The sequence below is a fragment of the Netta rufina genome, assembly GCF_964035555.1.
Source record: "Netta rufina genome assembly, chromosome: 1".
In the NCBI taxonomy this organism is placed as follows: Eukaryota; Metazoa; Chordata; class Aves; order Anseriformes; family Anatidae; genus Netta; species Netta rufina.
The window spans coordinates 154,623,034-154,695,122 of record NC_140123.1 but is presented as its reverse complement, the minus strand read 5'-3'; positions in this window follow the sequence as shown (position 1 = coordinate 154,695,122).

Genomic DNA, 72,089 nt, shown 5'->3' with positions numbered 1-72,089 from the left:
TTGTGTGGAATAGGCAGTTAATTCACAGGGGTATCTGAGATAGGACTGGTGTTTTCTTCAAACCAGATTTTATTTTTTTTTCCAGTTTGCTTAATTTAAAGTTGTGATTATAAACCAAGTTAGTAATTCTGCATGAATGTGGCTGCTAATCTGGGAGCTGGGGTGAAGCGTATGGACTGTTAAATAGGCTTCAGTGGGGATGAAAAATAGGACTTTAGCTGGATAATTCTATTAAAATATAGCGTATGTTGCAATTCAAGTAGTTTTGCACTTCTGAGAAGATGAAGTGTCATTACATGGTATTGCCACAAGATGGAGATAAGAATTTAATAATATTTATTTTTTCCCCAGAACAGGAGTATTCCTGTATGAAAGTATGAGCAAATGTCTTCACTTAGCTTTCTGATTTTCTGTCTGAGAGCTCCTAGACGATGATAGTAAATTTTCAGATTTTTTTAGTGTGAGCGGTAGACTAATCAAAAGCTCATTCTGTGAACAGTTGTTAAATACCTAGCAAGGTTTGTGTTTTTCAGTTGTTCATGTGTGATATGTTTGATACCATACTGCTTATGTGATGGATTTATTGTGAATCATGAAAGAAATAAATAGAGAAATCCACTCACAGTAGTGTGTAAATCTGTAAATGCCAGACAAATGGCATTTTTTTTTGTTGTTCCCTTTTGTCAAGGATACCTGCTTAGTTACTGAAATTGGGAATGGATATAAATTCAGCTCCTAATTTCAGAATTTTTTCCCATCTCCATGTCAGCATGACTTCTCAGGTTCACAGTCTTCTGACAGACAGTTGCCCTCATATCTGCAGTTGCATGCATTTGGACCTAAAAATGAGATAATGCAGCTCTAAACCAGAGCGTACAGTTTTTCAAGCTCAGAAGATCTTGTATGATAGGGGAAAAAACTCTATAGGCAATGTTCTGGCTTCATGGGACACTATACACGTGAAGCTCCAGCAGATAATGTGTATTACTGAAAGTTCTGTGCAGTCCAGTCTCCAGTCTTCAGTATGCTCAGAATTGAAGGAACTTCGTTTGCTGAGTTGCTAGATGCTCACTGTGTGACATGCAATGCTGTTGAGTGTCATGGAACTGTATTGCTAGTAGGTATTCATACAGTGTGGAAAGATGAGTTTTGCTTCTTAACATAGTCTGTAAGTCTGTATATCTAATTGAATTAACCAAGTATGCAAAAAAACATTTGAAGGCTCTGACTGCGCAGTAGCTATGGGATATATAGTTAAGGGCTGTCAGCAAGCAGACATATTTACATTTCATGTACTTCTTCTTACAGGTCAGTTACGACTGAAGAGAAGTTTAAGAAAAAAACATCGAATCAGAAGGCAAAAGAAGAGTATGAGAAAATAAAGGCTGAGCGTGCTAAAAAGAAAGAGGTAAATCTTAAACAAGTATTTCTGGATGGTAGAGAGACTAAATTACTCCAGATAGGACCATAGGAGGGGAACATAGGATTCTTCCAGTCTTTCAGCTTGCCAGTGATACTTAGGAATGCAGGTCTTTTGAATTACGACTCTTGAGTTCCTTCTCTTTTTGTCTTGCTCTTGCTGTTAGATGGATTTTATTAGGTTATTTGGTTCATTGAGAAATACTTAGACCTTGATTTGTATGTCCCAGTGGAACAATAATGTTGCCTTGTCATGAAATGCTAATTCTCCATTCCATTTCCTATGGTCTTACTACAATGCAGTCTTTACCTTTTTTACATTATTTGATCAACAGTGAAACAATTAAATGTAACAGTATCCATGGACAAAATCTTTAGAACCACTAGTAATGCTTTTTCTCATTCTAATTTAAGGGGCCTTATTCTTACAGGGAATACCTTAATGTTATCATTGTTGAATAACACATTTCAGTTATTCAACTGAGACATCCTTATTTAGTCTTGGTCTCTTCTAGTACATTGTTGGTTGGACTGGCACCCATTATCAAATTGTAGAAATTGTGTAACTTCATGCTCACAAACTAAACGTTGGTAACTACTGTATTATAATTACAAAGAGATAAGGAGTTTATATAGTTGAATAAAAAATTGTTAGGGAGTGAATTACAAGTAAGCTAAAGTTGATGTTACTCTTATTAAAAAAAAAAATAGTGTTAATCATTGTGGTAAAATATGCAAAGCATTCTGAACAGAGAGATATTACCTGCTCAGAGTGTTTATTTTATTTTATTTTTTTCCCAGAATCCTCTTAGATTTGTATTTAGAAATATTTTGGGGGTTATTTCTAGATAATTTTATATTCCAACATCAGAGAGCATTCTAACTAATTTTTGTACATCACTGAAGCTATTTGTGCCATGAAGACAAACATGATTGATAAGCTGTCATCTATTAGGATGTTCTTCAGAAACGTTTGCCTTTGTGGTCAGCATGGTATTGAATTTCAACAAATAAGCTTTATGAGAAGAATCCTTCAGTCTGATTTGTGATGACTTGCCTATTTTGGTAGGACATGATGCAAATGAAGGAAGCTAGTTAGCTTGCTTGTTGTGAATGCTTGCCCAAATTACTTACTGAAATTACAACACTAGAGAAGGGGGTGTGAGCTCTTTGATAAAAAAACAAACGTAATATAATAATTATCCATATAGAGTGAGTGCCTCCATTAGTATTTTGGTTGCATGCATGCAGTGTCCTCAACAAGTAAAGTGTCTGTAACTGAAAATTGTGTTAGTCTTTTTTCTGTCTTAGTAAAGACAGCAATCTGTTTTACTTTGGAGAGGACGGGTCATGTCATTTTGGTCCTGCTTAAGCTGCCTTTACATAATGCTGCTTGTGATGCTGTCCTGGTATCACAAACATGCCCACTTTCCAGGTGGAATGTGTCCTATATCCTATCTGCCAGGCTCATGCACATGTCCAGTATCTTAGCACATCTTTGTCTTTGGCAAGAAATTTACGTGGGGGCAGCTGTATCAAACTCTTTCCATCTCTCAATCAGAAGGAGAAAGTGGAAATTTTTTGGTACTCTAGCCATTGGAGAAAAAAAGCAAAGGAGTTCATTTGGCAGAAAGGATGTTGTAAATTTTTGCTGCAAATCTTTATCATAGGATGCTCTACTGAAGACAACCTGGCTCTTCTCTTAAAGCTTTAGACAATATAATACATTTTGATTTCACTGTGCTCCAAAAGAGAGTCTTAATTCAGCTTTTAAGAGTAATGGCCTAGTGTCAATACTGTCTATATATATATATATATATATATATATATATATACTGTCTATATGTCTATATATGTCTATAGTGTCAATAATGTCTAATTGCCAGTGTTTTTACAAAAAGAAATGATACTGCTTATATATGATGTAATTTTTTCATAATCGTCATTCTTCATTTCATTTCAGGAAGCAGAAAAAAGAAGACAACAAAGAGAAGAAGCTCAACGGTTGTACAAGCAAAAGAAAATGGAAGCTTATAAAATATTGAGTAAGAAGACCAAGAAAGGACAGCCAAATCTAAACTTACAAATGGAGTTTCTTCTTCAGAAAATACAACAAAATACATAAACCTCTGCATAAGTTTTAATAGCAGGTTTTGAGTTGCCTGTGGACATTTTATTAAAGGACTTTTAATAAATAATGTCTTTTTGCTTCTGATTTTGATGTTGGCTTGATTTATGTCATTGGTCCAATGGTGGAGGATATTCATTCTGAAAATATTTATTCTATCTTGAGAGTCAGTGAGACCTGCTACCTTGAAAATAAGTGGTCTGTATTTCTAAACTTAAATTCTGTTAGCTACATAATATCCCAAATTCCAAATCGTTAGAGCTTGGTACCGTCTACATCTGCATTGTGTAAAGTATTTGTTTTCTAGCAGTAGTAGTCACAATAACAGGAAGTGTTAGTCACAATTACTGGAGGGGAGTAAAATGAGAGCAGTAAAATGTGACATAGTTGATACCTCATGAACTGCCAAGGCTAGGAGTGTTTTGTGGACTGTTGGATAAGGTTTGGCACATGAAAGAACATAAACTAGACTCAGATGGCTATTTATCATTCCCTACAAAGAGTAAAAATTACCAAAGGTCAAAAAAGTTCTTTGAATTTAAAGATGTGGTAGATTTAAATCATTTTCGGCAAAAAGTATATATGACTTTTTCCAAAAACCAAGTACATGTATGATAAAGATTATTTAGATATTAAAGTAAGGATTGTCTGGCAGAAATTTCTCAGGACATTCTCTATAAAATTTGCAATAATTATACAGTATTACAATATAATTATTTAAAGTCAAAGTGAATGCAAAAAAAAAAATTAAAAAGGTATGAATAGAGATATAAAATGGTTTCAAATGTTTGAAAAGTGCTGTTAAATGAAGTTTGGAGTTTGAGTTGTCTAAAATGCTTCTTATTTCAGTATCCTGAGGGTTTTTCCACACTTTGCAAGGCTTTGCATCTTTTCTGTGTTATCATTTGGGAAAAGCTGAAACCAAGTCCTAAGACAATGTTGGAGACTTTCTTGAAATGGACATGTCTGTTCTTCGAGGAGAGAAAGGGAATGTAAATGTAAACTGCCAATATTGTTCTATGCGTTACCTTCTACGTTTTCCTGATAATTGCTGTAATTGGCAATGTTGATTGGTTCTGACCAAAAACACTTACGAGGAAGAAGTACAACTATTCATTAGTAGTGCACAACACTTTCAGTGATAGCTACATGTAACTTGTGAATAACACAAAACAAATATCCACATGAATTTGTGGTTGAAGTTCATCCTCTTTGTTTGCATGTGTCTGTTACCCTGTATTATCTTTGAATACTCTAGATAAGGAAATGTTAAACACGATGTTAAGATTTGTCACCTTAAAAAGACCTCCTCTCAGTTTGCCGTCAGTTGTTACATCTGCTGGGCAGATATCTGCAGTGATGTCAGATTTCTACTTATATAGGAAAGATTTCAGAAAACTGCAAGCCTTACACTAGTAATTCGTTGATCAGTAGTCATCCTGGATTACTGTTATTACTCTAGACTGGTATACCATCTGTATACCAGTACATTTTTAGAGATGGTATATAGCTGTAAAGCATTTGGATGAAGTTTGAATGATGCATTTGAAAACCGAACTTGTTTCATGTGTTAAATTTAGTGAAAAGTTTACTGACAAAGTATTCTATATGCTTGATTCTTCATGGGGAGTAGCGCAGATAATAGGAGGTGGTGATTTAATAGTTTATTTTATGATACAATTTCTCTGTATTTTGCAAATTGACTCAAATATATAATATAACCAGTTAGCATTCATAATTCATTCAAATTATTTAATAGCTTTACATCCTACCCTCTTTAGCAACGAGAAGACTCAGTTGATGTGTGGGAAAGAACAGACTTCTCTCTAAAAAGCAAACCCTATTTTTTTCATTCATGTCATTCTTCTCTGCTTTTGTTAAGGATTAGAATTTTGTTAAGGATTGTGGAGGAATTCAGGATACATAGTGTCTGTTCCATGATATTGCTCATAAAAGGTAAAATGATGCAAGATTAAGCTTTTAACTGTTGCCTTTCTCTTCAGTCTTTCTACTCTGAGTACTTGGTGATACGTAACAGGAAACAGACCACTGGTTTCCCTGAAGTGGCACCTGAAAATGTCTCCCTCTCTTCCAACAAAGCTTAAGACAGCCTGATCAGATAGAGCACCTTAATCAGAAACTGCCATGGTATCTGACCTTAGCCCCATCATTGCTGGTTTAAAGTAGGAGAGGGGGTTTGTCGTTTCTCCAAATCACCTTCTCTCCTTCATACCTTTAGTTGATTTGGAGGTAAGGGAGGCTGAAGAAGAAAGTTAAATTTCCATATTTCCTCACGCTTTACTTTGCTAATTACCATGAAGTAGCAGCCCAGGACAGTGGCAATTAGAAGCAAATACAGTCCAGTGTCTCAGTTACTTCCTCGGCCTGCAGTGTGAAGCTCTCTGAGATAATTCAGCACCGCTGGAAGGCAGAGATACAGCAGCAGTAGCTCTGAGTAGCCCAAGGTCAGGCAGAGTAGGAACTTGAACTTTTGCTTTTATTTACAGAGTAGAACTGTAACAGCTGACCCATCATCTTTTTCTGGAGAAAAGTATTGAGAATGGGTGGCAGGAAAGGTTTGAGGAAGGAGATAAAGAGAGAATTTATTTTTTGATCTGGTCATCACTAGAAAAAAAAAAAGTCCAATGTGAAAGATAATAGTTTATGGAGGCTGTCTGTAAAAGCTACTGTTTTCAACTCTTAATTTGAAATGGATGAAAAGTTAAAAAGTTAGTTCAGTAATAAAGTCTTATAGTAGGCACAAATGATTTCCGATTTCTGTACCAAGAAATGTCCACTCCTTTTACTTTTTACTTTTTACTTTTTTTTTTTTTTTCTTCTTTAAACGATGCTATGACTGTATTGGATATGTGGAAACATGAAAAAGAGGCACATAAGTCCTGCCACAGTTCTTTATCTTGTCACACTCAAGTTGTCTCTTCTCTCGCAGTTTGTTTTCTGCTCCCTGAAAGCTGCAGATCTTAAGTAGTTAAGGTCTCTCAAGTATGTCCTGTGAGTACAATGAAGTGAAAAGGATAGGGCTGCACAGTCTGAAATCTTACTCTTTAAATTGGATATTCAGTGAATGCAACTTTAGACATCTCTTTTTTCCTTTCATTATAGACTGGTGAAGCTGTGAATCAGAAATAATGGGGGAAGAAACCATTAGGTACAATCCATTCTTTTTTCTTTTTGGTTCTGTGGAACAGAATGTGAAGCTTTCCAGGTTCTTTTGCAGGTAACTTCTTGGGAAATCACAACAGGAACATAAATGGATCATCTCATTAGCTGGCCTCGAAGGTACTAGGACTTCATCACTCTGTACCCATCTCAGAAGGTATATATTTAGTGCTACTAAGAGGAAAAAGAAAACAAATACTTTTCCTCCTTTAAGACACTTAGAGAAGCTTTGGAAATATGGGATGATCTAGATTTTTTTAATCTTTACAATGTGATAAATTATGCATACACTAAGATAAAGAACATGAAGTTAAAAACCTGAATGTAACCTTAAAAGTAGTCGTTTGAAATCACCATTCAAAGAATTTAGAAGCAGTTCTAAATAGATTAATAAGCAGAAGTATTGTGAGCATAAGAAAGGAGGAAAGGCACTTTATTTAATAAAATTAGTGAAGAGAGAGCTCTGGAATATCAATTTCCAGAATAATTTTTATTAGCTCATGTATACCTTCTGGAAGCTGCTGAGTGAATTGTTAACAATGAACTGAGAGCCATGTAGCTACCTAGGTGGCTACTCTAAATAAAACCATTTTGGCATTGGAGGGTGGGTAAAAAAAAATAAAAAATCTGAAGTGGTTCAGTCTGAACTCTTAGTAAGAGAATTGTTGGTCCATTCACAAAGCTCCTGTGTAACTGGACCCACAACATATCTTTTGTGCACAGCTTTTGGCATGAACTTTGTTGTCTTCTAAGTGATTTTCAATTAACAGTGACCGATCACTATTTTCAAGACTGGATTTATTTCTCTATTTTCATAAACTAAAGATTATCCACACATTTGTATTTATTTATTTTTTTAATATTGTGATATCAATCCAATGAAGAAAGATGCAAGTCTGATGAGAAGCTGTATCTGAGGATCCCGTTTTGTGAATTAAAAAAATAAAATAAATAAAAATAAAAACTTATCTTAATGTTGTACTAACCTTTTCAGTCTACACTTAATCACTATGTAACATAAGAAGTGGCATATAGATTTAAATTTCAACATATGCAAATATACTGGATGTTATTTAGTCTTCTAACTGCTGTGAAACAGGTTGTGTTACAGAAACGTCAGCGCTAAAAGCAGTAAGAATGTTTCTCTAAGCAGAGACTTTGGTTTCTGCCCACAGTAGGCGCTCTGGTGCTGGAAGCAAAGACCTGCAGATTAAGTGGTTACGGCAATGTTGCACCTATCTGCTTATGGACTCTCAGGGTGGACTAAAGACCTGCTTGGTTTGCTCCTCACTGCATAAATTCAGAGCTGAACAGCAAACAAATACTTTTATTTTTGACTTTTATAGTTGATGGTTTATGAGAGCTGATACTGTGCTTTAAGACTGTCCCTCCAAGCTAAGGAGCTGTTTTGGGACATAGAAGAAATGTGTTGTTTGTTAAATATACACACAGCATCGAACATTGGTGTCTAGCTAGTGTTAGGAGGAGAAATGATGAGTTCATCTAGACCGTGATTTTATACTCAAATCATTTAGTTCGTTTTCATCTGTATTAAGAGGAACATACACTCAGACATAAGAGGAGGCTGCTGCTGAGTGGTTCTTTTACATAGTTTTAGCATGATGATTGCTTTTATCAGTTATGTTTGGGTAGTTCAGGGAATTAAGGTGAATTCTGGAGATTTATAGTCAGAGCCTAACCTTGTCATTTGGGTCCTAGTATCTAATGTGATCGTAGTGGCTAAACCCTTTTCTTCTTGAAAACTATGCAGTAACTAAAAATTTTCAGTGACAAATATGACTTGTATCATGAAATCATACAGCTCGTGTTTTCAGATGGGAAGCAAAACCCCAAGCGCACAGAAAGGAAATCGTCTGGTTAGTTGCAAGTGACTTCAGCCTATGCTGAGGATGACAGAAGCTACAAAATGGATATGAATAAGAGTAGCAGTTCTGTAGCTACCAGGAGGATTTCATTTTGAAGTAGCTGTAGCTGTCACTGATAATTTGGAAAGCAGTGAACAAATAGAAGCCTTATGAAAATAAAAGCAGATATGTGCATTCAGGACCACAGATACTAATTCATCTGTGGTACCCATAAATAGTACAAGTGTTCAGACATACAGCACACAGGAGTGTCTGTAATGAAGTAGTGTCTGTGCTCCATTCTGTGCATTGAAGGTTTAACAACATGTGAGATCCCAAAACAAGCATATGGTGCAGTACAGGCTTGGCTTGCCATATGGTATTGATTAATCGTTCATATGAAAATCATATGAAATCCACCATATGATTTCATTGTTCCTGTGTTTATTACTTGGAAAAAAATCATAATGGACTGACAAGAATATTTATTATTTTTGTTTATTTTAGAGGTCAGAGGCAGGTAGCCCTGCCATGTAGTGAAAGATGTTCTGAGATATGAAAAGTGTAAGTGAAATAACATTCAAGGAATCCCTGAGTATTTCTTGAGAAATTGAAGGTACATTTATTTGACCTGTTTTAAGAATTTAACAAAATGTAACATTCTTATTCTAATGTTTTCAAGGTTTTCTGTAGTCAATGATACCATCAAATGTCAAATAATCTCAACATAAATCACAGATAGGATACCTATATATATATCCATAGGGAGTTTATGGTAACTAGTTGTAACATTTAGACTTCTAGAGTTAGGCGAGATGAATTCTACCTTGTGTCTTGAAGAAGCCTTTGCAAGGTTCATTTACAAACAACATTTATTTCCATCTAGTTATTTCCAGTTATTTCCAAACAACATTTAGTTATATCCATAATTTACAGTGCAACTCTGTTAAAATTCATACCTAGAGAAAAAAAATGATTTTTGAAGGGTAAAACAGTCCTGGACCCCTGATGATTATAGAGGAGTATACTGTGTTCCTCAGATCTCTTTGAGCAGGAAGCTTTGATTTTTTGATTTTGTTAATGGCAGTTTTTCTCCCAATCCCTCCCCACCTCCCCCCCCCCCCCCTTTTTTTTTCTTTTTTTTTTTTTTACTTAACCCATAATGATTTACTACAAGGATTTATTTATTTTTTTAAGTAGCAGGACTTAAATTAACTGCCAGTTGCAGATGGAAAGTACATGTCCTACAATTGCTCATCCTAATCTAAAAGTCAAAGACATGCTGATTTGAAACTGGAAATAACTTTCCTCCTTTTTAACATTAAAAAGACTTAAACTGTACTGTATATTGTAGGTCAGCAGCCTACTCACAGCAGTTACACATATGGCTTAGATTGCTTTAAGGAGACCCAGGTGGCAGAACCTGTACAGTAACCAGATAATGCTGGTTTGCAGTAAGACCTTGTTTTAGCAGTTATTAATATCTATGTTCAGTTTCTCCTACTGCCTAGTTAAGTTAAATGAAAAATAAGGTAAAATAAATAAATTCTTTTTATTTGTTTATTTGTTTGTTTTTCAGAATAAAATTTGGTTGAAAACTTATCAATGGATTTTTCAATTTGTTTTTAGTTTCAAGGAATAGCTTTACTTTTATATGTAGAATTATCTACCAGACTTACCAGGCTGGCACTGTTAGGTGTTCTTTCCCTAAGAATTGCACACACAAATTGAATATTTATAATTAGAAGTCTTAATTTATGTTAGTTACCTACACCAGTTTGGGTTTTGCTCTCTGACAGCAGTACAGCTGTATTTTTGTTGAGGATATTCCAGAGAGGAATGGAAGTACACTGATGAAAGTACAGCCACAGGTGGCTGTCTCATGGTAGGAAATTCATCGGGCTTTTAGGGTTATTGTGTACTTAAAATTCAGTGCATATGCAGTGTGTCTGATCTGGCCCGGGCTCACCAGAGTCGTGGCAGTAAGCTTCATGGCTTATCTGTACAGGCATGGAGCATTAGGAGCTTTTAGAAATTCTACTGCACGTTTTACATACGTGGCACAAAACTGATTTGCTCAGCATCCCTGGCATGTGGCAACACAGCATTCAAGTCTTCATTCATGCTACTGGGTAAAAGATTTCAAAAAATACATGAAAATTTTAGATCTTCATCAGATAATAATACTGGGTAGAAAATGGCCATAGGCACCAAATATTCAATAGTCTTTTCTGTTAATAAACAAAAAGAAATGCTTATTTTTCATAATTGTATTTGTTTTTTCTTCAGTGCCCTTTTTCAGTTTCCATCATATTTTCTAATGATAGCTTAAAAAATAGCAAATTTCTGTGCTTAGGATCATGGTGCATATATGTGCTGGAAGTAGAACATCTCTCAAACATACAGCTATAATATACAATATTTTATATTCCACTATAATCGTTAATGTGCTTCTTTTGTCATCTCAGAGAAATATGCTGTAATATAATTTCTTCTTTTGAGTACAGCACATTAATTTCGTTCTCCAAAGACAATGCAGTGAAAGCTTTTTTTTTGATGGTGTTTTGATTTCTCAAATTAATGGTCCATCTGTAGCAATGATAGGTTTGAAAAGCATAAATTTATTCTGTATCACTGAGATTTATGATTACTTATTATTAGATTACTTATTTCACTTTTGGTATTTATCATTTTTTCTATTTTTTCTTTATAGATAATATAAATAAAACTGGTACCTTAGGTGAAGAATATAATTGGATTAAATTAGGTAGACAGAGATTCTTTTAAAATGCTTAATACGCTTAATAAAATGCTTTGATATGCTTAAAAATGTACTTAGTGGTTGATAAACCAATACACATAAAAAAAATATTTTAAAGTATGATTTTTTTAAATTGTTGTATATGTGTCAACCTGTTGAATTGCACTTTAGATCTAAAAGCACAAAACTGTATTTCATATGCACTCTGCTCAAGATTAAAAGAGTTATAAATTACACATCCGTATCTATATATAGGTATCTGTAAACACTGATCTAATTTTCAGGAAGAGTCAGACTTGCAGCAGTTCCTTATGATGCTCTTTTTTTAAAAAAAAAAGAACAAAAAATAAACAACACTTGTTTTCCAGACACCAGTGATTACTGTTGTGTCATTTTAAAATCAATTACATACACCAGTTTGTGATAATTTCACTCTTGGAGCCCAAAAGTGTATTAACTGTTGGTCCACCATCCTTTTTGCAGTATTCTTCTCTGAAGCCAGTCTGTTCTTTAATGCATAGAGATAACGTGGAGATACACTGATAAATTGCCTTTGCACTAAGAGCAATAAATCATGCTGAAAATAGAAAACGTTTTGTATTTAACAAATATTTTTACTGGGAGTGCACAATGAGGACAAAACACAGTGCCAGCATCTTCCACTTCTGCATGGTAGTTATCTCCCTAGTAATGCAAGTGCTCACAAATCCAGCTGCAGAAGTGGGGGATGGAGAGCCCTTCCAGCCCACATCCACACTTCCCATCTCAGAACAAGCACACTTATGAAGGGACTTCATCACAAATTAGTGGGGCCTGAGCATGTCCTTCATGTTAATCATGCCAAGTAAGAGGAACTGAAAAGGGAAATGAAAGGCTACCTAGTCCATTTTATGACTTTTCATGTTTTCCTTTTTTTTTTTTTTTTTGTAAAGAAACCCGATAAGATTCAGATTTCCATTTACTTCTGGCACATCTGCTTTTCAAAGGCACCACACCTGACTGCACCGCAGAAGAGAAGTTATGTGGCGGTCTGCAGGCACAGTGGGAGCTCACCAGGAGCATTACCAGGGGCCTATGTTGGAAGCTGTCTGAAACACCAGATTTTTGGGTTTATTGTCAGATGTCAGAATTAAGCATATTTCTGTGGGAAACCTGAGCCAGTACTGGTGGTAAATTGAATAAAAGAGGAAGATTTCATGGAAGTTTTAAATTTGAAGTACATGTAAATTCTGAATAATGCTCATGCTGTCAACCTTTGCACTTGATGAGATCCTAAGGTTTTTGAATAGAAGTTGAACCTAAAATTAATGCTCTGTGGATTATGAAAATAAAGATTGTTTGCCAGCTTTCTGAAAGGTACTTTGAAAACAAACAACAACAAAGCATAAAGACGCAATTTTCACAGTAGCACTCTTAATTTTTTTAACATTTCTAATTTTCTGAAGATGCAGGGCTATATTGTAAACTCTTTTAGGTCATTGTCTTCTTTGGCTTTGGATTCACAAAACAAAAAATGTGTGTGGTGAAGTTACAGTATTTACCATTTGATGAAAAACTTGTGAGTGAAAAGCAAAAATAAAAGTCAGAAATGAGTTCAACTTGAAAGCATAATGTGTAGATAACACTCAAATTGTTTTATTTTTAATTGTTATTTTTTAAATTTTATTTTTTTAATTTTTATTTTCAGAATGTTATTTGGAAAGTGTGAAATTAAGTTGTCTTGGACCTTAGTCAGCTGTTAATAATAATAATTTTAAAAGTATAGTCAGTTTAGTAAGGGCTCTCTCAAAAAGTTGTAGTCTCTTAAAAATTATGAACTCAATACAAAAACATTCCTTCCATTCCTTCAGACTGTGCTATACAAAAGTCAGAGAAGATGATTATTGTAGGACTTCCGTGACTGCAGCTTGAATTATTTTCTAAACGTTTGTGGTATTACTCCTACTCTGCAAAAATCTAATTTGTGCTGAAGACTACAGACTTTTGCATCTGTTAATAGTTGCAGATTAATTACAGGCTGAAAAGCTTTTCATTATCCTTTAATTTCATTGTCTTTTAATTTCAGTGCTATGGTAGCATTAATAAATTGTAAACAGTGCTTTGACAACAGTAGCAGGGCTAGTGAATGCGAAAGAAGAGAGAGATTCTGGGGTGATTTTGGTATTAGACATAAGAGGTAAAGAAGATGCAGTCACGGCTATGATGGGGCATCAGAGGAGTTTATTTTCTACTTCTCAAACCAACGTGGAAGAAGAGATCTTGCACTTCTTCCTGGAGCAGTGTTTCCCTAAAATGATTTTTCTTGCACAAGTGTTAGAAGAGCGCACTGCCTATACACACACCTACATTCTTAATGAAAAGCAACACATTTCAGGAAGCTGGGGACACAACAGCTTTTTCTCTTTTTTTTTTTTTTTTTTTTTTTTCTCTTCCTGAAAGAGATGGAAGGGGCAGACAAATGGGAGAACTAACAGCTGTGTGACTCTTAATATAAAAAATACCAAGAATATAGGTATACGTGAACCACTGTGTTACAATATCATTGTGTATGTGTAAATGTTCTAAAATATTAATGCTTGGTAGTAAGGCCAGACCTAGTACTTCCACATGAAGTAAACCACCTAATTTAACAAAGAAACTCATGTTTATAGAACTTCTTTTATCATACACATTTCAGGGTATAAATCCAAGACATTTATTTCAGTTTAAAACAGCAATGCCATTGCAAATAGCTAAATGATCTCAACTGGAGAAAAAAATAAATCTGTAGAAAATACTTTTTCTTAGTATGAGTGTACAAAATATGTGCTGCAAACCAAAGGGTTATTTCTTACCAAAAGCCAGTTATATAATCTATTTTGTATTTATTTAAAAACTTGAAACAAGTTTAATTTTTTTAATTGTTAAAAAAAAAAAAACAAACAACAAACAAACAACGTTTTCTCTGATGCCAACTGAATTTGGTTGTTTCACAATGACTGTTTCTATAGCAACAGCAAACTTACTATGTAGATAATTTTTTTTAAACAATTTAAACATCTCAAATTTGTGGTAATCTAGCTTCAGAGGGTAAAATCAAATACACGTCTACATTTCAACTGGGCCAATCCACTGAAAAGATGGAGTAAAATAATTTCCAGCACACTTACTTCCACTGGTACTCCATGTGTGCAAGCAGTTCTTTTGGTCTTGGTTAAGAAAAGGCCACTGGGTGGTGGCATGGAGCTGAATTTCATCAGGAGACAGCAATTCATAGGTTAATAAATGTAAAAAAAATAAAAATAAAAATAAAAATAAAAATAAAAATAAAAATAAAAATAAAAATAAAAATAAAAATAAATAAAAATAAAAATAAAAAAGGAAGGGGTGTCAAGATCTAAACTGCTAGACTTGTTTAATGAAGCCTTTAAGTCTAGATTATCATTTCAGGTTGGGCTCATCTTAAAACCCAGTGATCATAGTTTGAAATTAGTTCCGGTATTAGAGAATCCATGGAAAACTGTAAACTCTCTTGATATAATTCTTATTTTTCATTTTATGCTGCCCACTTACAACTTTGGCTAATTTGCGCTCTATCTTTGCTGGTTAGATGAACAATAGTGCAACAGTTACATATAGACTCACATTTCATATAAATAGAAGAAACCATAAGGCTTTGCATTATAGAGTGAATTTTAGTAATTATTTTTTTCGTTCTCCTGAAAGCTAGTTGCCAGTTTATCAACACTTTTCTCTTAATGGGGGCATCAAAGCTGAGCAAGGCCATGTGTTCCACAAACCACTGAAAGCTGCACCACACCTGTCTTCCTACATGCTACACATCCTGTGCTGAATAAGAGACTTGTCCACAACCCCTCAGCTTCTCATCTGAGCTTGCTGCACTGTTAATAGCATAACCAAACACCTTTTCTTGCAGCAGAAACTAAGCAATCGCAACTCCACAACTCCCCTGAGCTCAGCTTTCTCCTGCAGGTGCTGCCAGCAGTGGCTGCACATTCCAGTGACACCAGTGTCACAAGCAGCCCAAATGCTCACCAGAGCCAGGGGGGCCTCTGCTCCTGAGCATCAATCTGGAATGACACATAGGATGTGTCTGAACCCTCCTGCAGAGGTTCAGCTGGAAGAGCTACCTCAGCAGGGCTGGGGACTTCACATACTGACATGGGGTTTGAAGAACCAGAAGCAGTCTACTGACATCCTTTACATAAGCTCTTGATGGATCTGTGTGAGATACTGGTATTTGCTGATCTCTGCCAAATCTTCTGGTTCCCTGAGTTTTGGACACTCTTTCAGCTCAGCCCTATCTGTCAGTTGTAATGATGATGACAATCTGCCATCAACTGTTCCTTTTTTGGTATATCTCAAAGAAACTTAGAATGAGGTCTTCTCTGTGAGAAGGAAACTGTATGGAAAGGAAAAATAAAGACCTTTTAGAAACTGGAGAAACAGACTTGTAGTCAGCTCTAGGTTATGAAAGTGCAAGGGTCACAAAATTGGGCTTTTTGTCTCTAGTTGGCTATTCTGGGCTCCTTCCTGAAAAATGCTTGGAGAAGATCTCCAGAGAAATTCAAATTAGTCGGTGGAGTCTTAGCAAATATTGAGGCATCTGTAAGATAATAGTCAGTTTTCCAAGGTTAACCCAAGGGACTGATGTGCTCCTGCAGTGTTGTTATGGTTCTTCTTCCAGTTGTTTCGCTCAGGCTTCTTTAGCTAGGCACAAAGAAAGACAGTCTGCAGTCAGGACGTGTGCACCTCCAGGGTATAAAGTAAATTTATTTGCTAACATATAAAAGATATGGCCATTTGCCGAGGCGATCGGCTCCTGGGCAGACGTGTTCTGCAGTGGAGTGGGGGATCGGGCCAGGCAGGGCTAATTTTTCCAGCATCGAGCCTACTTGAGGGAGCCGCCAGGACCCGGCAGCCCTCGTGAGGGAGGCTGACGAGGCGAAGGCGGAGCCAGCAGCGCCCCCTCCCCAGCCGTTCAAAAGCTGCCCCTAGGGAGCGCGGCGACCAGGGCCTGTTGCCTCAGAAGGGAGTGGTGCGGCAGTTAGAGCAGGCAGGGCGAGCAGGAAGGGCAGAGTGCTCCCCGCGCCCATACGAACAGCTCCTTAACAACAGCCGTTAGCTAGGTGATAATGGTCTCCTCCAGACACGGTGCGCTCTCCAGGAAGTCGGTACACACCCAGACCGACTACCCGTTAAAAAATGCCGCAGTTCAGGTCATGGGATGCAAGGAGTGTCTGAGCCTGTTCCTGCCATCAGCGGGAGGCAGAGAAACTGCGTGCATGAGGTACGAGCAGGTGGATGACCTGGCCCGCATGGTGGCAGAGCTCAAGGAGGAGGTGGAGAGGTTGAGGAGAGTGTGAGCGGGAGATGGACTTGTGGAGCTACTCTCTGCAGGGCCTCAAGGAGAGGTATTGAGGTGAGACACCCCAAATGGGGGTGGACCCCCTGCCCTGTCGCCGTTGGTCAGAGGGAAGGGATCTGGGAGTTGAGGAATGGAAACAGGTCCCTGCTCGACATCGCAGGCGATGTCCTCCCCTTCCGGCCCCACCTTCCCAGGTGCCCTTATGCAACAGGTTTGAGGCACTGGAGCTCGAGAGACTGGTGGGTGAGGAAGAGGTAACAAGTGTTCCCAGGAGGATGCCTAGGGCGAGGAGGTCAACTCCACGCCTCAGGACTGCCTCCACCAAGAAAGACAGAAGGGTGATTGTTGTGGGAGACTCTCTTCTTAGGGGAACAGAGGGCCCTGTTTGTCGGCCTGACCCTACCCGTAGGGAAGTCTGCTGCCTCCCTGTGGCCAGGGTCAGGGACGTTGCCAGGAAGCTTCCCAACCTGGTCCGCCTAGTCTGACTATTATCCTCTTTTGATAGTCCAGGCAGGTAGTGACGACATTGAAGAGAGAAGCCTGAAGGCTATCAAACGGGACTTTAGGGGGCTGGGATGGTTAGTGGATGGAGCGGGAGTGCAGGTGGTGTTTTCGTTCATCCCTACAGTGGCAGGGAGGGGTACAGAGAGGACACGGAAAGCCCACCTGTTAAACACGTGGCTCAGGTTCTCTGGATACCCAGTACCCTGAGCTGGTGGAAGGGGATGGGGAGCAGGATGTGGCCCTCACTATCCACGAAGAACTGGTTGGTGACCTGGTACGGCACTTGGATGTGCACAAGTCGATGGGGCCGGATGGGATCCACCCAAGGGTACTGAGAGAACTGACAGAGGAGCTGGCCAAGCCACTGTCCATCATTTATCAGCAGCCCTGGCTATCGGGGGAGGTCCCAGTTGACTGGCGGCTAGCAAACGTGACGCCCATCTACAAGAAGGGCCGGAGGGCAGACCCGGGAAACTACAGGCCTGTCAGTTTGACCTCAGTGCCAGGGAAGCTCATGGAGCAGATTCTCTTGAGAGTCATCACGCAGCACTTGCAGGGCAAGCAGGCGATCAGGCCCAGTCAGCATGGGTTTATGAAGGGCAGGTCCTGCTTGACAAACCTGATCTCCTTCTATGACCAAGTGACGCGCTGGGTGGATGAGGGAAAGGCTGTGGATGTGGTCTACCTTGACTTCAGGAAGGCTTTTGACACCGTCTCCCACAGCATTCTCCTCAAGAAACTGGCTGCTCTTGGCTTGGACTGGCGCACGCTTCGTTGGGTTAGAAACTGGCTGGATAGCCGGGCCCAAAGAGTCGTGGTGAATGGAGTCAAGTCCAGCTGGAGGCCAGTCACTAGTGGCGTCCCCCAGGGCTCGGTGCTGGGGCCGGTCCTCTTTAATATCTTCGTCAATGATCTGGACGAGGGCATTGAGTGCACCCTCAGTAAGTTAGCAGATGACACCAAGCTAGGTGTGTGTGTCGATCTGCTTGAGGGTAGGAAGGCTATGCAGGAGGATCTGGATAGACTGCACCAATGGGCTGAGGTCAACTGCATGAAGTTCAACAAGGCCAAGTGCCGGGTCCTCCACCTGGGATGCAATAACCCCAAGCAGAGCTACAGGCTGGGAGATGAGTGGTTGGAGAGCTGCCAGGCAGAGAAGGACCTGGGAGTGATGGTTGGTAGTCGGCTGAATGTGAGCCAGCAGTGTGCTCAGGTGGCCAAGAAGGCCAACAGCATCCTGGCTTGCATAAGAAACAGTGTGACCAGCAGGGCTAGGGAGGTGATCGTCCCCCTGTACTCAGCTCTGGTGAGGCTGCACCTCGAGTACTGTGTTCAGTTTTGGGCCCCTCACTACAAGAAGGACATCGAGGTGCTTGAGCGGGTCCAGAGAAGGGTGACAAAGCTGGTGAGGGGTCTGGAGAACAAGTCCTACGAGGAGCGGCTGAGGGAGCTGGGCTTGTTCAGCCTGGAGAAAAGGAGGCGCAGGGGTGACCTTATTGCTCTCTACAGATGCCTTAAAGGAGGCTGTAGCGAGGTGGGGGTTGGCCTGTTCTCCCACGTGCCTGGTGACAGGACGAGGGGGAATGGGCTGAAGTTGCGCCGGGGGAGTTTTAGGTTGGATGTTAGGAAGAACTTCTTTACTGAAAGGGTTGTTAGACATTGGAACAGGCTGCCCAGGGAAGTGGTTGAGTCACCATCCCTGGAAGTCTTTAAAAGACGTTTAGATGTAGAGCTTAGGGATATGGTTTAGTGGGGACTGCTAGCGTTAGGTCAGAGGTTGTACTCGATGATCTTGAGGTCTCTTCCAACCTAGAAATTCTGTGATTCTGTGAATTGTGTCGCAGAATTGTGGTGCTTCTCTGGGTCTGGCTGGAATGTGTGCTGTACTCTGCACTTGTAGCTGGAACAGCAGTGTTATCACACCAGTGTTGTGTCTACTGCTGAGCAGCACTGGCACAGCATCGGGCCTTTCTCTAACCCTCCTAGGGGGTGGGCAAAAAGTGAGGAGAGAAACATCACTAGGGCAGCTGACCTAAACCAATCAAAGGGATATTCTATTCCATGTGATGTCACACTCAGCAATAAAAGGTGGAAACAGGAAGAAGAGGGGAGGGGTGGGCTCTCATTGGGAAAATGTCGGTCCTCCTCTCAAACACTGGCTATGTGCGTTGAGGCCCTGCTTCAAGGACGTGGTCAATCATCGCTCATTTGTGGGAAGTAGAGAGTAATTTCTTTCCTCTGCACTTCCATAGAGCCTTCATTTATTTTATTTGTTTGTTTTCCTCCCTTCTTTTTATATTTTCCCTTTCCCGCTCCCTTTTCCCCTTTCCCTTTTTATTTCCCTTTAGTTAAATTGTTTAGTTCATAATAATCTTTATTTAATTATTATTATTATTTCCCTTTAATTAAATTATCCTTATCTCAACCCGTGAGTTGTTCTTTGCTTTACTTTTCCCCCTCCTCATCTAAAAGAGGGGGAGTGAGAGAGCGGTTGTGGGGTTTAGCTGCCCAGCATGGGAAAACCACCACACAGAAGTCTGCTGCAGAAGTCGCTCATAAAGTTGTTCAACAATCCTTTCCACGCTCTTTAGCCATAATGTCTAATCTGTTGTGGCTTGCAAAGGAGTTTCTGTGCTTGCAGGGATACGTTACATTAGTTTTGTGGCAATGCAATTTAGTTTTGGAAGTTGTCTTGCCCTTTTATACATCTATAACCTCTTTCCTGCATCGAGAGGAGAAGCTGTGAAGCTCGACGTTACAAATGTCTTATGCAGAATATCAACCTCACAAAGTTAAGGTAGTTGTTCATCTTGGAGGGGGTACATTTGAATCCAAAACTCACTGGTTACTACTCCAATATTCAATGAGTTTGAGTACTTCCTTCACCTTGTTTGTTTTCAGTGGAAATACGTGGATTCTAAGCTCCATTCCAAGCACGGGGAAAAAAAAAAAACAAAGGCCTCCGAAACCCAAGTGCACACAGGTAATCGTGACTTTGAAGAATGTTCTTAAGTATTTGGAAGCTTGAAAAATGGGCTGTGTGAAAAAGGTACCTCAATATGAATGCAGAATTTGCCTTGTGGCAGGTAGAAACAGATTAGGATGGATACTGGGCACAGAATTTTGAGGCGCAGAATTTTGAGGCGCTTCCGAACAAGATGTCTTTTGCGGAGGAAGTGCTATGGTGCACAGCATATCCAAGCCACAGTTGGGATCTCAAGCTCTCATCTCCGTTTGACTGGCTCATAAAGTTGGCAGTATGCATACTGTTGTGAAACAGTGCTTTCCGCACTCTTTAGCCCTAATGTCTAATCTGTGGTGGTTTGCAAAGGAGTTTCTGTGCTTGCAGGGATACGTTACATTAGTTTTATGGCAATGCAATTTAGTTTTGGAAGTTGTCTTGCCCTTTTATACATCTGTAACCTCTTTCCTGCATCCAGAGGAGAAGCTGTGAAGCTTGACGTCACAAATGTCTTATGCAGAATATCAACCCCACAAAGTTAAGGTAGTTGTTCATCTTGGAGGGGGTACATTTGAATCCAAAACTCATCTTTAGGACAGAAGCAAGTGTGAGATATGTTTATCTGATTCGTGTCAGTATGGAACAATGCTAGGGCCGCATTGTATGATGAATATGACCTTCTGTCTTACATACCGTTGTATAACCACAAGTCTAAGAAAAACAGAGTGGTTAATGTATATAGTTCTTGTATCTTGCAAAGGAATGTTTTAGCAATTCGTGTCAATAGAGAGCTTGAAGGGAAATGTATTTGTAGACTTTTCCTTGAAGTCTCTGGTGTCTGGGGGGTTTCAGAATAACTGCTAACTATGATGACTGTTGCGTGGGACACTATGCAAGTCTCTGATATCTGGCCAGGAGATCAAGGAGACGGGGAGAGCTGAAGAACAACTAAAAGACAAAGCTTGCAGGGGACGTTGCACAAGTCTCTGACATAAAGCCAAGTTGGACAAGAGGGAGGAAGACTGAGCCTTCAGCACGAGAGACCCCCAGAGGGACCACCGGAGACTGATACACATGCTCCAGTAGGAGGGTTTGGATTCCGGAATCTAATTATAATAACCCTGGTTTTTTTTTAGAAGTAGTAATGAATATGTATTAGCCTAGGAGCATAAAAATCAGCTGCTTGATGTAACTGGTGTGCGTCTTGGTGGAGCAGACTCCCGGTGCACCCAGCGCTGTTTGCTTACCTCTATTCCTTTAATAAATCGTAAACTTTGATTATAGTCCTATTTTGAAGACTGAGCTATTTATTACACAAGGTATTAAGCTCTTTATGTTAATAGGAACGTGAGTCTTTCTGCCTGGAACACAATTCAACAAAGCAGTCAACCATTTATTTAGCTTTGAAGATGCTGAAATGGACTCTGGGTTAGAAAGAACCGGTTCCCAGCCTGTCTCTAAAGATAGTTGTTTAGTGCTAAAATGTGAGTTTCCTTTCTGGTACATGAACATCCTAGTCTTAAGATTTTCAGTACTCAGTCGTGTACCCCAGACTCTCGTGTTTTGAGAGGGATTGTACTCCCCTTACCTAATGTGGGAATCCCGTTTTTGTGCCTCAAGGGTCAATGGTGTAAGGCACTTAGAAATCATTGCGGATTGTGGTTGTTGTCAATTGCCACGTAAATTAAGGCCATGCAAGTACCTTCTACTCTTTCATCTTCCCTTTCATTTGTTGTCAGGTTACTACTCAATATTACACCTTTGGTGAGAAGTCCTAAAAAAAAAAAAACATTACATCTTAATGTTAACAACTCTTGTTTTTTCTTTCTCTAGGTCTGCCAGTAGCTGACAAGGTAGAAAGATGACCTTTTCTCTTTCATTCTTGTGAAGTTAGAGGCAGTGCCCATTTAAACTGTGACTGAGGCTCTGCAATGGTGCAAGTCTATCTTACTCCTTCAAATTCAGTGATGCAGCCAGAGTTTTCAGGAATGAACTTTCAAGGATTCAACCACTTTAAAGCTTTTGGACAGTGGCAATTATCTGAAAACATTCCTACAGGTTTATCTTCTTCATTTATGTTTGCTTGCTCTCTCCATCTCATTCAAAGCAGTCAGGACTGGTTTGCTTCCCTCTTTTCTGGAAGTTTGCACTAGGAACCACTGTTAGAATCAGAATCCTGATCTGAGAGCACGATGAAAAATGTTGCACACCAACTTGGACATTGGAGAGGAAAATGTTCATGTATACGTCAGTATTGTACTCAAACAGCTGCTTACACCTTTTAACTTTTAAACCTGAGAAGCAACAGGTAGTTTCTACGTTGCCCTTGGGGATAGTGTACTCTTCTGTCCTTTGCTTCTATACAAACAACTCAAAATTTTAAAGTCATGTTGTCAGTCATACCACCAAACAACCTTGCATGGCATTACATGTTCTCCCCCAGACAGATCTTGCCCTGAATGCGACACCAGACAAGGAAATAATGCCGGCACGTAAAACTAACTTATAGATACATCCCTTGTTGGCATTCTTTTTTTTGTTTTGTTTCGACACTTTGTAGGGCTTAGCTGTACTTCAGTGAGAAGAATGTCTTCTGGTGTGAACTGAAATTATACCTCTCTGCCACAATGTCCCTCTATTTATTTATTTATTAATTTTTGGGGGGGGGGAGGGTTGGGGAGGGGAGAGGAGGGTGTTGATTATTCCTTGTGGACACCTGAAGGAGTTGCAAAATAATAAAATTTAGGTGAAGGAAAAGTTCCTTCTCTTAATTTTTGTCGTCGTTTTTTTTTCTTTTCCATCTGGTCATAAAATGAAGGTCCCATTTTCTGGCTTTTGGCAGATTGCAAGCATGCTGGAACCATTCACGTTACGTAGACTGTATTTGTCTGAAATGATAATATCATACCTATAGTCTGCTGCAGGCTCAAAAGCAGCCTATGCCTCCTGGACTGTTTTATGCCTTTGCTTTTGTTACTATGCCCTTGTAAGTCTTCAACAGGGAAATGAAATTACCCTATACAAAAGAAACACCATCCAGAAGAAACTTCAGGTGCTAGGGCCTGAATTTTCACTGAAACCAAAGGCAGGTATCTTACTGACGTGAAGAAAGGGGCTTTATCTATCCTGGTTTGTTTACTAATGAAGGAGTGTGAAAGAGATGCATGTCCTTGTCTCTGAAGAGGAGGCGAAGGAACAGCTAGTGCAAGGAACGCAAAATTCAGTTCTGCCGAACTAACAGGTGGTTGTATCCCAGCTTGGAGACCACAACACAGAATCACCTAGTTTGGAAGAGACCTCCAAGATCACGTAGTCCAACCTCTGGCGTAACACTAACAAGTCCTCCACTAAGCCATATCCCTAAGCTCTACACCTAAACATCTTTTAAAGACCTCCAGGGATGGTGACTCAACCACTCCCCTGGGCAGCCCGTTCCAATGCCTAACAACCCTTTTAGTGAAGAAGTTCTTCCTGACACCCAAACTAAACCTCCCCTGGTGCAACTTTAGCCCATTCCCCCTCGTCCTATTGCCAGGCACATATGAGAATAGAGCAACCCCCACCTCGCTACAGGCTCCTTTAAGGTACCTGTAGAGGGCGATAAGGTCGCCCCTGAGCCTCCTCTTCTCCAGACCGAACAATCCCAGCTCCCTCAGCCGCTCCTCGTAAGCCTTGTTCTCCAGATCCCTCACCAGCTTTGTTGCCCTTCCCTGGACTCACTGGAGCCCCTCAATATCCTTCTTGTAGCGAGGGGCCCAGAACTGAACACAGTACTTGGGCTGCGGCCTCACCAGAGCCAAGTACAGGGGGACAATCGCTTCCTTAGTCCTGCTGGCCACGCTGTTTCTTATACAAGTCAGGATGCTGTTGGCCTTCTTGGCCACCTGAGCACACTGCTGGCTCATATTGAGTTGACTAGCCGCCAGTACTCCCAGGTCCTTCTCTGCCAGGCAGCTTTCTAACCACTCAGATGGCTTTTCCAACCATCTTCAAACTTCCAGATCTAGAGGAACGCTTTGACTGCAGCCTAAAAGCCACGTGTATGTAAGCTGCCGCAAGCCAGCTAATCTTCTTCCCATGACCTGCCAGGAAACAGCAATGTAGGCAGGTAACAAAATTAAAGCCAAAACTTGCAGCCCAGTCCTTGACCTGAATAGTGAGTGAGGATCCGGATCCTGGCATTTACATGTATGCACGATAGCTTCTACGCAGCCGAAGTAAATACACCCCGGGTGCCCTGAGCTGGAGGACCACGACAGTGGGAACGATAAACTCCCAACTGACCCTGAACGTGTGCGGGATTTGCTGCTCCACCTGGATCTATACAAGTCCATGGGTCCGGATGGGATTCATCCCAGGGTGCTTAAGGAGCTGGCTGACGCCATCGCGGGACCTCTCTCAATTATTTTTCAATGGTCTTGTGAATCTGGAGAGGTCCCAGTGGACTGGAAGCTGGCAGATGTCGTACCAATTTTCAAGAAGGGCAAGAAAATAGACCGTGGTAACTACAGGCCTGTTAGTCTCACATCAGCACCTGGTAAAATCTTGGAGAAGATGATCCTTGAAGTTCTTGAAGCGCACCTGGGGGACAATGCAGTCATTGGTCCCAGCCAACATGGGTTCATGAGGGGTAGGTCCTGCCTAACAAATCTGAATTCCTTTTATGATAAGATCACCCATCTGGTTGATCAAGGGAAACCAGCTGACGTGATCTTTTTGGACCTGAGCAAAGCTTTTGACATGGTTTCCCGTGGGATCCTACTGGACAAAATGTCCAGCACACAACCTAACAAAAACATCATGCGATGGGTGAGCAATTGGCTGACAGGCAGGGCTGAAGGGCTTGTGGTAAATGGGGCCACATCAGGCTGGCACATGGTCACTAGTGGGGACCCTCAAGGCTCCATTTTAGGGCCAGTCTTCTTCAAAGATTTTATAAACGATTTAGATGTAGGACTAGAATGTGTTTTGAGCAAATTTGCTGATGGCACCAAACTTGGAGGAGTTGTAGACTCAGATGAGGGGCTGAGGGTGGAAAGGCCTTGCAGAGAGATCTGGACAGATTGGAGAGCTGGGCGATCACCAACCTCGTGAAGATTAACAAGAGCAAGTGCCGGGTCCTGCACCTGGGACAGGGCCACCCTGGCTATACGTACAGGCTGGGTGATGAGACGCTGGAGAGCAGCCCCGCAGAGAGGGATCCAGGGGTGGTGGTTGACAGCAAGTTGAACATGAGCTAGCAGTGTGCCCTGGCAGCCAGGAGGGCCAACCATATCCTGGGGTGCATCAAGCACAGCATTGCTAGTCGATCAAGGGAAGTGATTGTCCCGCTCTACTCTGTGCTGGTGCGGCCTCACTTCGAGTACTGCGTGCAGTTCTGGGCACCACAGTACAAAAAGGACAATAAACTGCCGGAGAGTGTCCAGAGGAGGGCGACGAAGATGGTGAAGGGCCTAGAGGGGAAGCCGTATGAGGAGCAGCTGAGGTCACTGGGCCTGTTCAGCCTGGAGAAGGGGAGGCTGAGGGGGGACCGCATTGCAGCGTACAACTTCCTCGCGAGGGGGAGTGCAGAGGCAGGTGCTGACCTATTCACTGTAATCACCAGTGATAGGACCCACGGGAATGGTGTTAAGCTGAGGCAGGGAAGGTTTAGGCTGGACGTCAGGAAGAGGTTCTTCACCGAGAGGAGGGTGGTTGCACACTGGAACAGGCTCCCCAAGGAACTAGTCACTGCACCAAGCCTGTCTGAATTGAAGAAGCGATTGGACTGTGCACTTAGTCACGTGGTCTAAACTTTTGGGTAGACCTGTGCGATGCCAGGAGTTGGACTTGACTATCCAACTCGGGATATTCTATGATTCTATAAATAGTGTAGTCAGAGGTCATGGGGCTAGATTTAGAAAAGTCCTGCATAAAGAAGAGATCTCAGAAAATTTAAATAACATTAATATCAAGAAAAGGAATTCTGATTGCTAAATTCTTTATCTGTCATGACTAGACAGATGAAAATCTATGACGGCAAGTTTGCCTTTAAGGTCATTTTCTTTTTTATTCATATCTTTTATTTATTTGTATTTATTTTTTTTTTTAACAGGCTCTGTACTAATTTTCCTCACAGAATGACTAACAGAAATACGACCCGTGTGCACCTTTTGTAGTTAATTCATTATGTCAACTCTAACCACTAAGCCCCTTGTCAGGTTCTTTCTACTAGTGATAAGGAGCAATTGACCTTAAAACTTTGAAGCCAGGTAGAGGAGCTTATTCCAGGAGGTATCTTGGCTCCACCCTTGTGAAGTGAAATCGGCCAGGTGTGGGTCATTTGACCTTTGCTATATAGGAAGCCTGAGGACTTGCAGGGGAATTGCTTCCCCGGGAGAGAATGAGGCTTGGGTTGCCTAGGGCGTTTTTCTCTTGTGGTGAATTGGGCTCAGCGTTCCCCAGTAGGCTGCAGTAGGCTGCTTTTCCTTCCTGTTTTCTGCCCTCTCTGTGAGATAGTTTTAGAGACTCTGTGAGCTAGTTACATTGGTGGTGCCTTCTTCAGTAAAACCTTGGTGGCACTATTTCACAGCGAAGCGCTTTGGAAGTGACTCGAGTTCAGAAGACTGCAGGTAAGTGCTCCTGTGTTCTGTGGTTGTTACTGTTGAGGAGTTTGAGTACTTCCTTCACGTTGTCTGTTTTCCATGAAATTACATAGGTGTATTCTAAGCTCCATTCTGCTCCACTGCAGAGAGTCGCTGGGGCGCAAGGGAGCACAAGGGACCCGGATGGGCAATTAGGGCATGGCGTGTCAGAAGGGCGTGGCACAGCAGTTAGCGCTGCCAGGGCAAGCTAAAGGAGGATGCCTAGGCGAGGAGGTCAACTCCACGCCTTAGGACTGCCTCCACCAAGAAAGACACAAGGTTGATTGTTGTGCGAGACTCTCTTCTTAGGGGAACGGAGGGCCCTATTTGTCGGCCTGACCCTACCCTTAGGGACGTCTGCTGCCTCCCTGTGGCCAGGATCAGGGACATTGCCAGGAAGCTTCCCAACCTGGTCCGCCTAGTCTGACTATTATCCTCTTTTGATAGTCCAGGCAGGTAGTGACGACATTGAAGAGAGAAGCCTGAAGGCTATCAAACGGGACTTTAGGGGGCTGGGATGGTTAGTGGATGGAGCGGGAGTGCAGGTGGTGTTTTCGTCCATCCCTGCAGTGGCAGGGAGGGGTACGGAGCAGACACGGAAAGCCCACCTGTTAAACACGTGGCTCAGGGGCTGGTGCCAACGCAGAAATCTTGGGTTTTTCGACCGTGGGGCGCTTTACTTGGCAGCCGGCCTGGTGGCCACAGACGGGTCCCTATCTTTTAGGGGAAAAAGGATCCTGGGCCAGGAGCTGGCAGGGCTCGTTGACAGGGCTCTGAACTAGGTAAGAAGGGGGATGGGGCTGAAGCAAAGATTGTTGGAGCTGTGCCAGGGGGAACAATAGCAAGGCTGGGGGGTAAGGTAATGGCCCAGCTGAAGTGCATCTACACCAATGCATGCAGCATGGGTAACAAACAGGAGGAGCTGGAAGCCATTGTGCGGCAGGCAGGCTACGACTTGGTTGCCATCATGGAGACGTGGGGGGACCAGTCTCATGACTGGAGTGCTGCAGTGCCTGGCTATAAGCTCTTCGGAATGGACAGGCAGCACAGAAGGGGTGGTGGTGTGGCTCTCTATATTAGAGAGTCTTTCGATGTTGTAGAACTCGAGGCTGGGAATGACAAGGTCGAGTCCCTTTGGGTTACGATCGGCAGGGACAACAAGGCTAGTGTCCTGGTCAGGGTCTGCTATAGACTTCTGAACCAGGATGAGGAGATGGATGAGGAGTTCTACAGGCAGCTGACAGAAGTTGTGAAATCTTCAGCGCTTGTACTCATGGGGGACTTCAACTTCCCTGACATATCCTGGAAGCACAACACAGCCCAGAGAAAGCAGTCTAGGAGGTTTCTGGAGAGCGTGGAAGATAGCTTCCTGATGTGGCTGGTTAGTGAACCTACCAGGGGTGGCGCCCTGCTAGACTTTCTCTTCACAAACAGAGAAGGACTGGTGGAGGATGTGATTGTCGGGAGCTGTCTTGGGCAGAGTGACCACGAAATGGTGGAGTTCACTATTCTTGGCGAGGCCAGGAAGGGGACCAGTAAAACCGCTGTATCGGACTTCCGGAGGGCTGACTTTGAGCTGCTCAGGACACTGGTTGGTAGAGTCCCTTGGGAGGTGGTTCTGAAGGGCAGAGGAGTCCAGGAAGTCTGGGAGCTCTTCAAGAGGGAAATCTTAATGGCGCAGGAATGGTCTGTCCCCACGTGCCCAAAAACGAAGTGGTGGGGAAGAAGACCAGCCTGGCTGAACAGAGAATTGTGGCTTGAGCTTAGGAGAAAAAAGAGGATTTATAATCTTTGGAAAAGTGGGCAGGCCACTAGGGAGGACTATAAGGATGTTGCAAGGCTGTGCAGGGACAAAATTAGGAAGGCCAAAGCTCATCTGGAGCTCAATCTGGCTACTGCCGTTAAAGATAACAAAAAAGTTTTTATAAATACATCAACACAAAAAAGAGGATTAAGGAGAATCTCCATCCTTTACTGGATGTGGGGGGAAACTTAGTTACAAGAGATGAGGAAAAGGCGGAGGTGCTCAATGCCTTCTTCGTTTCAGTCTTTAGCGGCAATACCGGTTGTTCACTGGATACCCAGTACCCTGAGCTGGTGGAAGGGGATGGGGAGCAGGATGTGGCCCTCACTATCCACAAAGAACTGGTTGGTGACCTGGTACGGCACTTGGATGTGCACAAGTCGATGGGGCTGGATGGGATCCACCCGAGGGTACTGAGAGAACTGGCAGAGGAGCTGGCCAAGCCACTGTCCATCATTTATCAGCAGTCCTGGCTATCGGGGGAGGTCCCAGTTGACTGGCGGCTAGCAAATGTGACACCCATCTACAAGAAGGGCCGGAGGGCAGACCCGGGAAACTACAGGCCTGTCAGTTTGACCTCAGTGCCAGGGAAGCTCATGGAGCAGATTCTCTTGAGAGTCATCACGCAGCACTTGCAGGGCAAGCAGGCGATCAGGCCCAGTCAGCATGGGTTTATGAAGGGCAGGTCCTGCTTGACGAACCTGATCTCCTTCTATGACCAAGTGACGCACTGGGTGGACGAGGGAAAGGCTGTGGATGTGGTCTACCTTGACTTCAGGAAGGCTTTTGACACCGTCTCCCACAGCATTCTCCTCAAGAAACTGGCTGCTCTTGGCTTGGACTGGCGCACGCTTCGTTGGGTTAGAAACTGGCTGGATAGCCGGGCCCAAAGAGTCATGGTGAATGGAGTCAAGTCCAGCTGGAGGCCAGTCACTAATGGCGTTCCCCAGGGCTCGGTGCTGGGGCCAGTCCTCTTTAATATCTTCATCGATGATCTGGACGAGGGCATCGAGTGCACCCTCAGTAAGTTAGCAGATGACACCAAGCTAGGCGCGTGTGTCGATCTGCTTGAGGGTAGGAAGGCTATGCAGGAGGATCTGGATAGACTGCACCAATGGGCTGAGGTCAACTGCATGAAGTTCAACAAGGCCAAGTGCCGGGTCCTCCACCTGGGATGCAATAACCCCAGGCAGAGCTACAGGCTGGGAGATGAGTGGTTGGAGAGCTGTCAGGCAGAGAAGGACCTGGGAGTGATGGTTGGTAGTCAGCTGAATGTGAGCCAGCAGTGTGCTCAGGTGGCCAAGAAGGCCAACAGCATCCTGGCTTGTATAAGAAACGGTGTGACCAGCAGGGCTAGGGAGGTGATCGTCCCCCTGTACTCAGCTCTGGTGAGGCTGCACCTCGAGTACTGTGTTCAGTTTTGGGCCCCTCGCTACAAGAAGGACATCGAGGTGCTTGAGCGGGTCCAGAGAAGGGTGACAAAGCTGGTGAGGGGTCTGGAGAACAAGTCCTATGAGGAGCGGCTGAGGGAGCTGGGCTTGTTCAGCCTGGAGGAAAGGAGGCGCAGGGGTGACCTTATTGCTCTCTACAGATAACTTAAACAAGGCTGTAGAGAGGTGGGGGTTGGTCTATTCTCCCATATGCCTGGTGACAGGACGAGGGGGAATGGGCTTAAGTTGTGCCAGGGGAGTTTTAGGTTGGATGTTAGGAAGAACTTCTTTACCGAAAGGGTTAGACATTGGAACAGGCTGCCCAGGGAAGTGGTTGAGTCACCATCCCTGGAAGTCTTCAAAAGACGTTTAGATGTAGAGCTTAGGGATATGGTTTAGTGGGGACTGTTATTGTTAGGTCACAGGTTGGACTCGATGATCTTGGAGGTCTCTTCCAACCTAGAGATTCTGTGATTCTGTGTTAGTTAGGAGTTAATGAGCTCTTAGTCTAAGCATTAGCATGCCTACTGCCTCTGGTATGAAGTGGCTTTGCTGAGAAGCCAGCATCAACCAGGAGAGGGAAGGGTTGGCCACCACCACTCACTGGGACACATCCTTCACACTTTGCGTTCCTGTCTGTCACCATCTCCATCAACCCTGATGGCACTGGCAATTTGACTCAGTGCTTTAAATTTAGTTCCCAAATAAATGCACCAGACAGGGTAGCCTCCTGTTCCCCCTTTTTATTTATTATTATTATTATTTAGGACTTTAAACCTGCAAAGGTGTTTTTTTACTCTCTCTATGATATTCTAATGATGCTATCTCAACAATCCTACCCCTGAGTGAGACTTTTGTCTTTTCTCTCTTTATTAACCTTCTCACAGCACAGCTTTCACAGCTGTCTGGGCCCAGGTTATTCTTCTGTGTCATGTGAAAATTTGATCTCGTATGCCTAGCCCACTGAGAAGAGGGGGGACAGTTGGTCAGGATTACAGAGAGAGGGTTTCAGCCTGTGCAATGACCCAGGGAAAGGTGGTCAGGCGCTCATCTGTCTGGAGAATGAAATTCATCATATTACTTGTTCTACCCTGCTGCTGCTTTTCAAGCCAAGTGTAGATTAGACAAAGACTGAAAATTTTTATTGCTTGAAGTCAGTTTGGATCATGGAAGCAGCATTTTCATCCAGGGCAGGATCGTAGAGTGTGGTATCAGGTTCTTCCAGCCCAGGACCAGGACTCACATGTGTCCTCACTGAATTTCACAATATTCGTGTTTACCTATTCTGCCAACCTGCAGATGGAATATGGGTCCATCTGAACCACAGCCCTGCCTTCAAGCACATCACTTGGAATTCCTGATTTGGTGACTCCTCCTCCAAGTCAAGACAGTAGACACAACAGGTCCCATGACAGACCCTTGTACTTCACTTGTCATCAGCTCCAGGTAGAATTCCATGAACTTCTAAGCACAGGCGTCCAACATGTTTTTACCCATCTAGTAACCTGTTAAGTAACATTTTTTTTAAATGGGAAATATGTAGCATGTATTTCTCTTTTTTTTTATAAAAAAAAATAAATATTTATTGAAAATAAATATTTATTGAAACTACGCGTTTTTTATTATTATCTTGTTGGTGGTGGTTTGTTCCCGAAATAGCATTGGTAGGATACCTTTCATCCTAAATATATCTAAAATTAGTTTTATTTTCCTTATTGTCAACTGTAGAGCTTCCTTTTTATTCTTTATTTTTTTTCAATTGATTTTCTACAACTTCTTATTGATATTCATTTCCACTACCATTCTTCTCTTCCTCTCTCATTAACATAAAAGGGTATTTTTATTAATCTGTACAACATAGTGATGTATACATGTAATAAAATTGAAAATGTAGAAGTACTAATTTGTATGCATAAATTCAATTAATTTAGCATTACTGAAAATAATGAGCTCCATAAAAGAGGTAGTGATGCTCCACATAAAAAAGGTAATAGCTGTTATACTTAACACCTATTTACACCTTATTACACCTAACAATCCTGAAATGCAGGAGTATTTTCAAGACTATTTTTTACTGTTTTTTAAAATCCAGTATATCATACTAGAGAACACTAACGGTATAACATCAAAGGAAAATAAGAGGTCCTTTTACTGAACATCTTAAACCTATCTGCTGTACCAAGATTTTTATAAAAATCATATATAATTTTTGGAAAGAATTTCATTTATCTCAGTAATACTAAGTTTTATCCTTCATCCTGACAGATAAAAAATTAGATCACAGAATTATAAATTTCTGTAGCTTAGCTCCAGTGATCATGATTATGTTTATGTGCAAAATACATACTAAGGCAGCAGTATGCTTATAATACTTCAAGAGATACAGTAGTACCCTGATGTACACTTCCTGTTCAACGATCTTTTAATTCTAACAAAATAATGCAGTTATTATACAAATAAATAAAAAAGAAGAATAAAATAGCTAGCTAGCTTGTTTATGATACCTGATACTTTTACCTAGGAGATTTACAGTGAATAACACCAATCTAGAAATTTACAAGAAGCGCATTCATGCATTTATGCAGATTTTTTTCTAACTTCTCTTCTCCTGAGACATAGTGATTTATACATAAATTGTGGCATCTTACAAATTTGATTTTTCTCATGAGTTTTATGGGTAAATGGATGTTTTCCAAGTGAACTTGTCACTAAAAACTTGTTTACATAATTTGATTGACACATAGCTCAGTACAATTATTTATATACTGTGCAAAAATTCCTGGGGAAAAACATAATTGAGGGGATTATTTTGTTTGCTGGAGCTCTAACCATATTCTAACAACAACAGTGTATGTACAACAGGGGATATTTTATACAATGATGAGTGTTTTTAAACGTTAGGCTTCATTCCGGATGTGGCCTTGGAAAACACAACCCTGGTAGATGATTGACTTCGAATTCTAAGGACCATAGTTTCTTGACATCCACCTATGACTTACAGCTCTTTTTTTGTTTGTTTGTTTTCGGTTGGAATCCAAAGGCCAGGGCCATACTTGAGAAACTAGAGCAGCAATTTGTGCTGGGCTGAAATGAGGTGTGAGGAGGAGGACCCAAGTATTTTAGATTTATCACATGAAGAATAACCTGTTCTACAAAGCAGTCTTCAACATCTGTTTTGACCTGCAAAGTAAGAGTACAATGAATATGTGTGTGTGTTTTACGTTTCAAACGTGAAGATTTTACATGCTCAGCAAATAGCATGAACTCTCCATTGTCTGATTTTACCCTGGCTCCACAAAGCAATTAATCAGTCTTCAAAATGATCAGTTCCAGGGAAGTAAGTGTGCTCATTATACTGAGGGACAATATAATTGTTTAAACCAGATAGTAAGAAACTGCTATGGAGTTGAAACCACAATGCTGAAGTACTCAATCTCTTCATCTTCACCCATCTATTCTGAAAGCTGTTATTTTTGTTGCAGTACTTGATACTACTAGCATTTAAGATACTTTTCCCTTTCCTCTAATACTGTACTGGATGTATTGTTTCCCTACCTGAAAATTGGAGGTAAGTTTGCTTTGGCTGGGCTTGTCATAATCTGGAATTGTTCTGATGGTAATCAGGAAAACTGACATTCAAGACTGAAGATACTGCTTTTCAACTCTGGCCTTTGTATGAAGAACTAGTTCACACCTTTTCTTAGCCTGCCTCAGAGGAAAAGTAACTAACAGAGCCTCACCCCTGGGGAACAGAAAAAGAAACCAATAATCTTATGTGATGCTTCTGGCAGCTGGCCAATTTTCTGGACTGAATAGAGTATCTTTCCAAGTCAATATCTTCATTATGCATCTTGATTGGGGGGTTTACTGGCCTCCAAGCTAAAAGAGAAGAAACAACAAATATTTTTCTTCAAAAAAAACCTTTCCCATCAATAGTTCTTTTCCATAAAACTTCATGACAATCTTTTCCCACACAGCCTAACAATACATTTTTTCCAGACTGCATTCTTCTTCTTGGTTCATCTTCAAGCCAATGAAGACTCTTTTCTTAGCTTCTGCCTTTTTTTCAATATGGAATAAAGAGAAGTCTCTACATAATGGAGCAGATTTATTTGAAATCAATCCCAATTACAATTTTAGCTTTGCAATTTAATGGTGTGTGGCCTGATTCTTGTAGGGGAAAAAAAAAAAAAAAAAAAGAGGAAAAGCAGTGCTGTGGTTACCTCCCTGGCTTCAGTTGTTACTGCTGGATCCACCAGTGCTCCTCTTTGTAGTCACAAACATCAGGAGAGAAGTCTATAATGGCAGATCTCAGCATAAGATCAGGCAATTACTTGTAATCGGAAGATTTCAAACAGTGCAAATGTTACAGTAGGTAACAGTGCTCAAGACAAGAAATTATCTTCTTGTTTAGTAATGAGAATACATAATTCTTGTGAATTTTACGCTGAAAACATCAGCAGCGGCTTTGCCATTCTCACCATTACCATAAGAGTAATTACCATAAGAGTATGGTAATTACCATACTCATACATAATTACATTACTCATACATAAAAGTATGGTAATTACCATTACCATAAGAGTAATGGTGAGAGGTTAGGTTGTATGTTCACATAGTATAACAGCTATGGTAGATCCCAGAAAATGAAGTAACCAAAAATAATTCCATTTTATTTAGACGCACTAGAACCACACTACACAGAAAAAAAAAAATAATAGATTTTTTAGAAGTTTGTTTTGCTAAAAGAAAATTCAATTTCTGCCTTATGGAGTTTGTAGTAGCTTTAGTAATAAAATTATCCAGTTACTTTAATATTTTAAAAATAAAAATGTGATTAGGTGTGCTATGATTAGTCATAATTGAAAGAGCTTGCATTAACTTCGTTGTATTTAATTGATTTCTGGAGTAAAATTTTAATATATTGTAGGTAATTGGATTTTCATCTTGCATTTCCAGCAAGCCAGTTTTTCTGCCCTCTGTTTCTTTTGTTAACCTTTTCTGCCCCCATTCCAGTCTTTCATTTCTTGAAATGACAGAGTTCAAAGATCTGATCACAAGACTGGATAGATCTTGTGGAGCATAGCCCTTAATTTTATGTGTCAGTAATTTTTAAGCTGTACAAGCAAGCTTGTTAGATCTCCAAATGAACATATTTTATTTGTTCTTGCTAGCATGTGAGGATAGTAACACCAACACAGTGCCTCAAGACCTTGCTGTCTCTGTGACAGAGAACACACAGATCTTTATGACCTCAGAGAAAAATGCAGTCAATTCATGTTGAACTGCTGATTTCTGACTACTGCCCCCTTTTCATATAGCTGCAGCTAGAGACTTCTTCCTCTGTTTGGAAATATCATGTATCAGTGCACAGGGAGTAAGTACATCTTACAATAAGCATAAATCACCTTCCATCAAGTATCAAGGAACAAATGCCTCACCTCAGATGTGTACCCAGCATTATGTCTTTGAAAGGCAAATATGTCTGGTGGCATGACAACATTACAGGAAAACATTTTGTAGGACTTGCTGCTTTCATACATCATGCAGAATATATTTCAGGGCATCCTGGAAAGAAAGCAAATTTCAGCAGCTTTCCTAGTTTTGATGTTTTCAGATCACTTTAGAGGCAGATTAATGAAATTTTCTTGTATCAATTCTTTGCGGAAATAAAAAGGTACAATTCGATCAGAAATAGAAAACAACACATATGAGAAACCACTGAGGGAACTGGATCTGTTTCATCTGGCAAAATGGAGGCTGAGGGGAGACCTCATCACTCCCTAAAACTGCCTGAAAGAAGGTTGCAGCGAGGAGGGTGCCAGTTTCTTTACTCACATGACAAGTGGCAGAACACAAGGAAATGACCTCAGGTTGCACCAGGGGAGGTTTAGATTAGATGTTAGGAGGAATTTCTTCATGGAAAGGGTGGTTAGTCATTGGGACAGGCTGCCCAGGGAAGTCAAGTCACCATCCCTAGAGGTATTTTACACGTGTGGATGTGGCACTTAGGGACATGATTTAGTGGTGGACTTTAGTTGGTGGTTGGACTTGATGATGTTATGTATCTTTTTCAATCTAAATGATTCTATGATCCTATAAAATCATTATTCCAGATTTCCTATGCACATCACAAACCATATTTTCTTGAAAGAAAGCTAAAGATTCATTTCAAAGCACTGTTAATAAATTTATAGTCCAAGTAAACATGTGTGTCTTTGCATTCAACCACTAGGTCAATAAAACATTTACAAAACTTGGTTCTGAAAATGAAGTGCAAACTTCTACAGGGGACACTCAATACTCATGTAAGTTACTAATTATACTACTTTATGGGTTTAAATTTACCGGTGGATTTCATGCTATTGTAAAATGAAGCATAAGTTCACTTAAAGTAATACGTTTAGTTTTTCATATCCTCTGATGTCATCAGTATTTATTTATTAAAATTCTACTGCAGCATACCATTGTATTATGCGTGGAGTATTTTCTTGTATCAAGTTGTGGACTGCACAAATTTTTCCAGTGATGGCATAGAACAGTTTAGAAAACAAAATGAAACAAAGCAAAACAACAACAACAACAAACAGAGACCCACAGACTGCTGCAAAACAATCCATGGCCCTGTTTTCTTCATGTCACATTTTACTAGCTGCCTAGAAGTAATTCCTGGAATCTCAAGATGTGTGGATTACAAACTGGAAAGCAGATTTTACTATTGGGCTATCCTCCTCGTAGCTGGGGTCTGGATGCTAAAGTCAAGTCATAAGCAATCCAGGGCCGAAAAACAAGTAATTGCAAATCACATTCAAGAAGGAAGGAAAATAGAGTAAAGGCTGTAAAAAGGTCTGTGTCAGACCTTAGTTATATCTTTTGAATATAAATCTTTCCAGATAGATCTATTTAGATTAGCCTTTGTTAAATGTAGTGGTTTCATTAACAACTTTTTACCCTAATAGAGTAGGCATCATTTTTTAAGGAGAGGCCATTTGAGTTCCACTGGAGTAGGGACAGTCACTTCCAGGTGGGAAAATTTATTTATGGGTATTCACATGATGAGGGTAATGAATGAAGTCAAAGGAGAAAGAGATGAATACAGTGTAGGAGTCCTTCATCACATTAGACATTAGCCTGGGACGCCTGGGATTGCTAGCACGGAAACATCATGTATTTTTTGATGAAGAAAGGGAAGAGTCAGTGCCCTCATACATCCCTCCACTTTACTTAAGACCCTACTGCCACCGTATGGGCCATTTCTCTTTGCTAAGCACTTTTTAAATTTAAAGACTTTAATGTGCCACTAAATGATACATTAAAATCTCTCTCTCTATTGGAGAAGATTTGGAATTGCTTTTGGATATCTAGTTAAAACCTCTAAGATCCAAGAATCTCATGTGAGGTCAGGAAGCACAAGCTCTGGATGAATTTATATTTAACAGACCTGAACTTCTGGTTTACCTGGTTTCTTCTAAACTAGGTAATGCAATTTATTCTATGCTAACCAATAATGTAAGAAAAACATTTTTGGCTCAACAGTGGTGCCAGGCTTTCAGCATTTGTGAAGTTTTCAAAATAATGCTATCTTCATTCCATAAAAAAGACTCTTCAGTAAAGACATGTGAAGACTGTGAAGAATGTAATAATTTTATGCAAGATCTGATTGTGACAAGATCACTGCTAGAGGGACCTTTTAAAACATATGGAAGGATTTTTTTTTGATCCAAATCCTGAAACTGGATATTCAGGTATTGTGGTATTGCATTTTAAATGGTGATAATATGAAGAAATCCTTCTTCTTAAAGGATTTCTGCTTCCATTTCCTTATTCCAATATTCAGTTTGGTTTAAATTTTCTCTCTCCTTACCTACATTCTAAGCATTTAGAGAACTACTGAAAAAAATATTATGGAAGATATGCTGTATTCTTCACTTCAGTAATACCCTTCCTAAGAGGATATTTTCAGTGATAGAACCAGGTCATTAACAAAGAAACCTTGTTTTACTCTTTGTATTTTTATAACAAACTTGATTTTGGCCTTCTTATAAAGCAATTCTTAGCTAAAGTTGGGACCTTGCTTAATAATAGCAAGTTGTCCTTTTAAAGGGTTGTGTTCCATATCTTAGTGACTACTCAACATGACTAAGATCAACAGTACTTTTAGTCACTAAATGGGGAACTGATGGAAGCTGTGTGTTTTGGACAAATAAATAAATAAATAAAACATCTTTCTGACCTTACAAGTATTTCTTAGTGAGAGTTCGAACGATGTCAGATTTTGTCACAGAAAACCAACAGAATGAATATTAGTAATATAAGTCAGTGAATTGGGAGTGGAGAAAGAACCAATATAAGGCTCAGTAAGTGTTCCTCACAAAATATACCCTGTTTCCAAAGGGGGGCTTCACTTCAATTATTTTTGCTTCAGATTTCATCCATTGAATTATGAATTTCTTACAAGAGACTTAAAAAAGTGTCTCACTTCTCCAGAGAAAACTGAAAACTGTCTCAAATAATGAGCTGCTGGCTTTGTGGAATTGCCTCCTTTGTTGTCATGGAAACTAAAGTTATGAAAAATGGAATGAAAGAAGCTGATGATGCCTCCCCTAGTTCTGCTATAACTCTTGGAGTTGTTACTGTTCCTTAACACAGATAATTATTTTTAAAACTTCAGATCAAAGAATGGAACAATATAGAGTTTTGTTGAAGAGTACATAACTGGAGCATACTAATGCTTGTTCATCAATATCCCACAGAAGTGTAAAACAAATTCTAATTCCAGCAAAGGTAGTCAAAATTTACCAATAAAGTGATCCAAGTGATACATATTATTGTTCTTCATATCTTTGGAAACTTCCACCTGTGGGAATTAATCTCTTTCTAAAGTTTAACTGACAGTTATTCTAGGCCTATACCTTCTTCAAATGTTGTTTCCCTAAGGTTAGTGTACAAAACTCTTCCAAAACAAAGCTGTGCACTGTCTCATACAACACAAATCACCTGAACAAAATCTAGCGTGTATTTTATTTAAAAGAGCTGTCTCATGGGAACAGCCTAGCAAAAAGTCAGCAAGTCAATTGGTCTACCCAATTTATAGCCATTATCTCTAAATCCATAACCAGCTTCCAAAAAAGATTCTTGTACTTGAGTAGTCCCACAGGTGACTAACATGGCCATTTTACTGTGGTAATCATCTAAATCAACCTCTATATTAAGAAGGTATATGTACTATCAGGACCAAATTGGAAGTAGTTTTTACTGGAAATATACAGGTGTTTGTTGGGCATCAATGCAAATCCAAACTTTGGTTTATTTTTTCCTGTCAATCTGAAAAGTAGATATTCTCTTTAGCTGGTCACAAGAAACTTTGCAGGTAAATACTGGGCATTTCAATTCTATTTTCTTCAACCAAAACCAGTCCCAGCCCTCACAGACATCTTTTCAAGACTACCAGGAAAATCTCGTTTCTTACAAATGTTATTTTAATAATCTTAAAGGCTCTGGGTCTTATCTGTGGACCTTCTGCGATAATTCTAGGCTATTTAAATAGATTCCTCCAGCTCAAAAACTTGAAAGAAAGGAAGAAAGACAAAGACTAGTAGTCCAGACGTAAGTAGTGGCTGTCTGAAGTTAATAGTGACAGTTTTTTCAACAACCTCTTTTGACAAATTTGATGTTATGTGTTTTCACTACTGCACAAACAGATACAGTTAGTAGTAGCTAGAAACCAGTTATGATGGGCTCTGCCTTCTCTAAAAGGCAGTTATCAGGCATGTAATATCCCTTTCTATATAGTCAATAAACGCTTAGAGCACTGGATGTACAGCTAACATCTTAGAAACATGGAATCATGGAATGGTTTGGGTTGGAAGGGAACTTAAAGACCACTCAATTACACCTCCCTGCCATGGACAGGGATACCACCCACTAGATCAGGTTGGCCAAGGCCCCATCCAGGCTGGCCTTGAACACCTCCGGGGATGGGGCATCCACAGCTTTTCTGGGCAGCCTTGCCAGTGCCTCAACACCCTCTGAGTAAAGAATTTCTTCCTAATATCTAATCAAATTCTATTCTCCTCCATCTAAGGCGATTCAAATTTAAGCAAAGCTACCTTCTCTAACTCTTTAGTTAGAGGCTTGGTGAAAATACTTTCCAGTTTTTCTGTTGAAGCTGTGTGCTCTGCAGCAATGAACTTATCTTACTAGTGAATGGACAACAGGAGTATGATGATCAGCAGTTTGGCTGTTCCCATGTGAAAGAGTAATCAAAGATTTTTTTACTCTCCTCCTATGACTGATTGCACTTTTCCTTAAAAACAAAACCAACACAACCTTGAACAAATGGCAGAAGCATTTCTGAGAGGAGATCTCTGACCACATGGCACCTCTTTGTTTTCTGCTTGCTGTGTTAGGGCCCACACCTTCTGTCTGGGGATCAGTCTGGGGAGCTGTCTGATGAGTGGCAGTTTGCACTGTCCATCTGGGGTGTCTGACTTGTCCCAGTACCTCTGTAAGCAGTCAAGGTGCTTAAGTCAAAGTTTTGTTTTTCATTTTCAGACATGAAAGGATTAATATCGCAGTCCTTAACATGATGTCTGCCTAAAGCGATGTCCCTAAACCTTTATTGAATCTGATCCTTTTTTTTTTCTTCTTCAATTTTGCACTGTTAAGTGATGAAATTACTGTTTTATTTCACTGTTTTATTTCACTGCTTTCCTTGTTCACAAGGATATTGCCAGAAAAACCCTATAGCTTGTGAGTTGCTCAGGTACTAAATTAATGATGACCACAAAAATGAGTATCTAAAACAATACAATAAAATGCTTTTTCAATTTATGAATCTTAAAAAAAACTTCCATAAATTAAAATCCATTAAAAGATATTCTCACACTTTCCATGAGAATAGAATTTCATATGAAAATACTAAAAGTAGTATTAGCAGATAAAATATAGGAACAGAAAAGTGAAAATAAAAAACATTTTGTTCTTTCTTTAGAAAAATATTAGATTATATAGAAATTAATGAAAAATATACCAAGCATGGACAATAAATCAATTAATAAGAGTTTTGTATTGCTTTCAGCAAAGTCAGGATTTTACTTTTTCAGTTTCTCCTTTGACTTCACTTTGACTTTATTCAGACTTGTTCATTCTGATTCACATCATGCTTAACTTTAACTTCTTGTCATTGAAACCTAAAGCCAGGATTACTTGAAGGACATGTTAGAGTGCTTTCTCTAAATCACACCTTTGCCAAATCTGGTTTAATCATATTGTTTTGCTTAAAGAATGTTCATTCTTTAAGATCTACCTCCTGGATTTGTGTCGTTAAGTAAAAGTTTTGGCTGCATTTTTTTTTTCCTGTGTTTTCTTTAATAAGCACCCTGTCTTTTAGGCTGCAGATAAAAACAAGAAAATATGACTTTAAAATCCCATAAAGGCATATGTTATAGAAAACAAATAAAAATAGCCTCAAAGGATTATTTTTACAGCTGTTTCTTTTGACCTAACTCCTTGAAGTTATATTTTCAGTGATATAGGATCAAAATCTCAAGACACAAGTAGGAAATAACTACGTTTTCCAGGACAGATATAGTCTTGTTCCAGTGAAAGAAAACAGAAAATTCATGAGCCTTGCATATGAATGTTTGAAGAAATGTTAAGGAATTAAGGCATTTGCTTACCCTTAGGAACAATGAAGACATTAGAAGTGTTACCTTAGGTTACATTCTGCATACAATTTTCACTTTCCAGAAAATTTGTGAAGGCAGCAAAATTTAAGATATTCTTTTACCTTATGCAGTCTGCTGATCCACAGACTGAAACCTGCTTGATTTATGACCATATATAATTCCTTTCAACAGGATAATAATATCACTAGCATCGATGATACCTTAATGATCAAAAGTAGAACAGCTTAGAAATTTTATTTTATTTTATTATATAAATAAAGGAATTAGATGGCTTTTCTCTTTTCTCTTTTCTTTTTCTTTCTTTCTTTCTTTCTTTCTTTCTTTCTTTCTTTCTTTCTTTCTTTCTTTCTTTCTTTCTTTCTTTCTTTCTTTCTTTCTTTCTCTCTCTCTCTCTCTCTCTCTCCCTTCCTTCCTTCCTTCCTTCCTTCCTTCCTTCCTTCCTTCCTTCCTTCCTTCCTTCCTTCCTTCCTTCCTTCCTTCCTTCCTTCCTTCCTTCCTTCCTTCCTTCCTTCCTTCCTTCCTTCCTTCCTTCTCTCTTTCTCTCTCTTTTATCATTTATGTTTGTTAGGACCTTTCTATACACAAAGTTAACGTAATTCCCACAAGAAGTCAACCTTCTATTTTTATTTATTTATTTATTTATTTTCATTGACATAACTTCTTCCTCTGTTCTGGGGTGAAATTAAATTGGTACTGATACATCTAAACATAAGCATACCTCAGAAATCTCAGCTTATCTCAGATCAGATGAGGGAGCTATGTTTAACCACTGGAACATTTTCACAGAAGCTCATTCTCCATTATTGCAAGTTTCCACAAGGACCCCTGAAAACAATTACTTCTGAGCCCTGTATCTAATATCTTTTTCAATAACTGCAATTCTGATTCATCACTAATTAACATTTTGAATTCAAGATTTTTTTTTTTCTAAAATGTATGCTCTAGTTCAAGTACAACTGTGTGATATGAAGTAAAATTAATTAAACCCTGTGGACTGTTAGTGTAATTTTGAATATTGGAGAGGATTACTCTCATCAAACTGAATTTCTTGAAGTTAGGCACCTAGTTTAAGTTAATTGTTTAGGATCCCTCTGTATCCCATTAGTAGAATAAGTATATTCAGACACTGGGTCAGACATCTACCACTGTCAGGTAGGTGTCAAAGACAGGAGAGATAGTATTTGTTTATGTTAGCAATGCCTCTCCCTCTCTCCGGCTATTGACTGTGGTGATTGTCGTGGTTCCGCTCGAGTGGGCAGCCGAGCTCCACCACAGCCGCTCTCTCACTCCCCCTCCTCAAAGAGGAATGGGGAGAAAATATGTGAAAAGGGCTCAAGGATTAAGATAAGGACGAGAAAATCACGCAATAATTATTGTAACGGGCAAAACAGACTCGGCATAAGGAGATAGTAAGATTTATTGCCTACAACTAACAAGCGAGAGAAGTGAGAAAACAAAGGAAAAAAAAAAAAAACAAAAGCACCTTCCCCCCATCCACCCTCTTCCACCTCCTCCCCCCGAGCGGCGCAGGGGAACGGGGGAATGGGGGTTATGGTCAGTCTACAGCACTTCTTCTCTGCCGCTCCTTCTCGGTCACTCTCGTCCCCTGTGCTGTGGGGTCCCACCCACGGGATGCAGTCCTTGATGAACTGATCCGGCGTGGGCTTCCCACAGGCAGCAGCTCTTCCAGAACTGCTCCAGATATGGGTCCGTACCACGGGGTCCATCCCTCAGGAGAAAACTGCTCCAACCTGGCTCCCCTACGGGCAGCAGCTCCTGCCAGATCACCTGCTCCTGCGTGGGCTCCTCTCCACGGGCTACAGGTCCGGCCCAGAATCTGCTCCGGCAGGGGTCTTCCACAGGCGGCAGCCTCCGTTGGTGCAGGGCCACCTGCTCCACCGTGGTCTCCTCCACGGGCTGCAGCATGGAACCCTGCTCCACCGTGGTACTCCATGGGCTGCAGGGGGACATCCTGCTTCACCATGGTCCTCACCACAGGCCGCAGGGGACTTCTGCTCCGGCGCCTGGAGCACCTCTCCCCCTCCTTCTACACTGACCTTGGCGCAAGGCTGTTCCTCACTCCTCTCACTCTCCCGGCTGCTGTGTGGCGCAGCGTTTTTTCCCTGTCTTAAATATGCTCTCACAGAGGCGAAAAACAACATCGCTTATTGGCTCGGATCTGGAAAACAATGGGGCCCTTCCCAAACATGGGGCAGCTTCTAGATCTTTCTCACAGAAACCACCCCTATGGCTCCCTGCTACCAAAACCTTGCCACGTAAACCCACTACATTCCACTCCTCGCCTCTGTTAAAAGCATATTTAAGACTACTCACAACATACTCTTACTTTACAATTATCACAACAACCTTCACAAACTTCACTTACATCAAAAAGAAAAAGAATTCACCACACCAAAATAAACATAACATCATCACAGCACCGACAAGGTGGACATTTTACACACACACACCACCCCTCGTCCCTTCACCACACTAACATATCACAGTTACTGCTTTCTTAAATTCTTCACAACTTGTACATTCCTAACAATCATCCTGCACATATTTTTGCCCGTTACTTCTACTAACTATCATCCTTATCTCAAATTCCTCGAGCCCCACGTTGGGCGCCAAAAAAGACTGTCGTGGTTCCGCTCGAGTGGGCAGCCGAGCTCCACCACAGCCGCTCTCTCACTCCCCCTCCTCAAAGAGGAATGGGGAGAAAATATGTGAAAAGGGCTCAAGGATTAAGATAAGGACGAGAAAATCACGCAATAATTATTGTAACGGGCAAAACAGACTCGGCATAAGGAGATAGTAAGATTTATTGCCTACAACTAACAAGCGAGAGAAGTGAGAAAACAAAGGAAAAAAAAAAAAAACAAAAGCACCTTCCCCCCATCCACCCTCTTCCACCTCCTCCCCCCGAGCGGCGCAGGGGAACGGGGGAATGGGGGTTATGGTCAGTCTACAGCACTTCTTCTCTGCCGCTCCTTCTCGGTCACTCTCGTCCCCTGTGCTGTGGGGTCCCACCCACGGGATGCAGTCCTTGATGAACTGATCCGGCGTGGGCTTCCCACAGGCAGCAGCTCTTCCAGAACTGCTCCAGATATGGGTCCGTACCACGGGGTCCATCCCTCAGGAGAAAACTGCTCCAACCTGGCTCCCCTACGGGCAGCAGCTCCTGCCAGATCACCTGCTCCTGCGTGGGCTCCTCTCCACGGGCTACAGGTCCGGCCCAGAATCTGCTCCGGCAGGGGTCTTCCACAGGCGGCAGCCTCCGTTGGTGCAGGGCCACCTGCTCCACCGTGGTCTCCTCCACGGGCTGCAGCATGGAACCCTGCTCCACCGTGGTACTCCATGGGCTGCAGGGGGACATCCTGCTTCACCATGGTCCTCACCACAGGCCGCAGGGGACTTCTGCTCCGGCGCCTGGAGCACCTCTCCCCCTCCTTCTACACTGACCTTGGCGCAAGGCTGTTCCTCACTCCTCTCACTCTCCCGGCTGCTGTGTGGCGCAGCGTTTTTTCCCTGTCTTAAATATGCTCTCACAGAGGCGAAAAACAACATCGCTTATTGGCTCGGATCTGGAAAACAATGGGGCCCTTCCCAAACATGGGGCAGCTTCTAGATCTTTCTCACAGAAACCACCCCTATGGCTCCCTGCTACCAAAACCTTGCCACGTAAACCCACTACATTCCACTCCTCGCCTCTGTTAAAAGCATATTTAAGACTACTCACAACATACTCTTACTTTACAATTATCACAACAACCTTCACAAACTTCACTTACATCAAAAAGAAAAAGAATTCACCACACCAAAATAAACATAACATCATCACAGCACCGACAAGGTGGACATTTTACACACACACACCACCCCTCGTCCCTTCACCACACTAACATATCACAGTTACTGCTTTCTTAAATTCTTCACAACTTGTACATTCCTAACAATCATCCTGCACATATTTTTGCCCGTTACTTCTACTAACTATCATCCTTATCTCAAATTCCTCGAGCCCCACGTTGGGCGCCAAAAAAGACTGTCGTGGTTCCGCTCGAGTGGGCAGCCGAGCTCCACCACAGCCGCTCTCTCACTCCCCCTCCTCAAAGAGGAATGGGGAGAAAATATGTGAAAAGGGCTCAAGGATTAAGATAAGGACGAGAAAATCACGCAATAATTATTGTAACGGGCAAAACAGACTCGGCATAAGGAGATAGTAAGATTTATTGCCTACAACTAACAAGCGAGAGAAGTGAGAAAACAAAGGAAAAAAAAAAAAAACAAAAGCACCTTCCCCCCATCCACCCTCTTCCACCTCCTCCCCCCGAGCGGCGCAGGGGAACGGGGGAATGGGGGTTATGGTCAGTCTACAGCACTTCTTCTCTGCCGCTCCTTCTCGGTCACTCTCGTCCCCTGTGCTGTGGGGTCCCACCCACGGGATGCAGTCCTTGATGAACTGATCCGGCGTGGGCTTCCCACAGGCAGCAGCTCTTCCAGAACTGCTCCAGATATGGGTCCGTACCACGGGGTCCATCCCTCAGGAGAAAACTGCTCCAACCTGGCTCCCCTACGGGCAGCAGCTCCTGCCAGATCACCTGCTCCTGCGTGGGCTCCTCTCCACGGGCTACAGGTCCGGCCCAGAATCTGCTCCGGCAGGGGTCTTCCACAGGCGGCAGCCTCCGTTGGTGCAGGGCCACCTGCTCCACCGTGGTCTCCTCCACGGGCTGCAGCATGGAACCCTGCTCCACCGTGGTACTCCATGGGCTGCAGGGGGACATCCTGCTTCACCATGGTCCTCACCACAGGCCGCAGGGGACTTCTGCTCCGGCGCCTGGAGCACCTCTCCCCCTCCTTCTACACTGACCTTGGCGCAAGGCTGTTCCTCACTCCTCTCACTCTCCCGGCTGCTGTGTGGCGCAGCGTTTTTTCCCTGTCTTAAATATGCTCTCACAGAGGCGAAAAACAACATCGCTTATTGGCTCGGATCTGGAAAACAATGGGGCCCTTCCCAAACATGGGGCAGCTTCTAGATCTTTCTCACAGAAACCACCCCTATGGCTCCCTGCTACCAAAACCTTGCCACGTAAACCCACTACAGTGATATCTGGATGACCAGCATAAAGTTAATGATACCTAAGTTTTTATTACTAAAATGAAGTGCAATAAATCTCATTCTGTAATGAAGTTCTCATCACCACTGTTATTTGACACCAGGAAGCAGATTCTGTAAGGTGTGTTTCTGTGCTGTATCCTTGCACTGGCAGCAGCATCTTTTCTCTTTCAGAGTGCACCCTCAGCAAGTATGTGGATGATACAAAGCTTGGTGGAGTGGCTGACACACCAAAGGCACATGCAGCTATTCTGAGAGACCTGGACAGGCTGGAGAGTTGGTGGAGATGAACCTCATGGTGTTCAACAAGGGCAAGTGCAGGGTCCTGCAACTAGGGGGGAACAACCACAGGCACCAGTACAGGTTGGGGGCTGACCTGTTTGAGAGTAGCTCTGTAGAGAGCAACTTGGGGGTCATGGTAGACAACAAGGTAACCATGAACCAGTTTTATGCCCTTGTGGCCAAGAAAACCAATGGGATCCTAGCTTGCATCAGGAGGAATGCAGACAGCAGGTCAAGCGAGGTGATCCTCCTTCTCTACTCAGCTCTGATGAGGTCACACCTGGAATATTGTGTGCAGTTCTGGGCTCCCCAGCACAAGAGGGGTGTAGAACATCTAGAGAGAGTCCAGCAAAGGGCCACGGAGATGATTACGGGATCTGTCTTATGAGGAGAGACTAAGTGAGCTGCGCCTGTTTGGCCTAGAGAAGAGGAGATTGGGAGGGGATGTTATCAATCTCTATAAATACCTCAGGGGCAATGTAAAGACAATAAGGCCAAACTCTTCTCAGTGGTGGCCACTGATAGGACAAGGGATAATGGGTATAAATTGAACCACAGGATGTTTCATTGCCGTATAAGGAAGAACCTTTACGGTTCGGGTGACAGAGCACTGGAACAGGTTGCCCAGAGACGTTGTGGAGTCTCCTTCTTTGGAGATATTCAAAACCCACCTGGATGCAATCCTCTGTAACATTCTCTAGGTGATGCTGCCTGAGCAGAGGAGTTGGACTAGATAATCTCTGGAGGTCTCTTCCATCCTCAACCATTCTGTGATTCTGTGTGATTCTGTGCTTCTCTCTGTGCTTCTCTGTGCCTCTGGCCCTGCTGCCTGCTGTCCTCCCTATAGGCCAGCCGCTCCCAGCTCCGCTTCTGTCATGGGGTCATGCCTGCCTCTGATGGCTGACAAGTAGAAAACTCACTGCATCAAAGGAGCAAATTCCTGAATATATATGGCAGTGGGATAACAGACCATTCTCCTTCTGAGCAGATATTAACTTTCCCTAATGGGAGAGGTGAAAATATGGAGGTGCCAAGAAAGAACTTGAAGGAAAAAGCCTCAAGGGAAATGGAGAAAAACAAAAAGAATGGTTGTAGCAGAAGAAACAAAATATAGGACTTAATGTTGCGTAGGTGTAAAAGAAGGTGATTTATAAAGAACCACAGAAGAAGAGGCTGTTGAAAGAAAGACAGAGGAGACATAATTCAGGTTTTATTTTTATGAGAGACTTGAATGATCTCTCATAAAAAACTGTTCAGCACAGCCTGGCTAGTGAACGGTTAAACTGGTTCTCTTGAATAACCTATAGATTGACATTTGTTTCCATAAATTATTCACTGAATACCTACAAATAACAAACTCATTTGTTGTAACTGGCTTTCAAGCAAAAAAAGGGTGAAATTTTCAATACATTATTCAAACAGCTGGAGTTCAGATATGTTTTTATGTATGTCGGCCACAAATACACTTGAGGTGTTATTAGATGGCAAGTGTGATAAACTGGGCATTTCCTTTGCATCAAATGCTATTGATTGCTGAGCTCAGAGGGCCATTGTCTGCTGAAAATGTGGAGTATTTGAGCTTTTGCCAGTTCCTTGTTGCTGAGCAACGGCATTTGTCCCTTCCAGTTTCTTGTGTATGTAGCTTGTACATATGGATTAAACTGAATGTAGAATGAAAACTGCCTTAACTATTTAATGACCATATAAAATATCCTCTCTGTTTAGAAAGTAAGGGCTGCCAAGCAGTACATTTTCAAGATTCTCCTGTACAGCTTTTGCTACGTATAACACATAGCTGACAGGGAGCAGATAGAGGCAGGGCTGCTCGCTGAGGGAGCAGAGAGCCAAGGAGTCCGTCCTTGTGCTAGCCAGGCAGGGACTCAAATCCAGGGCTGAGCTCCACAGCACCCAAGCAAGTCATGGGGCTGACCAACAGTTGGTGGCCAGGCCCAACCAAGGGCACAGGTCATAAAGCACCGGTGGCCCATACAGGTTGCCAGGCCACAGGCTCTAGCAGGCCAAGTCCAGCCAGAGCTCTGGACTTCTGGGTGGGCCCACCTGGGTGCAGCCCATGGCCCAGCAGCGCAGTGCTGGAAGCTGTAACCCTGCCCTGCTGTGGCCTGGCTGGGGCAGAGACTGCTGGCCCTCAGGGTTACAGGGCATCCTGGGCATGGGACAGGTTGGGGAGCCAAGGACACTGGGCTGGTGGTGCCCACAGGGCCTTGGCAATGTGGTTGGTAAATATCTGTAGTGAGAGTCACACGTGTCCAGATTATTTTGTAATGCTGAAATTCTGGATAAAACATTAAGACCTTTTACTACATTTTAGGTAGCATAATTTGTTTATTATTATTATTACTTATTTTTAAAATCTGTAATGACTGTGCAAGCAAAAAAAAAAAAAGTGTTCGTTAACAGTGAGACTGTTTTTCAAAATTTGGGCTGTCAGCAGTATGTCACCACCACAGGAAAATGAGAGCATTTTTGTAAGATCCACAGTTAGGTGAAACTGGGATTCACATGGCAGTGCTAAAATTATGTTGACCTTTTCATCAGTCACTTTGAAATGTCAGAATTTTTCAACTGACTTCACACAGCACCTTTAGATACATTCAAAGCACCTGTTTTCTATCCAGTATTTTAAATTTTAATATTGAGTTCAAATAGCTATGTTAAAAAACAGAACAAAAAGTGATTTCCCTCATATTTCCAAATGGAATCCCAAAGGTAAATTCAAAGTCACTTGTGTTCAAGTAGGAAGTTATTGGTGAACTTCCAGCTATTGGTGAGCTTCCAACTCTTTCAGCTTCAATGAGATTCACAGTGTTTAATTAGAATGTTTTTATGTCTCACTGATGAAGTTAAGCAGCAGACATTTTAAGCTTGTTGAGAAACAGTCATGTTGTATTGAGTTACTCATATCTAAGAGTGGTTTTGGTGAAAAGCTAATTCATCTTTTTTATTCTACTATTTCTATCTGGAATCTTACTGGTGCCAGCAATGTAACTTTTGACTGCCACCTGAAAAAGTGATTGGTAGTCCTACAGCAGATGAAAACTTTTCTAGATATTGGATTTGATAACTAAAAGGAAATATTGGCTGAAGCTTAAATTCTGAAAACCTATATCAGATTTCCATTAAGAGATAAGGCTGGCTCAGCAAATGCTTACCAGGGTAAGCATCTCTACATAGAATGTGGTCTGCACCAATACCTAACTGGTATGTGCTGTCTCTTTCAAGAATAGTGTTATAGCATATAACCATAGAATTATAGAATGGCTTGGGTTGGAAGGGATCTTAAAGATCATTTAACTTCAACACCCCTGCCATAGGTAAGGATACCACCCACAAAATCAGGTTGGGCAAGGCCTCATCCAGGCTGGCGTTGAACACCTCCAGGGATGGGGCATTAACAACTTCTCTTGGCAGCTTGTTCCAGTGCCTCACCACCTTTACAGTGAAGAATTTCCTCCTAACATCTAGTCATTTATATGGACATGAAATCTTACATTACAGGACGATTCAGGAGGAAGACTCTCACAGTAAGTAAAACAACAGAAGAAATCCAATCATTTGCAAGGTTTCTCTATGAAAAAATCATTTTCAGGATCAGAACATGTGATTACAGAGAACAAGTATAAGGCAGTGGTTAAACAAACAAAGAACATTGTTTAGTTTTTTAATTACTTGAAAACTGCTGTTCTTCCATACTTCTAGATTGCATAAACAAAACAAAACAAAACAAACAAACAAAAAAGATATATGAAAGAATTTCCCACATGAAGATGATTTCTATGTGAAAGCTTACAGACACTTAAACCACAAATAAGTTAATTATGTATATCTGACTTTCTCAGCCCTTTTCTGGATACAAACATATCTTCTCTGAATGCATCATAGCACCCCAACTCTTCAAACTGGTTCAGACATACATCACAAATTCTAAAATATTCTTCTCTCTTTTTCTAGCTCAATGCCAAGAACAGGTAAGATTTAGGTCTTCATCTGTTATTATTTTCTTTTACACCCAGAGTATCTTCTGGAGGAATTTGCTAACTTGAAGTAGAAATTACAGTCTACCCAATAATGTCCATGTTTTATTGCAAGATGACAAACATCCTGTGTGTGAAGAGCATTTTATATTACTTCAGGGAATATGGTTCAATTTTAATGCATGCTGCTTGAAGTCCTAACTATTAAGGAAAATGATTTTTTTGGTGAGAAGTATGAAAATAGCTAGTTTAAAATGACTCTTTAAATGTTCCTATTTAATTATCCCTAAAAAAAAAAAAAAAAAGTAAATATGGTTTTCCTGTGGTTTATTTTTTTTTCTTCTTTAGCATACTTGGGATGTTGTAGTATAAGTGCGGGTATAGTAGAAGACTTTTCTAAACAGCTATTTTGGTTCACCTAAGCAGTTCTGAATTCAATGTATGAATGGAGGTAAGATGAGTAGGACTAAATGACACAGGTTATCAAATGGAATAACTTGATATAAGTGTTTTATTACCTGGCCATTTTGGCTATTGATTGCATTTCTTAGCATCAAGAGTGTTATGTTCTCAACCTTACATTAATACAAATATAATCTGCATATGTACTTGGATTTATATATACACATGGTTGTGTATATAATATATATAATAACTCTGTCATGCCCTGGAAATAATAGGATAGTAAGTTTTGATCAGAAGCTTTACATTAAAGTAATGTTACTATAGTTAATCTATTTTAGTCATCCACTGTTAATATAAAATATTAATATATCTGATTCAGTGTCAGTCATTCTACTTTGTAATAAACACAGAAAAGTAGAATTGGATACGACAAATTCAGAAAATAAATTTCAGAGTTAATGTATTACAATGACAGTAACAGCTAGCAATAACTGTATTGGTACAACTGCAACTGGTACTTACGCATTTTTGTTAGAGAAATACAACAAATCATACACAGTGAAAGTAAAATAATGACATAAATTAATTAAACTAAATTAATATTATGACAAAATATTTCTGGTGAAAAAGGGCATGAGTGCTGAACTAACAACATAATCTGTTATGCTGATGTGTTGGTCTCATCCTGTGATTTTTTTTTTTTTTGTGCAGTGATTTATGTGCAGTTGCCTGTGTTCTGAGCCGCTTTCTTAACATCAAGAGAAAGGTCTGGAGAAGTACAAAAGGCAACAGGGATACAGATATCATACAAATAGTACAAATACAATAAATCAATATAGAATCGTAGAATCAGTTAGGTTGGAAAAGACCTCTAAGATGATCAAGTCCAACTATATTAAAAATGATGAAACAAAAAGATAAAATAATCTCAAATCCTTGTTAAATCCTCAGAACAGCAACACCACTGCTACAGCAGTAAACTGATAGATCCATTCAACTCTGTAATGTGAGTCTTGTAGAAGTCTTGCTGAAGAATCCTGTGAAGAGAATGCTGGAGTTCTGCCTTAATTGCAGATTTATGCAAGCATGGATTTTCCTACTGAGTTAGATCAACTCAGTAACAAGGTTTCATGTGAAACCTAACAAGGTTTTAGGTGTTAGGATTTACCTAGAAATTTAATGGAATTTACATCTTCCCTTCAGTCCCTCATAGTCATTACTTTGCATCACGCTGCAAATATTCTTCATATGACAGAGAAACTCCACAAGATGTGCATTAAAAGTGGTATTCATTTTCTTGTGACAGCATCACTAATTGTGTGAAGAGAACTGGAATACACTTACCTGACCCTGTTCATTCTTGCAGCCAAGCTTATTTTAATTTTGCTTCATCTACTCCCTACAATTTATGCTAAAACAAATAGATTATGCAAAATCAAAAGCTGTATGCTTAGAAATATATCCAGTTAAAAGTCTTATGAAACTAATATTCATATGGCTTTGCAACGTCAAGTGTTTTGTTACAGTATGAATTGAAGTAATGATTGGATGGCAACGATGATGGTACAAATAAGCATCTTTTTTGATAAGCATGCATTTGTAACCAATGTTACTGAAGGAATGACCTAGAAAGAAGTCCCTGCATTGCACATTTGGCTTTGGAGATGATGATATAAAATTTTCTTCATAAATGGAGTAATCTGCAATTTAAAAAATCCTGAAGTTGTTGGACTCCCTTTACAGCCATAGAAAGACAATTCTGGAACTGTGCTTCTCTGAGAGGCTTTCTAAATTCTAACCAAAATTTATTCATGCCCAGTTTGTTTGTATTTGTTTTTATGCCAAAATTGTTCTTTAGATTAAATAGCTCTTATTCCTCTCTCTTGTTTATCCCCAAAGTGTTTATAGAGTGACTGTATTCCCTCTCAGCTTTTGTTTTGCTAGGCTAAACAAGGCAAGCTCTGTTGACAGATGGTTGGCCAGAACCCAGCCAGGCGAAGCTGACACACCAGCTTCAGAAAGCCAGGAGCAATCACTCTGTTCAGGCTACCTCCAGACTCTATTGCATCCTTTCAGAGATCTGAGAGTAGATAAACATTCTCTTGGGCTGTAGCTGTCTCAGTTCTTCCCATTCGCCAATTACTATTTATTTATTTATTAATATTTGTCAGTCAGATGCTCAAACTCTTTTATGGACATGGGAAGTGTAACTGTAGTCTGTGTTGACATAACTGGACTAATTTTGATCTAATAAATTTGTACACCAACATAAATGAAAAGTGAGCAATCTGAAGAGGGGGCAGTAAAAAGCTGTTATGGATCCTCAACTCTTATTTCACAATTGAGGTATGGTGAAGTCCTTGCTATCAATGCTATTGCTTCCTTTTTGCAAAGTGAGCTTTGCTACATGGGTATATGATGACATGTATACTACGGAGTCACACCAATATCTGCTGTGTGTACATATTTTCAGGTGAAATCTCCCCAATCCTGGAAAAGGATTGCTTATAGAAAACCAGAAATTTATAGAAATCACGAGAAATCCTAGATTTTTTTTTTTCCTTATTTATTTAAAATGAACCTGGCAACAACAATTAATTTCTCCTTTTGAACCACAGATGTTATGGAAAATAAATTGTTTGTTTCAGATTTCAAGTTACTCTCCTTTCCCATCTTAAAAATATTTTGCAGTCATAAAGTGGCTCCTTACCAACAGTGCTGGCTGCTTGTCAAGATGGGTGAGGTAATCCCTGCATATAGTGTTCAATTTTAGGAACTGGCTAATCTCCAAACTGTAAAAATGAATAGGTTAGGCTGTTGAAATAGGCTTTGAAATCTTGTTCTTGTAAATCTTCCATGGGAAAATATAAATTGTGCCACCTATGAATAGTTTTATGACTAAAAGATCTGGTCAAGGTTCGTTCCACACACATGTTCTGCTACTAAAGAAGTCAAACCTAAAAGGAGTATTTATCAGGACCAATGATGCATACATAGCTATCTGCTTTTCTCCTTCCCTCCCCCCTCTCTCCTCTCCCACAGTCCTTCAATCTCTTCCTCTCTTCCCTCCTTCCTACCCTGTTTCTTATACCCAAGATTCTCTATTTTATCATATGTCATGGAATGATTTCTGTGAAGCTGCTGAAATGTTTACATATTTGAATGAATCAGGGGCGTAATTTTCAGTGCCAAAATCAGTCTGGTACAGCATTTTCTTGATTTATTATGATATAGATCATCTGATTATGACAATATTTTCTGTGTTCAATCTGTTTAACTTGTTCTTTCTCAATATAATTTTTCCTTATTTCCTAATTCTTTCAGTTTCTCTTTTTCTTGTTAGAACTGTACTTAAAGAAATTTGAGCAATATGAGAAATGAGAAAATATATTCATTTTGACATCACTGACACTATGCTTATATGTTATGTCGTTTTTCTTTCATCCTCCACATGAATGCACATGATTAAATACTTCAGCACAAACTGAAGCTTTGTTGGCTGTGGATGGACTTCTGATTTTTCAAAGCTATTGTAATATGAATAACATATTTATTCATTGCTATGCCATCAACAGAGAATGTTGCACCACAGAAGAACTTTAATCTTATACAGGTGTCTATTAACTGCTTTTTTTTTCCATCTGTATGAAGTTCCAGGTCAGTAAGTATAGTTGCAAGAACTGAACTCAAATACATATTGTATTCAATATATTAGTAAACTTCCTTAATACTATTAATGTAAATTCTGCCATTTTCTGCAATAAAATTAATATTCACAGGTATTCAAAGGGCAGTCTTTGTGGATCCAATATATGTGTTTGGTGGAGACTTCAATACTTGAAAGTGTAATTTGTAAATAAAATCAGTTTTATTGGAATAGTGATTGAGCAATAAAGACCTGGAAAATATCTAACTGATTCACTTTGAGGGCTGAAAAAGAGAGAAAAGATGGGATAGGGGAAAATCCCAATCAAACAGCATTCCATCAGCATCTTCAGAGCAGTGATAATGAATGGCCTGAGTGCCACAAGAAACTATGACTTGACAGACGTACAAAAAAATCCATCAATTCTGAGAGCAGTGCTGACCTGCCTGTGTATTGGTTGGCATGGACAGCAAGCCACTCAAAATCACTCCACACATGCAGGTATTCACAGTGCCACCATACACTTCCCATTCCTTCTTTAATGTTTCTCTTTGCCTGGCTGGATTTCCATATGTTATACTCTTACTGCCATATGGTGCAGTGAAATATAATAGCTTTTGCATAAACTTGTATGCAAAGAATTCCTTAATCAGCTGAAGGATCACATTGCTATCTCCTCAGTGTGAGTAGCACTGTCAGTTTCTGGCTGATCGTCTACTGCGACTTTCATTGTTTACCTTGGCTGCAAACTGACACCATTTCTTCATAGTTTTATTTTTAGTGGTTCGCTGGAACTATTTAGCTTTCAGAAGCATACTTCGACTTGTTATTTTTTGTCATTGTTGTTAGCTGTTGTTGCTTGTTTTATAGTTATTAGGATTTATTCTTTTTGATCTTTGTCCTACACAATTATAAATTATAAAGTCTCTAAATTAATAGCGTGCTACAGTGCTGCTGTACTTAATTTTCTTCAGTGATGAAATTTTAGAATTTTAGTGACCAACTCTTTATTATTACATTTTGAACATGAATATGTTAAAAAAAAATCCATAAAAGAAAGACTGATCAATTGAATTTTATTTACATTTTGTTGATTTTGATTTGAATTATATTTTTCTTGTTTAAATGGTATTCAGCACAGCTTTATGCACTTTAACTACATAATTTGTTGTACATATATACATGTATGTTAGGACGTTAACTTCCTCAGGTGGGACAGTGAGACATGCTGTCAACAGGGAAAATAATATCTGGGAGAAAATGTGCCATATAGGCAAGGGCAGTTTATATATAGTAATTCTTGAAGAAATAATAACTGCTGAAGTCATAATTCCTTCCAAGGACTTCCTGAAGGTGATATAGCTCTATTTAATCTTCAAAGTGAGTTAATTGTTTTCATATGCAGGAAGACAAGGTCCTCTTATTGTGTTCTAAACTGCCTCTTGAATCTGGCCAGGCACAAAACTGAACTGATGACAGAACAACATCACTTTCAAATCAATTCTGTTTTGATAGTTCAAAGCCAATATTTGAACACAAAAATCTCCTTTATCTGTCAGCACCTGGGAAAGGCAATATGGCTGGAGTAAAGATGCACATGAGCAGAATGTTCCTATGCTGTAAATAGTCCTAAATTATTGACCTTTATGCAACCCTGAAGTGGTTTACTGCTGTTACTGAAGGTGGCAATGGTAAAATGACATGGTTTGGGGCTTCCATTTTTTTTAACTTCCATTGATTGCATTTCAGTTTGGCTCTAACAATGATGTATTGTAGAAAAATATCATCCATTTTTTGTTCCAGTTTTCCTGGAAAGGAATGAGGCTGTTTTGTTCCTTCAGAAATGAAGGCAAATTAATTTTTCTACTCTTTCTTTTTCAATTATAAATAGAAATATATTTTTATCGTTGATTCTGCTTTTCTGTGCTACCAGATTTTGCCTTTATCTCCCATCGTAAGTCAGTATTTCGTCTATATATTTGAGTTTGTCTCTTTTCACAGGTATAAATACTATTCTCAGATTAGGATTATATTTACTTTGATTGATTTCTTATCTTTTTATTGCTAGGTTTGTATTTTTTCTTTTTTTTTCTTTTTTTTTTCTTTTTTTTTTTTCTTTTTTTTTTTTCAGATTTAGTAGGTACATACAAGGTGTTCATGCTGCAAAAACTATTTCTCACTGTCTTTGAAAGGCTTTATCAAGGAAGGTTTTTTATTATCACTATTTTTTTTTTTCCTGCAAAGTACAGTGCTTTAGATTCACCTTCTTTCATTTGAAAGTTTCTACCTAAATCTTAGGAATTCAGTGCATAATCAATGGGACTTGTCAATATTGGGTGTTGCATCTTCTAAACATTCTAAACCTGGAAAATTCTGCTTTTAGCAGAACTTGCAGTCTTCTTTTAAGCTAATTTCATAACTATTTCATGACTTTTACAGTAGTCTGTACAATTTTCCATTTAAAAAGTTTTTTTTTTTTTTTTTTTTTTTTTTTACCATGGTTTACTTTTGACAGGAGAGATTAATTTAATTTCTTTTGTTTAAAAAGAAGAAGAACAACAACACAGTTACCTCAAAGAAAGATCACAGCTTAAATCAATGTAATTTAATTCTGCTCATCCTCTTTTGCATGTTTTGTTTGTTGTTATAGTTGTGTTTTTTTTTTTTTTTTTTTTTTTTTTTCCCCTGCAGGTATTAGTTTTACTTGCTTTCATAATTTGTACAATTGTTATTTTCATAAAATTGAAATTGGACTATGGTGCGATTACAAGTCAACTACTGGATTGGACTGAATGGACTACAAGTCAATGACTGCCATATCATTGTTCACCCTCTTTACCGTTTTCTGCTTTCCAGTTAAACTCCACAGACCTCATAGACCATTTTTTTTTCAGAATTTTGTGGTGTAAGTAGACACTAAACTCTTTTAGTTTTGACCTGCTTGGGTTGAGTAAGTCATCTCAGTCAAGAATACTTTACATACATACAGCTATCGTATGGACTTGGTGAGTTGAGGTGTTACAGGGAAGCTGAACTGTCTTGCTAATTCACAGACTAGATTTTGGTCTTTAGATAGCTGGCACTTGGGATATTAATTGTTTCTTAAACATTATTGAGATGGTGGGCTATGGTCCCTTAAAGATATAAGTTCTAAATATACAACATATTTAGGAAAAAAATGACAGTTGTTGGATATGGTGCTTTGACTGTTGGCAGTTATTTTTCATTACTCCCCGCTTTAAAAAGTGTTAAGGTGTTAACTGACAATACAAAATATGTTTTTATATGTGAATATTGTAGATCATATCTTCTGCCTTCTTTTATTGATGATAAAGTGGATGGGCTGCTAAACAAGGCATATATGAATTCAAATTCATTAGTGCATTAATTCAGGTAGTAGATATTGCAGTAAAACAAGTAGCACTCCCATTATACATGCAAGCTCATTTAACCATTTTGGTAGTTCTGTAGATGACAGAAAGTTCCAAAATTCTGAAATGTTTATTGTGATGCCAAACCCAGCCTAATGGTCATTTTCCTGTCTACGTTGAATTCTCAGTAGTGGAGAGAAGTGTTTATTTGAAGTAGGAAAGCAATTACAAACAAATCTGTCTTCTAATAGCAAGCACTCTGAAATCAGGTCTCTCTTTGCTCCCATTAATGTGTATATACCACAAAAAGCTCCCCTGAGGACACTACAATTGCACAACTGGCGCACAGGAGAAAGGAGCTGAGCTCGGAGGAGTAATCCTATACTAAACATTCAATGAATGCAATATCAGGCTTAAGGTGAAAATGAAAAGGTGGCCTTTACTAAAGTTCCTGTGCTGAGGGCTGTTCAATAAGCAAAACACAAGACAAAGAGACAAATCAGTTTAACTCCACTGATATTTTATTTTATTTTATTTTATTTTATTTTATTTTATTTTATTTTATTTTATTTTATTTTATTTTATTTTATTTTATTTTATTTGTCTTAAATACAGTATTCCACATTTGGCAAGGTAATGACAGTTGCTAGGTACTAAATACTTTCTTTCAAGTTGCTAATACCTTGGGCTTCTAAATTTGCATTTAGCAGGACTAGAACTTTTAAGAATTCTGCTCTAAGGTTGTTCCTGTTCAGTTCTGTACTTGCAAATAATAGAGAATTTATATTCAGTACTGTCTGAATTTCTCTTATGTTAGTCAGGGAATTGTACAAAATACCTGTCAGTTGCCTGTTTGTAACATGACATTTTTGAATGTTTATTGTGAGTATAACAGCCAGCAATTGTGAAGATGTTGGATGCCTTTCCCTGAAGTGGACAAATTCATCCCCAGAAAGAGAGGAAAAAATATGACGATAGCTTCACAGCATATTCCTTAGCAGATGTTGCTATGTGATAGACATCGGTCCACAGGGAAAGCCACAGAAATTTGTTTGTGCACTTAAACAGTGCTTTATGAGAGACAAGAAATGTTCCTGCTGAGCAATAAATACAATCCAAGCTGTATAGTCTTTGTGGGAAACTTGTTCTTACAAATAAATATATAATTAACAAGAAATAAAAGGTGCATTTGGTGTCTTAAGTTGAGAATAGATTGTTCCAGAATTCAAAAGTCAATGTGCCCTTAAGAGACAGAGCCTTGGCTACATTGCTGCTAAGTATAAGTTCTCTGGAAGGAGCTGGTTGTTTGGATGATTAAATCTGGCATTGGGTTTGAAGTCTTTTATACTTTGTGATTTAGCTGATTCTTAATATGCACAGGCTGGCTCCTAAAAGTTATTCTGACGACTTCAAAGATAGAAGCTGATGAGCCACTTGAAGTACATAGCTTTGATAATATTTGTTAAAGTATTCCAACTGGGGTTCTTGAGGTAGAGATAGTAAAATCTTTTAGAAATAAAAGTCAAAAAAGAAATAGAAATTCAAAAAGAGAATTAAAAAAAAAAAAAAAAGAAAAAGAAAAAGAAAAGAAAAGAAATAGAAAGTCAAAAATAGAAAATTTTAGCTAGGTTTCAAAATAGGCAATTTTTATATGTATATCTGGGCTGCAACATATCTCAGAACTCCCAATTAATTTTAAAAGCAATTCTCTCAATGAAACATCACAAAGCAAGTATGTTAAACTTGTTCTAATATTTGCTGGGCTATGATTTTTTATCACCAAATCTTTGATAGCCTTAATCTGTCACAGCAGTCACAATCAGTTTGTTTGAGCTAATATTACAGAAATTTAATATCAAAAGTACCAGGAATTCCCAGTGGAGTATTGCTTAGAGCTCTCTTACAGACAGTACCAGATTTTCAGAGGATAACACAGAACTTCTTGTTCTGTGTTCTTGTAGTTTGAGGAAAGGAGAGGCCTAGCTGTCCTAAGAGCCTTGATTTTTATTTTCTCCTACTCAGAAGACACAAACTTAAATGTGCATTATTGATATGCAAACTGAAGATATTGCTAATATATATTTGTGTAAATCTAAGATATGAAACATAGCAAGTTTGACTGAAGTTGAAGATAATCTTCAATAATGAATTATATTCAATTTGATGGATTGGTTTGGTATAGCATTAACTTTTCTCATTTTTTCCCCTTTTTATTGCTGTAAAACGTCTATTTCTATGAATATAATTTACAGCTAGTGGCTGTGGCTCCATTTTTTTAAAATTGCTGAGTACAGATCTCAGCTGCTGCCTTGCATTTTGATGTCTGATTTATTCCTAGGAACCTGATTTTGGTAGCTCCTTATCTAATCCACTTGGGATCATTTTAGCCAGTTCCACCTCCCTGAAGACAGCTCAGACTGCTTTCTTCCTACCAATGTAGCATGCTAACTAAGCCACTGAGGCCATTACACTGGAATATAGTCCTACAAACTTGTATCCCTAGTACTCAAAAATCTGTTTTACACAATAACACTTCACAACAGAAAAACAACAGCTTCTACTTGTTATTTGCATTCTGCTTGGATGTGTTCAATTCCCTGATTTAGTGATTTTAGAGTTCTGTTTACTTCGCACTGGAGGAGCAATTTTACTGCTCACACACTTAATGCTATTAATTAGCAATAATGCATACAACCATGAACATTAGAGCCAGATAAATGCCTCCTACTATGTTAATTATCTTAAAAGACACACAAAAGAAAGACAGACCTATTTATTTTACAGCTGAAAGAGAAAACATTTGTCTATTGGTCATATGTAGCCTTCGTATTTTTGCTAAAAATATCAAGTGACAGTTAAAATATGCTGTCAAAAACCAAATACATGTAGTGAGAATTTTTAGACTAAAAATGGAGTGAAATACTTTTGATCATTGTGTTTTAGTACATTAGCCACAAAGATTTGTCTCTTAATATGCAGCAAACTCAATTATCCTTATGTAGCTTGCTTTACAGTGCTCCCATTAGAATAAAAGAAGGAAGATCGAGATTTTTATTTATTTTTTTTCCCCGGCAAATCTCCCACAACTAGACAGAACATAGACTACGCACTCATTATTAAACTGCACTTTCCAGGCTGTAGCTATGGTCTTTCGCTACAGGTTTGTTAAATTCTATAGTATATTACTTGTCATATTAAAACTCAACACCAATTTAACTATCAGTTTTGCTTAAATGAACTCTTTGATTTTAGATGGGATATGAGCTATATATGTCATAGGTGTTCTTTTAACGATTGCTAGTTAACATAAGCCTTATCATAACTATCTTTTTTATTTTTTTCAAAACTTACCTTGTGTTCCACTGCTTAATGGTGGGACATGATCAGATAAAGATGACACAAATGAAAGAAAAAAGGGATTGAAATTGCGGAATATTTGGGACACATACAATCCTAAACACCTAGCTATCCATATCTGAACAGAGCAAATGGAATTATGAGTAAGCTGGTTCAAGTCTGCCTTTGAGGCACTGTCATGTTACTGGTGTTTGAGACAGAGGTTGGCCATTTGAGAAGGCTCCAAAATGATGTTTTCTGAACACTATGGTTTGTTGGGAAACATAATTATGACTGCTCTTGTACACTGTGGAAATAATATCTAACATGTTCTTTGTCCAGGAACTAAGTAAATTTGGATCATGCTCACTAGGAATTTGTTTCTCTGATACCACAAACCTGATGGTAATCACACTTGCACCAGACACAAGGCTGGTGGCACAGCATACTTGAGATGGAAACTTAGCAAAAAATGAGAGTGCTCACTTACTGCTCAGCCAGTAAACATCTTAGCCAACAGAAAAAAAAAAAAGTGAATGACAAATGACTGTAAAAGGTATTGTTCTAGCTATTTTACATCAGTTGGGTATGAACACACACACACAAACAAACAAACAAAAAACAGTTAAGAAAATGCACATTCACTGTACTGTGTCCCTTCTTAATGGAGAAAGATAAACATATTAAGGCTCTTTTTCAAACTAAGATTCTTCACAAGGGTCAAAAACAGTATGTGCATATTCTTTGAAATTGAATTTATTTCTGTTTCTGTAAGAAATGGAGCAGAGAGAGGAATAAGGAATGATTAGCAGGATAAGGGACCATGTGATGCAAAGCACAAGCAGACAGGAAGGATCACTCAGCAGAGTGTATTGGGCTTAAGAAGGACATCGAGGTGCTCTGTGATTAAGGTAGCAGCGTTTTGGTAGAAGGAGGGCTGCAGAGGTGGCATCTGTGAGCAGAGCCCAGCAGCTGCCCCATGTCAGGTCAGAGCTAGTTCCACCTGCCTCCAAAAGGGATGGCTTCTGGCCAGAGCAATTGAGCGATGTTGGTTGTGAGAGCAGATTTAAGAAAGGAAAAAAAAACACCTGCTGCACCACAGCATCTGGGAGACAGGAGCAGCAGCCCTGCAGACACTCAGGTCAATGTAGAAAGAGGGCAAGAGGTGCTCTAGGTGCCATAGCAGAAGTTCCCTTGAGGCCTGTGGAGAGGTGGAGCAGGCTGTCCCCCTGCAGCCCATGGGTCCCACATGGAGCAGATCTCCATGCTGCAGCCCATGGAGGAACCCCTGGTGGAGCAGATGAATGTGGCCTGGAGGCCCATGGAGAGCCCCCACAGGAGCAGGCCCCGGGCCAGAGCTGCAGCCCGTGGAGAGGAGCCCACGCAGGAGCAGGGGCCTGGGGGGAGCTGCTGCCCGTGGAGGACCCGTGCTGGAGAAGTTTGCTCCTGAGGGATGGATGGACCCCGTGGTATGGAGCCATGTGGGAGCAGTTCTTGAAGAGCTGTTGCTTGTGGGCAGCCCCCGCAGGTTCAGTTCAGGAAGGACAGCATCCTGTGGGAGCGACCCCACTGGAGGCAGGGGCAGGGAGTAACTGTGAAGGAGCAGTGGGGATGAAGCATCAGGGACTGACCAAAGGCCCCACTCCCCATTTTCCTGCACCACTCGTGGGGAGGGTGTAGAAGAGGGTTGAGGGACGGGAGGGGGAGGGAAGAAATGTTTTTAGTTTGCTTTTAGTTTCTCACTGCTATAGTCTATTAGTAATAGGCAATAAATTCCATTAATCTCCCTACGGTGCGTCAGTTTAGCCCATGATGGTAACTGGTGAGCGATCTCCCTAACCTTATTTTAACCCTTGAACCCTTTTTCATAGTATTTCCCCCCTGTTCTTTTGAAGAGGAGGAGTGAGTGGTGTGGTCAGGTTTAGGTAGACAATAGTGTAAAACCACCACACAGAGCACAGACCATGCTGCTGAAGCAGGTCATGGGGCACAGAGTGGTTTAGAGTCCATCCCTGACAGTGCCTGACAAAGCAAGTCAGAGGAGCGGGACATGATGTGGCAAAGAAAACAAGGAAGCAGGTAAGTCACTGCTGCAGGAGCAACTGATAGAGCAGAACGTGGTGCGAAGCCCAGTGCTGGCTGAGTGATGGACAGCTGACAAACCAGCTATTTAGAACAGTTTTCCCCAGCTCATTCATACCACGCCTTCCTTCCCAGCAACACTTAACAATTTTAACTACAGGAACCAGCTGGCCTAACAGTTGCTTTCCCAGAGGAAGAACATAAATTGTTCTAGTTACCTTTCAGGAGTTTTCACTCTGCTTATCTACCCTGTTAAGTATTCTCCCTGCACTAAGAAGATGAGCATACTTCTCTTGTTCTTCACAGTGAAGAGCTTTATGGGTAGTAGGCAGTAACAATAAATAGCAATATTTTATTTTATTTTATTTTATTTTATTTTATTTTATTTTATTTTATTTTATTTTATTTTATTTTATTTTATTTTATTTTATTTTATTTTATTTTATTTTATTTTACAGTAGGATTTCACTGTGATGTTTTAAGTGTTCATGCTGGAGCTTTGCCTGCAAACTGTTGCTCAGGCTTTAAGGTTCCTTGGTGCTTTACACGCATGCTTATACAACTTTATGGTGTACAGTGTTACTTATGGGAGAGTCTAAATATAGATTATGTTTGCTTCCTATAAAACACTGTGGACTCTCTTCTGCTTCCATAGAGGTCAGTATCAATTTTGCCATCAAGTTTTGCAAGGCCGGAAACAGGTCTGAGTAAGAGAGAAAGGGAAATACTCAGGAGAACAGTAACCACACACCGGCAGTTTTCTTCAGCATTTCTCATCTGCAGTATTTTGCCTGCTTAATTTGGCTTGTGTATTGTGAAGTGCTTTGGCCCAGAGTATTTAATGAGAAGAATCTAGCTTCTTTTACAGAAGCTAGACCTCTGCCACCTAGGGATGTGTCTGGAGAGGGAGCAGATGTTGACTGAAAAACAGGGACTTTTCCCACTGCATGGTCACTTACTGTTGGTTAGCTCATGGATGTTAAAGTGGAAAATAGCAACATACTATGAAAAATGCTTGGTATTAGTCTAATGAAGAGAGAACACCAGATATTGACAATATACGCTTACCAGAATTATAAAGTTTTGATGTTCGTGAAAATTTGTTTTACTGGTGGTAGCTTGGGAGACAGATTTTTCATGTATTTGCAAACACATAGTAAAAATTTGTACAGATAAGCATAGTTCAGATGGGTAAACTGCATTTGTTTATAGATATGGATAGGAACAAGGATGTTCGACCTGAGAAAAAGTAAATATTCTGAGGAATTTCTTGTGAAACAAAATACAAGAAACAAACATACAAAAAAAATATATATATATATATAATACATAAACTTTTATTTTGTGATTTTAGGCTTTAAGGTTTTTCAATAAAAATTAATTTGATTTCAAAAGCTCATTTGGAATAAACAAACAACTTTCAATGCAGAAATGCTCAAAAACATTACTGAAATTCTGAATCTTAAAAGCAACGTACTATTTTCTAGCCAGGTTTTTCTTTTTTGTTTGTTTTTCTTTTTTTTTTTTTCTTTTTAAATATAAATAACATGGCTACCAAAATTTATCTTTAAATATGTAAGGATCAGCTATAGTTAATTAAACCAACCAAATCTGACATGGGAATTGACATGTATAATGTGCTGGGTTATAGAAACTATCAGAATAGAAAGTTCATAGACTGATGTTCTCAGGTCTGATTCTCATTTTACAGACACCAGACTGATACTAGAAGTGCAGCTGATTACACATTGTAGCAGATTAGGCAAAAATCTATTAAGTATGCTAGAAACAACTCTAATCACATTTTATTGTTAAAAGTGAAACAGCAATTCACTCTAAAAAGTTAACTTATGTTTGCTTAGAAAGTGCTCTTTGTACCATTAAGTGTGGATAACTACCCTTTATAGTTAGCCATTTCATTTGTCCTTGTTTATGAATAGATATAAATATATGCAATGATAATACTATTTTAGTGAGTCATGTATTAGTTTGAGGGATAACCCAATTTTCTAAGCACTAGGGATATGGGATTCTCTTATAAATCAACCATAGTTTTCAGCATACAAAAGCTGCTGCTGTCAGGTGTCAAAAATTGCTATTACCCATCAACGTCAGTGGAAATATGGTCATATACACCAGCTAACAGCAGGATCAGAACACTCAGCTTCAAAACAATTTGAAAGAATCAGAACTGCTTGCTTGAAATAGCTACCAAAATAGAGTACAATGAAAATACTGGTGTGGCATGACATGAAACAACTCAAGAAACAAACAAACAAACAAACAAAAAAGTTGAGATGTGTGGCTATAATTAGAATCCGCCTATAAATATCAACAGAAGGTGAAGAAATACAATAGCTGAACCAAAATGAAATGTAAAAACAAAAGTAAACTCTGGGTTAATGTGATAGCTATCAAACAGAGAATGTGACAAGTAGCAGATAGATCTGAACCGTGAAGCCTCTTATGCTCCAAGCAGTAAATAAAATATAGAATTATAGAACTATATAGGTTGGGAAAGACCTCTAGATTATCTGGTCCAACCTTTAACACAGCAGTGCCAAGTCCACCATTAAACCATGTCATGAAGCACTACCTGGTCACTACATAATTTGCCCTAATATGTGTCTCAAGTATGTGAACTGTTATTCCTTATGTATCAGTTTTCAAGAAAATGAGCTATCAACATTCACCTGAAAAATATCTAAAAAAATATTGTAGAAAACCTGATCAATACGATAATTGAAAAGTGTGTTCTTGTGTGTCTTCTTCAATCTTCGTGAATTTTCCCGTGCAGGCTTTACTGGGACCTGAAAATTAGCTCACCTTTTCTACAGTTTTCCATCACCTACAAAATAGCATTTTTGTGCAATAGATATTCAATATGTTTCTCTATAAAATAATTTCTATTACACTCACATTTATGCAAAATGAAATAAACTTTGCCTTTTGTTTTTGGTATGTAATAAATCCAGTTAATGAAACTAATCTTACTTTGGTGCTAACAGGAGGAGGTTCAGGTTAAGTAACAGAGAGGTTGCATTAATTCCAGCTGAGTTAATGAAGTTGAGGTTTTAGTTAGCAGCAATTTACTGTTAATTACAAAGGGTCAACTGCCCAAAAAAAAAAAAAAAAGAAAAGAAAAAGAAAAAAAGGAAAAAAAAAAAAGTATGTATACAATAAAATCTATTCGAAACTAGGATGGTGTGAAATGTAGTTTGCAGTACCAATAAAGCAGCAACAGAGTCTAAGAAACAGAGATTCTTGTTCTCTGGTTGCATCTACTTTGTCAGATCAAAAGTCTGCAATGAGTCCACAGAATCCATAAATATAAAATACTACTCAATTCAATGTCATTTGAGTCTGCAATATTGCAAGTCTTCCTATTTAGATGGATTCTTGAGCCTACACCAAACATTATGGAGTGCCTGCTTTTTTCTCCTTGTAATCCCTTGCCATGCAGGTACTTTTCACAGCTGCAAGTGTGTTAAAGCTTGAGTACACTTTTGGATTTATATCTTTGAACAGAAGGGAGAGGGAACTGCATGTGATTTGCGCTATTTAAAAGTTGTGTTTTTTTTTCTGCCCAAATTGCCTATCTTGGTTCTTTCTATTGAAAGAAAGAGAAATGCACTGTCATGTGACAGCCTTCTGACAGTTTAAGGAACACATCTTATGATCTGGTGAGCCTACTTTTTTTTTTTTTTTTTTAAATGCAATAAATGCTCTTACCTCTAGAGATGTCATATACAATCACTTAAATAAATTCCACTAATGTGAGAGACATTTCTATTGCTAGACAAAGAAGATACTCTCACTCAAGAAGAAAAAAGGTAGGTAAAATTTATTTTGTTTTAAGCATAGAAGAGCTAGGTAATTGGTGTTTGACGAATTAAATTTCAGAGCTTGCTTAGTGAAAAAAAAATTAAAAAATCTATGCTCTGTGTAGTAAGGTGCTTTCTATGGATGAAAGCTGCAGGAACACGGAGGCAAACATCATGAAGCAGTTCAGTCCTCTTGGGTAAGCCAGGTAAGCCCGTGCATGCAGCAACAACTGTGATGATGTGGGTCCTGTACTCCACAAAGAACAAGGAAGAACAGCACCACAGACAAAAGATTTTCAGACTACCCTGTCTGAAATGCTAACAAAACTTATGTAGATATTCATGCTTTTAGTTATTTCTGCTTTTAATTACTTCCATACTCTAAAAGAACTACAAGGATGATGCAAAATACACAACAGATAAAGAAGTATATCTAAGTACAAAATGTAGTGGTTATCAATTACACTGACAGAAAAGAGGAAACAGAATAAAAGGAAGTCTGCATTAATTGAATATTACAAAGACACATTGCTGGCTCCAGCTAATGGAGTTATTTGTGAAACTTTGGGTTCTACTCCCAAAAGTAATGTCTCATAATTAATTTATTGCATTGTATTCCATCTGCAACCCATTAAGAAAGAATGTTGTGATGTGGAAACTTGCACTGTTGGCTCATGAGTGATGATTGCAATACTATTCCTAACCACAAAGGAATTTTTTTGGAAATTATATGAGCTAGAGCAAGGATAAATATAAAATGCAGTTGTACAAGCAATTTTAATACAAAAATAGAATGATAGAATGGTGCCATTGAAAAGCTTTTCAGTCTGTTTCTTCCTCTGAACAAGACTTAACAATTTTGGGGGGTAATCATGCATATTTTTATGTCTGGATATGACTGTATGTTCTAAGCTAGAAATCAAAAAGAGTTTCTATACATATTATATATCGACACTTATAATTAGTGTGTTGCAGGTCATACGTTAAACAAAACAGTGAATCAGGAGGAAAGCATATTCATTCAAACACCAGCACCAAGTGCTTTCTAAGATTAAAGAAAAATGTATTTATTAAAATAATATTTTTATTCCCAGTGTTCTGGTACATTCTTCCAACTCTGATAAAACAAAATTTCTTTGTTTTTCATTTTTGACATCACTAATAGCAAACCACACGGAAATACATTATATGATTAAACATTCTTGCCTAAACATAGGGCATAGAATATTTTTTCTGACTAAAAGTACAATGCCTTTTTGATATATTCAATTACTTATGTCAGTTATCTAAGAACATGTTTTATTTAACACAATTTTATATTCCTCTACAGAAGATAGGCCGTATCTTATAGTTGCAATGATGGCAGGCTCTTTCTTCTCAACACTATGCTGAGGTAGGCAGCTGTGGCTCAGGCAGGTTTGGCTGTACTGTTCCTTTTGGAAGGCTGCTGGTATCTCCAATGCACCATGATCCATGTCTACCTGCCAGGAGCAGGCCAGGAGGTGGACACTTCCCAGGGTCCTGTTATGGGATGCTCATGACACTGTGGATCCCAGGGGCTGGCCCTAAGCAATTCACTCTGGGCTGCACCACCAGCTCAAAGAGGTGGCAGGGGACATTGAATCACTCTTTACTCATCACAGACAAGTGAGGGTATTATGCACACTGGCAGCTGGTGACTTAGGGACTTGTGTCCTGCATAATAACAGTGTGGCTGATGGAGGATTCTGACTGCAATCACCAGGCCAGCAGCATCCTGACAAGCTGGTCACCATGTGAGCTGGGGGGACACAAAGCAAGGACATGGGGAGCAATAGGAACATAAGAGGTTAAGGGTTACACCACCAATATCTTGCAATGTATTCCTGACCAGCTGCCCTCCCAGAAGCACCACATTATGTCAGGAATGGCCAACATGTGCTTCTGTAGGAGGCTCAGACCACTCGCCAGTGTACCCTGTAAAGCAGGGATGGCAACCACATCATCCCTTCACCTGATTCCAGTATAGCTCCATAACCCTGTGTAACAAATAAGTCCAGCAGAACTTGTGGGTTGCTTCCCACCACTATAGCAAAATATTAGATATCCTAAGTGAGTTTAAAACCTATTAAAATACTATCAAACTAACTAATGGGTGTTTTCCTTACATTTTAGATGTATTTCATTTCGTATAACCACTACCAATAACAATACTTAATTATTTTTTTCATCAGTAAATATATCCACATTTGAAAGATTCTTTAGGTTGTGAAAAGTAATGCTTTGAAAGAAGAGTTTTATTGCAGAAGTATACATTTTTTTTTCATGAGGGTAAGCTGGATATTAGAGACTATTCAGTGCTAGTGCCATAATTTTAAAAATGACAGATTTATGGTGCAGTCTAACATTTGCTGACTTCTTTGGGACAAAGACTGACTCCATAATTTGAATGGATAACTTCTACTTAGCCAGCAAAATCACATTTGCCAATAGAAAGCATCCCTGATATAACACCATCTTAAATAAGCAGAAGATACCTGACTATTCATAAGTTATTATGCCAAAACTAAAATTTTCAACAATTCTTGAGTGGGGAGCTTAAGTGCAATTTATTTCCAATACTACGAAAATATTTTTAAAAGGTACTTAATAACCTTAAAATATCAATGGATGCCTAATAGCACTTTGAAAAGTTTCACCTCCAGCTGACTAAATGCCTGTAAGAGTTGATTCTGAACTGTGCGTTTTTAAAGAGAGGACTGCAGTAGAACTCCACATGCAATTTTTAAGCGACAGTACTGTTTAAAAGATGTTTCATTCCTCCTGCCTTCCAAAAACCCTCTTTCAAAGCCAAAATATTATTAAGGAAGTTAAAAATGTGTTTTTGTTAATCTGTTTCAGTTAACTTAGTCAGCTGGTTTGGATTTAAAGTTTAGTTGAGAAATATGATTTTAACCCCACAAACTTGTGCTGCGGTCCTGAGGGAGCAACATCCTAAAGCAGTCGTGACAGGTGGAAAGGGGCAGAAATACCTTAAAAATGTTGCAGAAAATGGATGTTGTTGTTTTGGGGCCTTTATTTATTTATTTTTATTTATTTATTTTTTTTTTCAAAAATGTCTCAAAGCTCTGCTGCTGGTTGCCTCTCTATATAGCCTGGGATATGAGAGCATATCTATATGTATATGGAAGAGAAAGATTCAAGGAGGCAACAAGGATGCTTTGAGCACAATTTCCTCTGGAGCAGAAGCAGCGTTGCTCTCTCAACCTACACTTTTGTTTTCTAAACTACATACTGTGATTTCTTTTTCATTGCAGTGCTTAATTGCAGCATTGTTGTCTGCATTTTCTAATATCCACAGAAGCATGGGTTTTCAGTGTATGTGAAGGAATGCAAGACATTTTTTTCACTTAATCATTGTATCAATTATTCAGTATAGCTAGTATAATTTTAATTTAAGTTTTAAAAAATGTGGTCTTTTATAACATTAGGCCTGAATGAGGTGTAAGCATTGCAAATCCTAGCATATATGCAATAATTTATCATTAGGGAAAGATAATCAATGCTTGTTTAACCTATTATCACTGCTGCTAAGTGAGTAATTCAACAAAAGTTGTTTTCTTGCTATTTAAGAGGAGAAATTTGGATTAAAGCAATAGATTAAATGATTAAATCAATGATTAAAGCAATACACAAGAGAATTTTCATATATGAAACTCTTATTCCTTCTTGCAGTCTCTTCTGTTTACACCTTCAGGAAATTAGGGTGATGTCTACATTGTTTTTTTTTATTAGGAATTTCCAGGCTTGCTTGGTGTTGCCCTGATAGTTCTGCCTGGTCATATTGGTCAGTTTGTGCAAGGACGTAACAGAGTGCTGTGCATCACAGAGCTAAATACATCACCCTTAAGAGAGAGAAAAGTAACATCTGGCCTGAGGGACTCCCAAAGACAATTTCAGATGAACCACACTCTGAAAAGAAAACTAAAATTTAGGACATGTGCGGAACCTGGTTTGTCCTTTGGTGTACAGTGAAGGGGACAGGGTAACGCTCTTTTCAGCTGCAGCTGGCACCACCTCTCTGAAGGCAGGTGCAGGAATAGCAGGTTCCAATCATTATTACTTTATTTGTTGTGCAAGGAAGTGGTGAGTGCTCAGAACGGGGGGGGGGGGGGGGGGGGGGAAGCTTGGTCCTTTATATAAGGAGTTAAGAATCTAAGGTGACCCCTGCATAGGGTCATTGTGCTTGTTTGTTTTTAAATAGACTTAGTTTAAATCAATGCAATCCCCTGCTCAGACACTTTAAGTAAGTTACATTG